The 70962-nt window shown below is 37.0% G+C and overlaps 6 protein-coding genes, 2 long non-coding RNA genes, 1 other non-coding gene and 1 pseudogene across 10 annotated transcripts; 3 read left to right on the top strand and 7 right to left on the bottom strand.

Annotated features, from left to right (window-relative positions):
- Positions 1 to 7505: 7505 nt before the first annotated feature.
- LOC103427120 (uncharacterized) lies at positions 7506 to 8483 on the top strand. Its single transcript, XR_011583589.1, has 2 exons — positions 7506 to 7685; positions 8034 to 8483. It is a non-coding gene; the product is annotated as an uncharacterized lncRNA (long non-coding RNA).
- A 3351-nt stretch (positions 8484 to 11834) lies between these two features.
- LOC139198240 (uncharacterized) lies at positions 11835 to 12826 on the bottom strand. Its single transcript, XR_011583590.1, has 4 exons — positions 12772 to 12826; positions 12535 to 12636; positions 12337 to 12433; positions 11835 to 12094 (listed from the first exon to the last, which is right to left on the bottom strand). It is a non-coding gene; the product is annotated as an uncharacterized lncRNA (long non-coding RNA).
- A 1783-nt stretch (positions 12827 to 14609) lies between these two features.
- On the bottom strand, positions 14610 to 14748 carry LOC139198487 (U4 spliceosomal RNA; annotated as a pseudogene).
- A 9531-nt stretch (positions 14749 to 24279) lies between these two features.
- Positions 24280 to 25406, top strand: LOC103441069 (uncharacterized). Its single transcript, XR_011583591.1, has 2 exons — positions 24280 to 24657; positions 24978 to 25406. It is a non-coding gene; the product is annotated as an uncharacterized protein (transcript).
- Positions 25407 to 29518: 4112 nt separating this feature from the next.
- LOC103410711 (aspartic proteinase 36-like) lies at positions 29519 to 34949 on the bottom strand. Its single transcript, XM_008349386.4, has 12 exons — positions 34612 to 34949; positions 34395 to 34515; positions 33206 to 33633; positions 32951 to 33107; positions 32602 to 32684; positions 32399 to 32495; positions 31938 to 32007; positions 31545 to 31751; positions 31124 to 31245; positions 30542 to 30643; positions 30343 to 30440; positions 29519 to 30052 (listed from the first exon to the last, which is right to left on the bottom strand). Exons 1-12 carry the CDS (start codon positions 34833 to 34835, stop codon positions 29872 to 29874), a joined length of 1890 nt encoding a protein of 629 aa, XP_008347608.3. The 5' UTR covers positions 34836 to 34949; the 3' UTR covers positions 29519 to 29871.
- A 654-nt stretch (positions 34950 to 35603) lies between these two features.
- On the bottom strand, positions 35604 to 39129 carry LOC103441072 (pumilio homolog 12-like). Its single transcript, XM_029106850.2, has 6 exons — positions 38171 to 39129; positions 37866 to 38028; positions 36925 to 37088; positions 36576 to 36834; positions 36100 to 36224; positions 35604 to 35991 (listed from the first exon to the last, which is right to left on the bottom strand). Exons 1-5 carry the CDS (start codon positions 38911 to 38913, stop codon positions 36108 to 36110), a joined length of 1446 nt encoding a protein of 481 aa, XP_028962683.2. The 5' UTR covers positions 38914 to 39129; the 3' UTR covers positions 35604 to 35991; positions 36100 to 36107.
- A 3680-nt stretch (positions 39130 to 42809) lies between these two features.
- Positions 42810 to 46541, bottom strand: LOC103441073 (metal transporter Nramp2-like). Its single transcript, XM_008379766.4, has 4 exons — positions 45318 to 46541; positions 44605 to 44741; positions 43857 to 44509; positions 42810 to 43536 (listed from the first exon to the last, which is right to left on the bottom strand). Exons 1-4 carry the CDS (start codon positions 45911 to 45913, stop codon positions 43315 to 43317), a joined length of 1608 nt encoding a protein of 535 aa, XP_008377988.3. The 5' UTR covers positions 45914 to 46541; the 3' UTR covers positions 42810 to 43314.
- Positions 46542 to 48487: 1946 nt separating this feature from the next.
- Positions 48488 to 48940, top strand: LOC103441242 (uncharacterized). The gene has a single exon (XM_008379943.1). The coding sequence runs from the start codon at positions 48488 to 48490 to the stop codon at positions 48938 to 48940; it is 453 nt and encodes a 150-aa protein (XP_008378165.1).
- Positions 48941 to 49886: 946 nt separating this feature from the next.
- LOC103441243 (cytochrome P450 81Q32-like) lies at positions 49887 to 55403 on the bottom strand. The gene is made up of 2 exons (XM_070826227.1): positions 54504 to 55403; positions 49887 to 50507 (listed from the first exon to the last, which is right to left on the bottom strand). Exons 1-2 carry the CDS (start codon positions 55401 to 55403, stop codon positions 49887 to 49889), a joined length of 1521 nt encoding a protein of 506 aa, XP_070682328.1.
- Positions 55404 to 56329: 926 nt separating this feature from the next.
- LOC103441074 (E3 ubiquitin-protein ligase APD2-like) lies at positions 56330 to 60028 on the bottom strand. Of its 2 annotated transcripts, none has more exons than XM_008379768.4 (8): positions 59776 to 60028; positions 59455 to 59681; positions 59224 to 59320; positions 57793 to 57870; positions 57442 to 57662; positions 57298 to 57367; positions 56892 to 57192; positions 56330 to 56792 (listed from the first exon to the last, which is right to left on the bottom strand). In XM_008379768.4, the coding sequence occupies exons 1-8, from the start codon at positions 59876 to 59878 to the stop codon at positions 56714 to 56716; spliced, it is 1176 nt and encodes a 391-aa protein (XP_008377990.3). In that variant the 5' UTR covers positions 59879 to 60028; the 3' UTR covers positions 56330 to 56713. The 2 variants fall into 2 exon arrangements, with proteins under 2 accessions (XP_008377990.3, XP_070682154.1); XM_070826053.1 differs by having other exon boundaries at positions 59772 to 60028.
- Positions 60029 to 70962: the final 10934 nt, after the last annotated feature.

Here is a 70962-nt window from a genome sequence, read left to right on the forward strand (position 1 = left end):
AGTGTGAGGGAGAGTTCTCAAACAAGTGAAGGTGTTTGGACTTGTGTGTCCAAAAAATACTATGAGTTCTACGAAGGCATCACTCTACCGAATACCCGAAACCACGAGAGTTGTTCTTCAAGATGGAAGAAACATCTTCATCCAAGTTTGAATAAATGGCATCAAGCACTGTTAGCAGCAGCAAATAGACATGAAAGCGGTGCCAATTACTAAGACGAAGTAAGTGTTTTCACAATTTACTTTAAATATTTAATTATATTACATTTAATTTCATAAATTAATTTCCTTTAATTTTTGTAATTATATTTAATTATATTACATTTAATTTCATAAATTAATTTCCTTTAGTTTTTGTAATTACATTTTCTAGGTACGCCAAACAGAGGAATTGTATACGGAAGGTAGCTCGAAACCCTTTCAGTATCACGATTGTTGGGAAATTTGTAAAGAGTTGGTGTTTTTTGAAGATCCACCTCAACATAGAGTAAGGCCTATGCCGGTATTCAGAACTGCATCCTCAGTTGTAGATGGGGATGAAGATGAATCTCCTACCATTCAAGAAATAAGGGTAGAAAATCCGTCTTCAGGTGAAGGTTCCATACCTAGGGCTATGGGACGAAACAAGGCCCGAAGGTTGAAGGAAACAGGCAAGGCAAAGGATGAAATTATGCTGCTCAACAGGAAGTGGCGATGTCATTGCAATTAATGGCGGAGCAAAATGCCATTGCCGCGGAAGAAAGGAACCGTAGGCATGAAGAACGGGCCAAACAAATACAAGAAGAGATGGTTGATAGGAATATGCAAAGGAACACTTCGGATTACACTCCAATGAGTAAGGCCTATTTTTATAGGAAAAGGAGGGAAAGTATGGTCCAGCGGTAGTTGTTTGCTTTCGACTATACTCCTACAATGGCGGATGATGTTGATTATGGACTTTAAATTTAAGTTGTTGTAATTTTTAAATTTAAATAATAAATTATGTTTGGTCCTATAACCCTTTTGCCCTCAGTTGGAGATGATTTTTGTCATAGGGCTATATTTGGCCCTATGGCCCTTTGGCCATCGGTTGGAAATTGTAAGAGATATGGCATTGCACTGTTTATTAAAATATTAATTTCTTGGAGGGTCAGAAGGGTATAACGAGCCATCTGGCCCTCCTTTAGTTGGATATGGCCTAATTTCTTCTTTTTTTGTTTTCGGGGTTATATGCACTCCTATTCCAGCTGGCTTCTCAACCCTCTTTTGTTATGAAATTTCTGGTACACTTTAGGATTTCTTATATTTTAAAGTAGGTTTTTTAGTCAAAATGTTATCTAAGATTGACATAACTCTTCATTTTGGTCATTGAGATTTGAAATCGATAGATCCCTGAGTTTGTCCATCATCAATCATTTTGGCCCATTGTTTATTAAATTGAGAGTACAAAATCTCCAAGAACATTTGAGAATCCCTTTACAAAAATTATCCAAAACCGCCTTAATAGATTCATTGTCTGAGATTAATATCCTATTTAATTTATTTTAATGTTGAAGCAATAATCTCCTATGGAAGAACTATTCTCTGATACTTAATTTTTTTTTTTTGGTAAACTTCTCTGATTCTTTGTACTAAAAAAAAAAAAAAAAAAAAAAACTTCTCTGATTCTTAATTTAAAGAGGAATCTAATATTTGTGTCTTTTCAAGATTTAATTAAGGTACTTTCACCAATAGACAACTCAACATTCTCTGTTAGTTTAAATTACATGTAATTATTGTATTTTTTAAAATAAAATGTTAATTAATTATTATTAATTTTTGAATCCTCTTAGTTGTTTGATGTGTTTTTTTTTTCCTGATTTAGTGGGATATTAGTTATTAACTCTATTATCTCTTTTTCTAATTATGTTTTATCGATCAAAATAAAAAAAATATTTGTCCTACAACATTATACATTATCTCTTTTCCAAATGGATTGTTTTTATCGTTTTTTTTTCCCCGAATGGTTGGTGATCCAACATAAAATGTACTCTGTATTTTTTTCCAATTTTTTTGTCAAACTATTTTTCTTTGCTGTTTTTTTACTTATAGTTGTTGACATACTATGTATATTATCTATTGGGTACATTTGAATTTGTAAAAATCATTGATTGGTACGTTTATTTGCAGTTTTAGTAGTTTGATTTAGCATATATTGTTGATATTGGTACATTATTTTTAATTTTGGTACATCCGATTTCATATGCATTATTTATTGGTACGTGTGAAGACCTGTGTTTTAAAAAATATTTTATTATTGTTGAAGCAAATACTTGGTTTTTCTTGTTTTGAACTTAAAAGCTTTTTGTGGTATTTTAGTTTCCTTTGCTGATATTTATAGGAAGCCAAAGGACCCTCCCCTCTCACGGCCGAAGGCTCCGCAACACGTTGGAGAGTTTTTAGATCCCGCCCTAAAACGCCAATTCTCCTAGAGTTCTAAAGTGATCCTCATTCATATCTTAAAAATATATTTATTTATAGTTATGGTTATCGTAACAAAGTAACAAATCATTTGTTAGCCACGTTTTACATGCTATTTACAAATCTATCGTTTGATAATAAAATTTATTTGCAAATTGGTGGTAATTATCTATACCTTGCCGCCCAAGTGTTTCTTATCTTTCTGTTATTTTTTTTGTCGTCAAATTTTCTCTCTGTTTATTGAACCATCTCTTTCTTCTCTCATTGCCGACGTATTTTACTGACTTTATGTTAGTTTGTTCTTTTTTTTTTTGTTTTTTTTTTTTTGAACAAACGATGTTGTTTACACTAAAGGTTAGGGGAGTGGGTTGAGAATTGAACCTAAGTCTTTTAATTTATAAGTGAAGAGGAATACCACTAGACTGTAGTACTAAGTGGTTGTTAGTTTGTTCTTTTAGCTTTGCCATAAATACTGTGTAACTTATTATTATTTATGGCGCTGGTGAATCGCATGACGGTGGCAAGAGAGGCTAGAATGATCTGTGGGTCTTTCTGGCCCCGAAAAAGATGAACTACTATGGCGAAGCCACCAACTGGTCCCCTTTATAAAAAAATATCTGCTATAACATCTTTGTTTATTCATATCTCAATCAATCCCTTCGTATAACCATTTAGTACTACGGTCTAGTGGTATTACTTTTCACTTGTAAGTGAGAGGTCTTAGTTCGATTCTTGCCAAATGCGAATTTGAACTACATTATTGCTAGCCCATTGTAAGGCTAAGTCCACTCCCTCCCCCTTAATGTAGATAATATCATTTGTTCAATAAAAAAAAATATAGAAAACTTAAAAAGATGAGTTTTAGATTATAACCATATGTAAGATTAAAATCCAATTTTAGTCCCTAGCACATTTAATCATATCATTTATTAGTTGTATTTTGATGTTTTATTTTATCTTTTTATTTTTATTTTAATGTATTAATTACATTTACATTTAATTTTTATTTCATTCACCATAATATATTTTAATGTCTACATTTAGGCAACTAAATTTTTTATAATATATATTCCGATAACAATTTTGTATGTTCTTCATTTAGGTACATTAATACATTTGAATATTTTGGTATATATATCAGTACAAACATTTAGTTACATTGATTCAATATAATGCATTTCGATCAATATAATGCATTTCGTTACGTACACTTTGATACAAACATTTGAGTATTGACTTTTAGGTACATTAATTCAATTATTATTTCGGTAAATACATTTAGGTACATACATTTTGGTATTGATATTTAGGTACACACATTTTCGGTGTTGACATTTAGGTTCGTACATTTTGGTACATATACATTTCGGTATTGACATTTAGGTACACTTGTATTGACATTTTTTTATTTAGGTACATACATTTTCGGTATTGACATTTAGGTTCGTACATTTTGGTACATACATTTTGGTATTGACTTTTAGGTACATTAATTCAATATAATACATTTCAGTACATACATTTAGGTTCATTATAATATATTTCGGTACAATCATGTAGGTACAAATATTTTGGTACAAAAAAGTCAATTTTATATATTTTGGCACAATCATTTATGTACACTTATGTATCTATATATTTTTGTATCACAAATTTTTTTTTAATATTTTCTCATTTACGTTCATTTCTAATTAAAACAAATTAAATATGTGCATATTAATAAAATTAAAATTTAATATGGAGAGATTAAATAAAAATACACATTAAATAAGAAAAATTGAATGTAAATTTTGATAAAAGTACACTCAAGGGATTAAATTGAATATTTAATCTAGCATCAGGTTTTTTTTTAAATTTTAATCTTTTGCAAGGACTAATGTTCAAAAACCCCAAAAAAATATCACCTTGTACGAACAAACTCCCTTCTTCCCTGCTTTATCATTTCAATTGTTTAGTTATTTTCTTAGTGTAGCGTTCCTTATGCAAACTAAAATTTGAGGACATAGAGTCATAGAAAGAGAGAGAGAGGATAAGTAAGCATAAGGGCTAAGAAACCAGAAGCGGAGAGATGGAGAGGTGCTTCCTGGCCGGTGGTATATGTAGCTTGCTAAAATTGGGTAAAGGTTCCATATTTTCTTTTAGTCATTCCACTGCTATTTTATATCTCTCTTGCTCAATATTTTGTGATTTTCTATATGGTATCTGTATTCCAGAACTAGTTTTATATGGTTTCAGTTTATTGGATACCCCTTTAATGTTATTTTTTGTATACAAGTTGATAGTCTGTTCTTGACATGCACTTTATTTAATGGTTTGACAAATACAATTCACTTAGAGATTTGTACTTTTCCAAACAACTATGTATTGCATATCAGTTTGAAATGGTTTTCTTAGATATATATATGTCATGTGATCTAAAGGCTTAAAAAAAGTTTAAAAATATTGGTCAAAATGTTTGTCTTTTGATCTTATCCCTATATATATATTCAATAAGATGAAAATAAGTAATTGTTTTGTTGTCAAGTGAATCAGAAACAGGTTTTGGTCTGTCTGGTTTAATGGAATCTGATTTATCAAAACAACTTTAAAAATAAATTGTGCTTTTAGTTTGTTTGATATGATACATATATACGGGTTTATATACGAGCCTTATATGTATACATACGTGTATTTATGTAAACTATTTTAGTTTTGAAATTGAATGGATATAAGTTTTACAGACATATATATACACACGTCTCTTATATATCTAATATTTATATTATATATATAGTATTGGACACAGGGCCGTCTCTGAGATTTTAGGGGCCCTGTGCGAAAATTATAAAAGGGCCCCTCCTTAAGATAGTTTTAAAAAAAGTTAGGACAACGTGTTGATGCTAGAAAACAATCACTTAAATCAAAATAAAATTTAGCACTCACTGATTGCAAGTTTAAAAATGTCATCAATAATAAGTAAAAAGAGCTACAAACATCACGTTAACTAAATATTCAAAAGCAGTTAAATCTTAAACAACTAAACAAGAAAAAAAAACTTCAAAAACTCTAACTTTAAAGTTTCACTTGAATGTATAACATTAATATACAATAAAATTGAAAAAAAACAACCATTTTAAGGTGTTATTATTGGCACTCAATGTAACATCTTACATCGTCTAGGGGAGTGGATCCTCTAAGCCTTATATGTATATTTACATCTCTACCTAACACGAGGCCTTTTGGGAGCTCACTGGCTTCAGGTTCCATCGGAACTCCAAAGTTAAGCGAGTTTGCGCTAGAGCAATCCCAAGATGGGTGACCCACTAGGATGTTCTCGTGTGAGTTTCCAGAAACAAAACTGTGAAGGCATGGTCGGGGCCCAAAGCGGACAATATCGTGCTACGGTGAAGTCGAGCCCGGGATGTGGTGGGGTCCCGGGCGGGGATGTGACACTCAAAATATCTCATTATACTGCAAATTTTTATGTTTAGAAAGAAAAAAAAATTATGCTTATAAGCATTGCACGATGAGATTTTAAAGTGCTAACAAAATCAATTTAAATATAGAACATTATTCCATATAAATATTAGATGACAAATTTTGGGGCCCCTTCAAACTTAGGGCCACTGGCGGAGGCACATGAGGACTAGAGTAGTCCTAGGCCTACCCTAACTTGAAAATACAAGATTAGTATTACACCTATTTCTATTGCTTTGCAACTCTTCTCAACACTTATCTAATTATTTATCTATCTTTTCATCCAAATCCTATCCTAGAATTAAGAATAATATTTCAAATGGTCATTTATTACAAATCAATAAAACTTTTAAATTAAAACCCATAATTCACTTTTAACTAATAAAATTGTCCTTCACTCGTGCACTGGCAGAGCTATTCCCCATATTCTTCTTGAATTTCATATATTTAGTCATTCCAAATCCCAAACTTTTTGAATAAAGAACAAATAAGGTTTGTAAAACTCTATTATTCTCTATAAAATATTTGTTTCTATTCTATCCTACCTTACTTGAGTTTTAGGGTTTGCAAAATTTTTAGTAATTCTCTCCATTGATTTTAATAATTCTTTCAGTAGTATAGATGACATCATGCAATGGTTTTAAAATATGAAATTCGTCGAGAATAATTATGATTACTATAAATAGATAAAATTATGTATTCATATGTTAATTTTACTACTTAATTATTTGGATATTTTTATGATGTTTTTGCATTCGTAATTTTATAACCACTATTTGTTTTTTTCTTTTTCTATACTTGTGTGAGGCCCCTCCTCACAAGAAATCTTGGTTCCGCCACTGTTTGGGGCCATGTGCGACTGCACCTTTCGCTCCTCCTAAACACCCCCTATGACTGGACATATGATCATAGAGAGCTTTTTTTATTAAATTTACAACTAGGTACATTCTATTCTATTGTTTAAGCTATATCCAACTCTTAGATTGGCTGTACGATTGAAATTATCATTATTTAGTTTACTGCTGACTTGCACCATGTGATTACGAACGTGCGAATTGGACCAAGGTGTAAGTAAATGACGTAGAGGAGAAGGGGGGGGGGGGTGTTCTGGGAAACCTTCTTATTATTGTTATACTTGTTATTATACTTGCATATTGTTTGATATAATTTGGATATGAATGTTGATTCTGAATGCGAACTGAATCTTAATGTATTTTTTGGATGATTAATTGATTAAGCTTGTTATGTGAGGAATGAAATGGAAATTTGTGGACTACTCATGTGTTGGAAATGGTTGAGCCCGACTTTTGATAGGGACTAGGTCTCAGGTCAGCTTAAAGTGCACATGATCTTTATTGGGTAAAATATTATTTATTACCTATCATGCACTAAATATACATTAAATAATAACCTATACTAAAATTGGGTGGTTATATAAGCTTCATACATAAAACCTTCCTGAGCTAAAGCCAACCTTAGCTTTGTGAGTAGCTCCGCTAGTTGCACCACCCTTTATTTTATTATTACGTTGACGCTATAATCTTCTTTCTTTCCCTTTTATTTCACCTACCAACCTCTCGTACTATAAATACCCCTTATTTCTCACTTCTAAAGCACCACACACTCGCAAAAAAAACAAAACGTTTCCTTTGCTCACTGGAATACGAATCTTTCCATCTTCAACCTCGCTCTCATCTTCTTCTTGGCAAAAATGAAGCTCCTCTCTGCAACCTTCATGCTTGTTTGCCTTGTCCTCACCTCCTCTTTCTTTGAGGCATCAATGGCTGGTTCTCGTACGATCCTTCTTTTTTTTTTTCCACCTAATTACTCTTTTTATGTAATTAATTAACGATATTTCTCGAGTTCATAATATTGTTCTTTTTTTTCCTCTCTTAATTTGTTTCTAAAACTAAGAATATATGGTAAAATATGAATTATCAATTAGTCAGGATAGTGTGTTCAAATTTTTACTGTCTAATTCGGGTATTCTTTTGTCGATTAGAGTATTTAGAATATAGTTTTGTCAAAACGAATTATGTGATAATATGTATGTATGTATGTATTTATGTATGTATATATACATATATATATATATACACACACGGTGTTCTAATTAACCTATTTGCATGCGAATTTTGCAGCTTTTTGTGACTCCAAGTGTGGGGTGAGATGTTCAAAAACTGGATATAAGGACCGGTGCTTGAGGTACTGTGGAATCTGTTGTGAGAAATGTCAATGCGTTCCATCGGGGACTTATGGGAACAAGGACGAGTGCCCTTGCTACAGGGACCTCAAAAACTCGAAGGGCGAGGACAAGTGCCCTTAATTGATTCCTTTTTCCTTTGAGGTGGGTTTGGTATGCATTTGTGCCTGGGACGTATCCTAATAAAATATTAACGAAAGTTGATATTATTGTGTCAATGCCAAATTCGATTTCATGTTAAGCAAATTATTGTTATTATTATTAGTATTATATTTATGCATAGAGTTAGTTATTTCATGTTAAGCAAGTGAGTAAAGTGGAGATTCGTATATTAAGGTGTATTTCATTCTTTTTCAAGAATAATGATACTTCAGTAATAATGTAGCAAGAGTGAACAACCTCCGCCATTGTAAGCAAGCACTAATATTTAATACCGTTCCTGCTAACTTTAAGATTAATTCGGTTAAGGTCATTCATTCATGCATTCAAGCTCTGTGTTCGAGTATCTCTCTCTAGTAATATGACTTTTTTGTACGTAACGGTGAATTCATATATAAATTTGATGAGAAACTCATAACACACACACACGCATATGTATATGAAGCCATGAAAGGAGAACAGCTTATATGAATGGGTTTACTACTACGAGGTGTTTCGATTCTATAATACAATGTATAGAGAAATTTACATATGATATTGCATTATTGAACCGGATCACAAACAATGACGGGAAACCTTCCATATATTTTCATATAAAGGAGGGACATATGCTGGTGGATCTGGCGAAGGATGTACAAGAGATTATACAATTGGTTGGAAAATTTAAAGAAAAGACATTGTGGGAGAGGTTGACAGATATGCAGGGCAAAGACGTAAGAATTTCACATGCATATATTGTACGTCTCATCTCTTCAGAGGCCATTTTGTCATGCATCCCCATCCCCAACTCTTATGAGACCCGAATAAGGATCCTCTCCGGATCCTCTTTGTAAGGATCTCAGGAATCTACATATCGTGTTCGGTCATCGTACATCGTGCGGTCAGAAATTATTTTAAATTTTATTATTTAAAATTAAACACAAACAATACCTGATAAAAACTGATCGCACGATGTACGATGAACGGACACGATTCACGGATCTCTGAAATCCTCACAAAGAGGATCTGGAGAAGATCCAGATTCATGACACCCAGTTAACTGTCCGATTGGTCCTTTGCCACGTCATATATATTTGCAAGACCCAGCTTGTTACTGACTTGTTCTCATCAAAACAATTTCTGATCTCACCAAGTAATTAATGCCATGGCTTGGATGGTCCGACCATCCAACTAATTAGAATTGTGTATCACACATTCAATGAAATATTCCTAGTAAATTACAGTAGGTTCAGCACTACATATCATTCAGTGTTAGAGGTGTTTTAGCTGTTAGATTTTATTTTCAAACTGTTAAGATCTTCTATTTTCAATCTCAATAATCTATTTCGGTATCAATTAATATTATGTAGTGTTGAAGAGATTTCTGTCTCCTTTGTAAACAAGTGAACCGGTGTCGAACCTAATTTTTTATCTGAAGTAGTTTCCAACACTCGATTTTGTTTTCTACACTCTCTCTCTATTTTCCGGAAAAGAGGAATGTGGAAATGACTTACAGTCTACTCATTAGGTTCCAGTTGTTGCTTTGCAGCTAGCATATACAGATGCCCCACTGTGAACAGCCTTCAACTTACAGATCACTTAGGCAGATATAGCAAGCTACTCTGGTTGCCTTCTTCAGGACAAAAACAGAAACTCCCCTTGCCCCCTCAAGGACAGTATCCAGCTGTGGCTGGCTCTTTTAGACGAAAAACCAATGCCTGTGCCGGTAGGGTTTTCCCTTCCAAGGACAAAATTTTGTCTCTCACAATAATTTCCCCCAAAAGTAAGCCTTTGGTAGAACAATTAGATCCCTCAAGTTGATGCAACTCATATGATTTGTGTCATGGACGTACCATTTACCGTTTACGGCATGATTATAACCATTTTGTTTTTATTTTTTAACAATCATTGAGGGAATAAATCTAAATGGAGGAAAATAACGAATAAAGAAAATTGGTGAAAAGGAAAGATGGAGAAATAAAGGAGAATGCATGAAGTAAAACTTGAAACTGATGACAAGTTTTTAGTTTTCATTTTATGTACATACAATTTTTCCACATCTCACCCACCATCATCCCTTCATGCTTAAAATGGTGTATTGTATATGGTGTTTGATGAACTTTGTTACTCAAATTCAAGTGTATGCGATTCAAGACTTTTAAGGAGTCAACGAAAATCACCCTGTATTAAATAAAGACTTTTATGACTTCCAAAAAGTCTAAAATTTTTGTGATTTTGTGAGTCTATAAAAATCCATGTAGTTAAAATTTTAAAGGATTTTCAAGAGTCGTGGATTTTGAGTGCTTTTATGGCAAGCTTTTTGTCAAAACAAATCCTACCTATCCTATAAGATTTTAATGGATTTCATTTTTCTCTATTTTATGAAGATATAGTACACCACCCAACATAATGCGATGACTACCATTATCAACACTTCCACCACCATGTCATCACCACCTCCTCCTCCTCCATCCCTGCTGCCATTACTGTACCATCATTGCCATAACCATCATCACCACCCGTTCTATGACCACCACTTCACCATCACCATAATTGCCACCTTTACCACCATCATCACTACTCCATCACCACAGCCCCCATCTCTACTCCACCACCCAAACATTACCCCGCCACCACCACAATCACCACCTCTACTATTATTGCTGCCACAAAAAATACCAACTTTACTACCACCATTTCAATAATAAAAACTAAAAAATAATAATGCTTATTAATAAATTGGTCATTAAAAAAACTATGACAATACACAAAAGATTAAAATATTATAGCATTGTAGAATTTTGAAAAAGTTTATCATTTAACTCATTTCTTTTCCACAAAAGAATATCAATAAAATATGAAATTTTATAGAGTTTATAATAGTCAGTAAAAGTCTATTAAATCTCTCAAAGTCTACTAAATCAGTAAAAGTCTATTAAATCTCTCAAAGTCTACTAAATCAGTAAAAGTCTATCGCTTTAAAAATTCAATAAAATTCTCTATAAACTACACCCCTTTAATCTCTCATTTTTTTTTCTACGTATATGAAGTAGTTTCCAAAACACCTTTTTTCCCTTTGCACATTTTTATTTATTTTTTAAATTTAAATTGAAAAAAAAAATCAAAGCAGAACTAACAGACATAGACAAACAGAGTGTGCAGGTAAATATGTGCCTTTTCCTTCCATAAATAATTTATAACAAAAAGATGAATCGAAATGTTGGTCAAACGTTCATAAACTTAAAATAATATGCTCTCATATTTGCTAGTTCGGTAGATTGTCAGTACCGGAACAAATGGCTTACTGCCGTTGATTTACAACTGATACTAGCGTTGACTTTACTTCAATACGCAAGACTTGGACTTGAATCCAAGCACTGACCCTGAAAATGAACGGATTTGCCGTTGAACCGAAGCCGAAAGGCAAGTCATATACAAATTAGCTGAAACTTTGAAGAGTATCTTTATATACCTACAAGTAAAACAGACGTATATTCATCACCAATTCGTCTATCCATTTTCCTATACTGATATTCTAATGCACAGAGGAATTGCGGATTTCATCTCCTCCGAACGTTCGGCTTCAATGCCCCGGAGTGTATGTATTGCTTTCGAGCTGTCCATAATCGGAATCTCCAGTGAGTCGAAGAAACTCTAACTACATTGGTACGAAAGTTACTATCTAAGCGGTTGAAGTTCTTGCTCAGGAACAATGGTACTGGCACGAACAGGCTCATAAGAAACGATCTCTTGCAATCTATATTTCCTAACCAGCTACGTCCCTATATTGCTAATAATCCAACAACCGAGGTAATTATAACTCCAACTACCACCGCCAAAGAGTGTTGCTCGCACCATGACCTGCAATTCTCCAACGCAGTCCAATTTTACCAACGAAAAAAATCATTCGAGTATAACTTTGTAGCAAAATTGGAAAGCTAAACTGGTTAAAGAAACATGAAATGAAAGGAAACAGAAAATCCATTAGCAAAGACAACGTCCATGAAGCTACCATCATGAATACATGAATGATGAATTCAAATCAAATTTCCAAAACCAGATACTTCATTCCAGTGAAAAGAATGCCGGCTGAAGTAGCATACCGATTCTTTCGAGGCTCAGCCTTCACTTTGACCAACTGATAACTTCCAAATTTCTGAGGAAGCTGCATATGATGTTCCTTTAAGCGCAGAATCATGCCTGCAGAGTAAGGAATGTGTCAACGCTCTAGTCAGAAAATGGAAAAAGCTCCAGCTGTAAGTACATGTTATCCAGCAACCCAGCAACAGAAGACCTATTACCTTTGCTTTCGCAGCAGAAAAGCAAGTTGCAGGATCAGCAGGGAAGATTGTCCATCTAACAACGAAATCATTTCCCATATGGATGTAGTTCATGAAGCGAACCTGAGAAGAGTTAGTGTTGTGGTTAGTAAAGTAACCGAAGATATACAAGCAAAGTAATATGAAGATATACCAGCAGACAGTAATTAATATAAAGGTACTAGCACACAATAAGAGCAGGTATTAAAGATCACCAACCGGTTGGGCTAGAGTATGTTACCAAGAACAATGATTCCGAGCTCAATTATTTTTATTGAAAACTTCATTTTAATCCTTAAAAAATATGAGTTTTAGATTTTAACCTTGTGTAAGATTAAAATCCAATTTTAATCCCTAGTACATTTAATCATATCATTTATTAGTTATATTTTTATGTTTTATTTATTTATTTATTTTTATTTTAATGTATCAATTGCATTTAAATTTAATTTTTATTTCATTCATCATAATATATTTTAATGTCTACATTTAGGTAACTAATTCTTTTATAATATATATTCCGATAACAATTTTGTATGTTATTCATTTAGGTACATTAATATATTTGAATATTTCGGTATATCCACCATTGGTACAAACATATAGTTACATTGATTCAATATAATGCATCTCGTTACGTACATTTTGGTACACATATTTGAATATTGACTTTTAGGTACATTAATTCAATATATTATATTTCGGTAAATACATTTAGGTACATACATTTTGGTACATACATTTCGGTATTGATATTTAGGTACATACATTTCGGTATTGACATTTAGGTACATACATTTCGGTATTGATATTTAGGTACATACATTTCGGTATTGACATTTAGGTACATACATTTCGGTACGTACATTTTGGTACATACATTTCGGTATTGACATATAGGTACATTAATTCAATAATACATTTCGGTACATACATTTAGGTTCATTATAATATATTTCGGTACAATCATGTAGGTACAAATATTTCGGTACAAAAAAAGTCAATTTTATATATTTCGGCATAGTTATTTCTGTACATTTATGTATTTATATATTTTTGTATCACAAATGTCTTTTAATATTTTCTCATTTACGTTCATTTATAATTAAAAAACTAAATATGTGCATATTAATAAAATTAAAATTTAATATGGAGAGATTAAATAAAAATACACATTAAATAACAAAAATTGAATGTAAATTTTGATAAAAGCACTATTCAAGGGATTAAATTGAATATTTAATCTAGCACCAGGTTTTTTTTTAAATTTTAATCTTTTGTAAGGACTAATGTTCAAAAAACCCCTTATTTTTTATTGGCGACATGAGAAAGATGAAACGCGCAAAGAATTAAGAAATCCACAGAATTAAGAAAGACTACCTTTTATTTTTACATATTATGATGCATTGAAAATTCGCTATACGTGAGGGGGCATGTCGAGAATGAATCACACACTGATGAGAGAAGGGACTTTGCATATGTTTATAAGTAGTTTGGCTACTCTTCATAATTGGTTTTATGGTGGAACCCCAACTTTCTTCATAGAGAGGGTGGAGTAATTTTATCTTTGATTATTCACATGTAGATAGTGTGAACTTTGTAAGTTTTTTGGTAATTTTTATGATTTTTTGAAGGATTTTTATCACAAATGGTCCCAAAAACTGAAAATCAATCAATGTAATCCCTGAAAATAGATGTCGCAAATTAATGTGGTTCTTCCGTCATAATTAAAAAATTTTGTTAAATGCTGATGTGGCACATAAATTGGCCCACAAGATTTATGGTTTTTTTATTATATATATATATATATATATATATATATATATATCAAATGGTCCCTGAAATTGACACACACACCATCAAGATGATCGATTAACTTGAAAATCGATGAATGTAGTCTTTAAAAATAATTGTTACAAATCAATATGATTCTTCTGTCACAATTTTGTACATTTTTTTATAGTGTGCTGATGTAGGTTTAATAATTAATCTCAAAAGTTGTCTAAATACCTTTTTGCACAATGAATTTCCTTTTTTCTTATAGCAGGACCTACTTCGAAGAGAAATCCCTTCCATAAATTCTCAAAGGCACAAGGCTTAACCAAGGCCTAAGAGGGGGTTTGGAAATAGTTTTCAACCAACAATAGACCCACCTCGGTTATAACCTCATTATCTCAAGAGAGACCTCGCCATTCTTTGAGTCACTAGACCACCAAGGAAGCGCCAAACAAGCTCTCCAAGATTAAGGTTGTGAGGATGTTGATCGCCTAAATGTTAATGGTGATGTCCCAGAAATTGTTGCCAATCAACCAAGCCATCACCAAAGGTGATCTCGATTCAAGTTCAATTCTGTGAAGGGTGTCAAAGTCTGTAAAGGTGGGTGTATTGAGATTTTTTTTTTTTTAGAGAATAGAAAAGGAAGGAGGTATAGGAATGTGGACTAGGATTTGAGGTGATTGCAAGACTGGGTTTTTGGGTTGACAACTTTTTATTAACTATTAAATTATTAAACCTATTTGTAATTTAATTAGACGTACTTATGCGATCCATTTATGCGTCACACTGGCACATAACAGAATTTTTGATAGAGTTGTGACAGAATGACTACATTGATTTGAAACACTTACATGCGGGACTACATTTATCGATTTTCAATTTTAGAGACCATTTTGATGTTGTGGATCAATTTCAGGGACCAATTTGATGTCACATGTCAATTTCAAGGACCGTTTGTGAGAAAAAAAGACTTATGAAATCTATTTATGTGCCACATCAGCACTTAAAGAGCATTTTAACAGAATTGTGAGTCGTGACAGAATGACCACATTCATTTGCGACATCTATTTTCAGGAACTACATTGATTGATTTTCAATTTCAGAGACCATCTTGATGGTGATAAAAACCCTTTTTATAATTTTTTTAGATTTGGATTAATTCCCTCAGTTGAATTGAATTTTTATTTATTTTTAATCAAAGGCTCACAATGAGCCACGTGGGGGGAACTGGGAGAGTTGGTGAGCTCACAAGTTGGACAAATATGGGCTTCACGTTGGCGCGCGCGGGGGGGGGGGGGGGGGCGGCTCATGTCTACCAGGCTTCAAGTAGGGCCAAAGCCCTTGCAATCGTTGAAGGGGCATCTGCCCTTGTAACTATCTTGAACCCAATTGCCTCCCATTTTGTCGACTGTTGGAGGATTTTTTTTTTTTTTTTTTTTAAATTTTTTTTTTGTGAAGGGCAACTCAACCCAATTGTGGGGCTGCTCTAAAAGGCTAAAGTTATAGATATCTGTTTTATTTTAACTTTCGACTTGGAGCTAGAAGCTACGGTGTTCTGATTCTAAATCCATCTAGAATTTTTTTAGTAATCTACAAAAGTGTTTGGCTTATAGGTTAGGTAACTTAGGTCTTATGTGTTCATATAGGTAAGGCATTTTAGTTAAAATGGTCTCTGAAGTTGGCATAACTCTTCATTTTGGTTCCTTGAGATTTAGAATCGATAGAAGTGATCCCTAAGTTTCTCTACCGTCAATAATTTTGGTCATTATGTGAAAAGTCTCTGTTAAATAAGGACCAAAATGAAAAAAAAAATCCTCAATTTATTAAACACTGGGCCAAAATTATCGGATAAAAATTAAGGGCTATTTTTGTCATTTTGGTTCTTACTAAACGGAGAATTTTCACATAAGGACCAAAATGATTGACGGTGAACAAACTTAGGAACCACTTGTATCGATTTTAAATCTCGAAGAACTAAAGTGAGGAGTAATGTTAATCTCATGGACCATTTTAGCTAAAAAAACCTATGAGTAGGAGTCTATTCATGCAAGTAAGACTTTTTATGCATTAACATCTGACAGTTGCTCACGCATGCATAAATAACTGTTTATTTATGCAAAATGCATTACCACGTAACATTCACTCACACAAATCTGATCATACAACTCATGCTCATGTTACCACTCTTTGCCTCTACCTACAACCTTCTTTGTTATTTCGCCATCCCTCCATTTTAGTGAAAGATGCAAAACGTGTTTTGTAACTTACATAATTATTTGGCACTATTTTCTGGAATTGGATCCCATCTGGATCTACTAGGATTTTTCCACATCTTAGTCATTCATTGTATATTGTGTGGTCAAAAATCATTTGACTTTTTTATTTAAAATTAAACACAAATAGTATCTGACGAAAACTGACCGCACGATGTAAAATAAACGGTTAAGATGTGAAGATCCCTGGAATCCCCACAAAGTGAATCCGAAGCGGATCTCTCTTCCCATTCTCTTTTGTTTAAGTCCACTTGTTACGTACCAATCCAAGTAATGCCAGTTAAAAGGAGGCATTTAAAAACGTTGACATTGACTTCTGGTGAGTATCAAATTCACTAATTGCTTCGTTTTTGTATTTTTTTAGTGGGTCAATGCTTCGTTTTGGTTGTTTCCGTGGTTATATGCACTCCTCCAGCTGGCTTCTCAACCTTCTTTGTTATGAAAATTCTAGTACACTTAGGATATCTTATATTTTAAAGTATTCGAATTTTTTTTAAACAAACGATATTAACTATACTAAAGAGATGAGGGAATGAACTAAGCTTCACAAAAAGCTAGAAATAATTTGGTCCAAATTCGCCTTTGGCGATAATCGAACTTAAGACCTTACACTTACAAATGAATATGAATATCACTAAACCGTAGCACTAAGTGGCTAAAGTATTCAGTTGTTAAAGGAGATCTCAAATATGTCAACTAGTTCTTGAAGGTATCAAGGTTTTCTCAAAGGGAGATGTCATAATTGACGTGGCAGCTAAGTGTTATTATTTTTATTTTTTTTTCAAATGATTTCTTACTTTCTAGCTGCTTTTTTTTTTGTAGCAAACAAATATGGAGTTAAATGCTTTTAATTTATTTTTTTAATACATGTGTTCATTGACAACCAATAAAATGAAAACTAAAATCAATTTTAATTATCTTTTAATAGTTAATGTAACTATGGGGCTGCCACTCAATATTACGGTCTGGTGGCATTCCACTTCACTTTGAAGTGAGAGGTCTTAGGTTTAAATCTCATGAATGGCGAATTCGATACCAAATTAGGTTACCCAGTGTGTGGCTTAGCCGAACTCCCCCTCCCTTTAATGTAAAAATATCGATGTACTAAAAAAAAATGTAACTATGGGGCTCAATATATTAATAAAATAAATATTTGACACATCTGTGGCGTATGAAGACTAAATTCGTAAACTAAATTTTCTAAACTAAATGACATAAAAGTTGATGATTGAATTATTACTTAAATGTTGATTAACGTGTTTATTTCTTATTAGCGACATATCATATAGTTTGCAAATTTAGTGTATAAATTTAGTCTACCTAGCATTACTCAGGAAGAAGATTTAACATCTATATTGAATTGGTCACCTCAGTTATCAAATAAAATTATGCCATATCATATATGATGATGATGCTCAATAGATTCATTATCTGAAATCAATCTCCTATTTATTTTAGGGTAGCCACACACCCTTTTTTAACACCCACATATTCTTGTCAATTTTTGTCCATTGATCTTCTATAATTCATTCAATCTAATGGTCAGAAATTGATAAGGATGTGTGAGATGTAAAAATGGGTGTGTGGATAGCACCAAGGGCGGAGTTAGGATTTTAAACTTAGGTGTGCTAGCTAAAATTAGTACCATAAAATCATATGTTTATTTAATTTTTTTTTTTTGCCCACCTAAAAGTATATAATAATCAAAATGAAACACGATAGGAGTATATTTATGCGACTTTGTTATCTTATTTCTTTGCATTTACTTAGTTTATTTCCATTTATTATAGTAATTTAAGTTATTTTCGTTTTATTGTAGGTTCAGTTGGTAAAGATAACAATATTTAGTCAAATGGAGCAATTTCGAGCAGTTTTGGACTTGGATTGGATAGCATGCGTGGATAGCATATGGGATGGACATTTTTTGTGTTTAAAAGATGTTAAACATGTGCCAAAATCTGGAGAAATTAAAGTTGAGACTTGGAATGCAAGGAATTACACAAGAAAAAAGAATCTTAGCTGGAGAGAAACATTATCTTATTCTATCTTATCCTATCTTATCTTATCTTATCTCCAGCTACAAGGAAGAATCCTAATTACATTTCAACATTCTCCACCTGTTTCTTAGAGTCCTAAAATAATTCAAAATGCCTTATCTCTTTCCTCTTTGGATTCTGTTTATACCATATTTAGGGCCTCGTATTTAGACCTCGTATAAATACTCGGGGGACTTAAATGTAATTATGTGATAAAGGAAGGGGCAAATATGTAATAAGTGATGAGTCCTTATTCTATAAAAGGACCTCTCACCCTCACAATGAGAGGAGACCATTTCTGGAGCCTTCTCACCCCTCTCAACGCTCCCACTCCTAGAGCTCTCTTTCCCCCTCACTTCTCAGAGAAATATAATACAATCAGTGTGGACGTAGCCCAAACCTTGGGGTGAACCACGATACATCTTGTGTTATTTACATTTTATGCAGATTCACGGTCGGATTTACGTTGTTCCAAGACCTCCGGTTTTGTGCATCAACATTTGGCGCCGTCTGTGGGAATCGATACAAAAAGTTATGTCGGTTCTCTCTCAATTGTTCACCTCCACCGTGAATCTACAAACAACTTCCAGTTCTATCAAATGGCTGCCTTACAACTCTTCTCACGATTCTTACTTTTTGTGATTTTCTTCTTCCATCCAACAACTACGAAAACAAAAAGAAACTCCAGAAAATAAGAAAAACCCAGATCACAAAAAAGAGAAGCAAGAAACCCAACCCTCACCAGGCTCAATGCCGTCCACAAGAACCTCAGGGTTGCTAAGTCTGATGCGAAGAAGAAGAACAGGCAAGCCGTCAAGACCCTTGACTTTAGCCCTGTCACCGAAAAAGGGAAAGATCGTGTGTTTTGTTTCTCTCTCGGTGCCGCCGGATCCGCAAGAGACATTCGACCCGGCCCCATCTCCCCCGAACCTCCGGGCTAATCCTCTACCGCAAGGACCCAAACCTCCGGGCCAATCCTTTTCTGGGTTCTCTGCATCTGTTGCTCACAAGCCTCACACTCACCACCACGGCTGCAGCTACTACTGTGACCAGCATCATCGATTACTCGGTTGCACCTGGTGCTGCGACCAACACTGACCACCACTTCTATGGTGGCGTCGCATCTGGTTGGGATCTTGCATCTAACCTTTAACTCCGAACACGTATCACTTTTTGTATGTGCGACACGACTTGTGGCTCGGTTTCAGTTGGTGTTGCGACCAACACCACCGATTACTCTGCTGGCGGCGCTGCGGCGGTAGATCTGGTTCAGATCTGAGCCTAAGAGCATCTGTTACTCACTGTAATGGGGAAAAGGAAAAGAGGCTTTGTTTCCGGTCTATTTCCCTCAAAACGCTTTCACTCTTCTTAGATTTTTGGTTCTCTTCATCGCTGGAAGTTGGAACGACGACGATGAACGCCACAGCTCCGTCTGACGTCATCCAAGTCACAGATTACCAGAACGGAAGTGATTCTGACACCAACATCAACGACGACGACGATGCACTCGCCGTCGAGTTCTACCAGCCAGTCTCTGCCGTCGACTCCGAGGACGACGAAGACCAGATCGAAAACGACGCCGTCCCGATCCAACATCTTGCAATTAATTAACCCACTGAGCACTGCATATGCTCTGAGGGACTGAGAACGTCGAGCTAAAAAAGAAAGCTTGAAGCTTCCGCCATAGCCGATACATCGTCGTATTGCAGCAAAACTGAAAATTGCAACTCAGAAGTTGCAGAAACGCCAGCGATGGAATCGATGTTGTCCGGTTAGGATGAACCGGAGTTGAAGCAAAGGAATCTGGCCCTGCAGTGGAAACACTTCTTGGACCGCATTGATACGTCCAAGACTCGGTTCGATGAGCTCTAGGACGGTTTTTACTCGGAGCGGAACTCGCTCCAGACACGGCAGCAGGAGGTTGAGGAGCGCGAGAAGGGGTTGGAGGCCAAAGTTTTAAACTTTAAACTCGAAAATGGCGTCTAAAGCTCAGGAATTGCATGAAATCGAGAAAGTTGGAATAAGAGAGAGGCAACCACGTTCTCGCCAAAACTGCGAGGAAGATCTGAAGAGAGAGGCAGCGACGCCTCCTGATTCGCCTGGGTTGACCCGCTTGCAATCACAGATCCGGTCTACACCTAATGACTCTGGGTTTGTACTTTTAGAGATGGTGGTCAAAGATGAGTGGACTAGAGCAATGATGAGTCTGAATGATTTAATCGACCACCCACATGGATGGTTTTTGTCGACCAGAAGATACCCACACTTTCATCATGCATATTCTTTTTCTTTAAAGAAAGACAAGGGATGTCTGGAGAAAAGCAAAGACAGAGGTGCAAAGCAAAAGTGAAAATGAAAAGGAAAAGAGAAAAGAAGAAAAGCAAAAATTTTCCTATTATTATGATTCCTTCTGTCTGCCAGATGAAAAGACAGAGAGAGTGCAGCAGAAAAACACAAACAAAAGCAAGGAATAAATACCCGCACTGCAAAAGCAATGAATAAACACTCCACCAGAGTGATGTGGTTTACTTTCCTTATTTTTGAATGATGTAATTTATTTTATCTTTCGGAAATATCTGTATAAACCCCATCAGAGGGTAATATGTGTAAACCCCATCATAGGGTAATATGTATAAACCCCATCAGAGGATGTAAAAAAAAAAAAAAAAAAAAAAAAAAAAAAGGGCAAAGCCCAAAATTAATGGGCTGGCATGTCGTAGAGGGCGAAAGCCCATAAGCCCAAAATAGCTCCAACCAGACGATCAAAAGTACGCTCAGTACTTCACAATTATTCGGCAACCTGCCGTTATTACCACCAACCAGGTGATCAAAAGTATGCTCAGTACTCCACAATTATTCTGCAACCCGCCGCTATTACCACCAACCAGGTGATGAAATGTACAACCCGTACTCTAATATCATTTGGCAACTAGCCATTCATGCCACCAACTAGGTGATGAGATGTACAACCCGTACTCTAATTTGGCAACTAGCCATTCATGCCACCAACCAGGTGATGAAATGTACAACCCGTACTCTCCTTCAGGCCACCAATCAGGTGATCAAAAGTACGCCTAGTACTCCAAATTATACATGAACACTACTCATGTCATTCATACATAAGCATTCATGAGCATCACTCATGACAATCATACATAAACATTCATGACCATCATTCATGTCAACATTCATGAGCATCACTCATGTTAACATTCATGAGCATCACTCATGACAACATCCATGAGCATCACTCATGTCAATCAACATAAACATTCATGAGCATCACTCATGTCAATCAGCTTCAAAAGCTTTATTTACAAAAGCTCTAGCTTCGAAAGCTTCATTTACAGAGCTCTAGCTTCAAAGCTTCACTTGCAAAGCTTCACTTACAAATCTTAAGTGCAAGGTATACAAATACCGCCTCCGAACAACCACCACTTCGGCCTATACATGGATTCAATTTGAAGTCTCCAGCCAACAAACTCTATTGACCGAAGACTTGGGGGACTACATTAGGTACCATATATTGGGCCTTAACTGGGCCTCATGAAAAATACTTGGGGGACTCTAGCCCATTGTTTATGTATTGAGAAGCGAGCCCTTATTTTATAAAAGGGATTCCCTCACCATCATTAGAGAGCATCAACTCTAGCCCATCATCTATGTATTGAGGAGTGAGCCCTTATTCTATAAAAGGGACTCCCTCACCTTCAAACGCCACAAGCCGAGCCAACCAAGGCAACATAAGCCACAAGCCGAGCAGTCTCGCAGCATGTGCTACTTCTGGTTGAGCATCATTTCAGATTGAACACCGCCTTACATCGAACATCAGTTCAAGACAACATTTAGTTACTTCGGCCCACACATGGATTGAATTTCAAGTCTCCAGCCAAAAGACTCTCTTGACTGAAGACTTGGGGGACTACTATTTATACCATATTTAGGGCCTCGTATTTAGACCTCGTATAAATACTCGGGGGACTTAAATGTAATTATGTGATAAAGGAAGGGGCAAATATGTAATAAGTGATGAGTCCTTATTCTATAAAAGGACCCCTCACCCTCACAATGAGAGGATGCCATTTCTGGAGCCTTCTCACCCCTCTCAACGCTCCCACTCCTAGAACTCTCTATCCCCCTCACTTCTCAGAGAAATATAATACAATCAGTGTAGACGTAGCCCAAACCTTGGGGTGAACCACGATACATCTTGTGTTATTTACATTTTATGCAGATTCACGGTCAGATTTACGTTGTTCCAAGACCTCCGGTTTTGTGCATCAACAGATTCAGCCGTGCCCTATATATATATAAGAAGTGTGCCGCGCTTACCATTCATCTATTGAAGCTGCTGGAATTTTCAGAGTTCTTTCCATCTTTATTTTAAGTTTCAATGTTTATTTTAGATTTCTTTTTAGTTATGATGAACATGTGTAACTAAGTTTTTTTTAGCCAGAGGTGAATTCAAAGCCATAATCATATGTTTTATATAAATTGATTACATTCAGTTATTGTTTCATAAAACATGAATGCGATTTACTTATCTGCTCTATAAAAAACTTATTCTTGTATGTTTATTAAGGGTGCACACTTAGTTTGCATGCAGGGATTTGATGCTAGAATATAAGGGAATTTCACCTAATCGTTATGAACTTATTATTTGCAAGTAATAAAAGTCACTGGTCATGATTGGCAGGAGTATCATGCTTTTCATAGTTATGAATGTTTTGTCAATGCTTATGATTTTCATAAAATTTAATGATCTTTGAAATGTATCTCTATCATGCTTTTCATAGTTAGGGAACTTGAGAAGAATAATTTGGTTGCGTCACTGAGTCCAATTCAATGAACTCGGGAAAATCTAAGAGTTAATTAGTGTTGTTCACAGTTAATTTTGGGCATTGTCCTTCATAGTTTATAGAAAGAATAACTGGAAATCGATTTGTATGCATATAATTCATGTGTGGAGAAGAATCCTTTAGTTATCATTTCATCCATATTTCATTCGCAACTTAATTTACTTGCTGCCATTTACTTTTGTTTTAATTAAATTCGTCCAAAATTCCCCAGTCATTGTTTTGTTGTTAGTTTAACTTAATTTTCAGTTTTATAAGTTTAATTTGTATTGATTAGCATTCATTCTAATCGCCGGAATAGAACGATCCCTACTTACTCGTACTACGATTGCATAATATACATGATTTAATTTGTGTGTTATTTTCTACCACATCAAAACAACAATGGAATATAAACTATTCTCAAAATCATAATCCTAATCAACAAATTCAAGGACCATATAACTAATTAGCCTACTAATTAAGTCTAGAATAAGTAAACAAAGAGATTAAGAACGTACCAAACGTGACATTCATTGAAAAATCTCAACGGAAAGTAAGGAAATTGTAGAGATAGGATTTTACGGTAAATTCAAACAAAATTTTATTTTTCATTTCTTGAGTAAGAAGCACAAAGGCTAAATTGCATAGGGTAAAATGCATTTTCTTGAACAAATAGGATAAAAGAAAGAGGAATGGAGAGAGAATTCATTTATTATTTTTAGCATAAAAAGTATTATTTATTACTTATCATGTGCTAAATATAAATTAAATAATATATAATGAAATTAGGTGGGCTGGCTACATACATTAACATAAGCCATTAAAACATGAGTTTCCAAAAAACCTTCCCGAGCTACTTCCCACCTTAGCTTTGTGAGTAGCTATGCCAATTGCACCACCAGCTGCACCACCCTTTATTTTATTTTTACGTTGAAGCAATAATCTCCTTTATTTTATTTCACCTACGTACCAACCCATCGTATTATAAATACCCCTCATTTCTCACGTCTAAATCACCACACTCACAAAAAAAAGGTTTCCTTTGCTCACTAGAATACGAATATTTCCATCTTCAACCTCTAATCTTCTTCTTGGCAACAATGAAGCTCGTCTTTGCAACCTTCATGCTTGTTTGCCTTGTCCTCACCTCCTCTTTCTTCGAGGCATCAATGGCTGGTTCTCGTACGATCCTACTTTTTTTTCAACTAATTACTCCATTTATGTAATTAATTAACCATGTTTCTCTTGAGTTCGTAATATTGTTCTTACAATTTTCTTTTCTCTCTAATTTGTTTCTAAAACTCAAAATATATGACAAATGTGTATTCGGTCAATTAATTAGTCAGGATAATGCATTCGCTTTCTTACTGTCTAATTCAGGTATCCTTTTGTCGATTAGAGTAATGTAGAATATAGCTTTATCGAAACAAATTATACGATAATTTTTTTTATATGATGTTCTAATGAACCTATTTGTATGAATTTTGTTATGAATTTTGCAGCTTTTTGTGACTCCAAGTGTGGGGTGAGATGTTCAAAAGCTGGATTTAAGAACAGGTGCTTGAGGTTCTGTGGAATCTGTTGTGAGAAGTGTCAGTGCGTTCCATCGGGGACTTATGGGAACAAGGACGAGTGCCCTTGCTACAGGGACCTCAAAAACTCCAAGGGCGAGGACAAGTGCCCTTAATCGATTCCTTTGCCTTTGTGATGGTGTTGGTATGCATTTGTGCCTAGGACGTTCCCTACAAAATATAAACGAAAGTTGATATTATTGTGTAATTTTTATATTATTAGTCTAAGTCAATGCCAAATTCGAGTTGATGTTAAAGCAAATTATTGTTTTATTATTAGTATTATATTTATGCACTTGTAAAGAGTTAGTTATTTCATGTTATGCAAGTGAATAAAGTGGAGGTTCGTGTTAAGGTGTATTTCATTCTTTTCCAAAAATAATGATATTTTAAGTAATAAATTAGCAAGAGTGAAACAACTTCGCCATTGTAAACAAGCACTAATAACGTTCCTCACTATAATTTCTAAGATTAAGTCGGTTAAGGTCATTCACTCATGCATTCAAGCCCTGTGTTCGAGTTTCTCTTTCTATTAATATGGCTTTTTATATGTAACGGTGAACTCGTGTATAAAATTAATGAGAATCATAACACATATATATGTAAAGCCATGAATGGAGAACAACTTATATGAATGAGTTTACTGCCACAAGATGTTTCGACTCTATAATACAAAGTGTAAAGGAATTACATATGATATTTCATTATTGAATCAGAAGAACACAAACAATGACCGGTTAAACATTTAAAAGAAAATATTTTGTGGGAGAGATTGACAGATATGCAGGGCAAAGGCGTAACAATTTCACATGCATATATTGTACGTCTCATCTCTTCAGAGGCCATTTTCACCGTGTTTGTCATGCATGAGGTCCCCATCCCCAACTCTTATGAGACCCCGTAAACAGTCCGATTGGTACTCTGCCACGTCACATATATTTGCAAGATCCAGCTTGTTACTGACTTGTTCTCATCAAAACAATTTGGTCGGACCATCCAACTAGTTAGACTACTTGACTCAAAGTTCTCTGGTGTATCACACATTCAGTGAAATATTCCTAGTAATTTTCAGTAGGTGTAGCTTCAGTCCTACTATTATTCAGTGTTACGGGTGTTTACCCGTTAGTTTTGGTTTTCACAACCATTTCAATCCTTTCTATTTTCAATCTTAATCATCTATTTCCTTAGCAATTAATGTTACGTAGTATTGGAGAGATTTCCGTCTCCTTTATAACCAAGTGAAGCGAAATGGAACCTAATTTTTTATCAAAAGTAGTTTCCACACTCTCGATTTTGTTTTCTACACTCTTTTTCTATTTTCGAAAAAGAGGAATGCGAAAATGACTTGTAGTCTGCTCATTAGGTTCCAGTTGCTTTCCAGCTGCATGTAAAGATGCCCCACTGTGAACAGCCTTCAACTTACAGATTACTTAGGCATAAATAGCTAATCTGGTTGCCGTCTTCAGGAGAAAAACAGAAACTCCCCTTGCCCCCTCTAGGACAGTATCCAGCTGTGGCTGCCACTTTTAGACGTAAAACCAATGCCTGTGCTGGTAGGGTTTTCCCTTCCAAGGACAAAATTATGTCTCTCACAGTAATTTCAGCCAAAAGTAAGTCTTTGGTAGAACAAAATGATCCGTGAAGTTGATGCAACTCATATGATTTGTGTCATGGACGTACCATTTATCGTTTACGGCATATGACTTATAACCATTTTGTTTTTATTTTTTCTACGACCATAGAGAGAATAAATGGAGGAAAATAACGGATAAAGAAGATTGGTGAAAGGAAAGACGGAGAAATGAAGGAGAATGAAAGAAATAGAAACTTGAAACTGATGGCAAATTTTTATTTTTCATTTATGTACGTACAATTTTTTCACATCTCATCCACCTATCTTTCCTTCATACTTAAAGGGTGCATTGTATATAGAGTTTGATGAACTTTGCTAAATTCTCAAATTCATTCAATATATATTGTTAAAGAGTAAAAAAATTTGTATTGAATAAAGACTTTTGTGACTTCTAAAAAGTCTATGAAAATCTTGTGTTTTTGTGAGTCAACAAAAATCCACGTTTATTCAAAATTTAAATTATTTTAAACGATTATCAAAAGTCATGGATTTTGAGTAGTTTTATGGGTTATAGCAAATTCTAACTCTACCTCTAAGATTTAATGGATTTCATTTTGCTCTATTTTCTGAGAATATACTCCTTAACCCAACATAATGAAATGACTAATTATTAACACCCATCACCACGTCGTCACCACCATCTTACCATAACCATATCCTATATCCCCACACCCACTAGTATGCCATCATTGGCATGAGCATCATCATCATCCCTACTATGACCACCACCTACACCATCATCAACAAGATTGCCACCTTTACCACCACCATCACCACTCCATCACCACCACCCCCATCCCTACTCATCCACCATGCGAACATCACTCCACCGCCACAATCAGCACCCCTACTATTATTGCTGCCACAAAAAAAGCACCAACTTTACTACCACCATCTCAAATAATGAAAACTGAAAAATAATAATACTTATTAATAAGGGATTTTTAACGAAACACCTCCAGTACTGTTCATTTTTAATGAAAATGACATTTTAACTCTAAAAAGTCACTCATGGTACTATTCACTTACGACACTTTTTTGTCATTTTGATTAAAATTCAAAGTTTTCAATCTTTTTTTATTAATTTTCCTTACTAATAAATTATTATTAAAAAATTCATTACAGTACATATTTTTTAGAGTAAACTGTCATTTAACCCCCTGAACTATCACGTGAGTTTCAATTTCCCCCCTGAACTATTTTTTCAGCCAATTGACCCCCTAAACTATGTTAAAGTGGCCAATTAACCCCCTACCGTTAAGTATCTTTAATTCCATCCAATTTTCTGTTAGAAAGTGTCATGTGCTTGGCACATGACCACCTTTTTACATTTTATGTCTAAATCTTTACAAAGAAAACATATAAAACAAATATTAAAAAAAAAAAACATACAAACCCTAAACTTAATCATTCAAAATAATAGAAAAGGTAAGGCTTTTTATATTAACACCCCATAAAATGTTGAATGCACCCCATATTAAAATTTAATATTAAATGACTTATTTATGTAATGACAATTTTGACCTTATTAGGTTTAAAAAAAATTATAAATACACCCCAAATCACTTTTAGCGTATTATTTATCTTCTCAACTATCAAAACCCTCTCATCCTACATTGTTGAACAAAACTCTAACCAATGAAATTACAAACATGTTGATTGAGAAAAATTGTTTTTGACGAATGAAACACGAAATCGATGTTTTTGAAGCTTCACATGAGGTAAGACTTCACATTTTTCATTGTTTTAGTGATTTCGATGACATCGATAATTATTTAATCTTGCGTTTGCTGCATTATTTAAACTTATATATTCATATTCATATTCATCTTTTAGGGTTCATATTGAAAAATAATGCAGCAAACGCAAGATTAAATAATTATCGATATCATCGAAATCATTAAAACAATGAAAAATGTGAAGTCTTATCTCATGTGAAGCTTCAGAAACATCGATTTCGTGTTTCATTCGTCAAAAACAATTTTTCTCAATCAACATATTTGTAGTTTCATTGGTTAGGATTTTGTTCAACAATGGAGGATGAGAGGGTTTTGATAGTTAAGAAGATAAATAATACGCTAAAAGTGATTTAGGGTGTAATTATAATTTTTTTTTTTTAAAACCTAATAAGGTCAAAATTGTCATTGCATAGTGGAGTAAATAAGTCATTTAATATTAAATTTTAATATGGGATGCATTCAACATTTTGTGGGGTGTTAATATAAAAAGCCTTACCTTTTCTATTATTTTAAATGATTAAGTTTAGGGTTTGTAAGTTTTTTTTTTTTAATATTTGTTATATATGTTTTCTTTGTAAAGATTTAGACATAAAATGTAAAAAGGTGGTCATGTGCCAAGCACATGACACTTTCTAACAGAAAATTGGATGGAGTTAAAGATACTTAACGGTAGGGGGTTAATTGGCCACTTTAACACAGTTTAGGGGGTCAATTGGCTAAAAAAATAGTTTATGGGGGAAATTGAAACTCACGTGATAGTTCAGGGGGTTAAATGACAGTTTACTCTATTTTTTATAATATTCCACAGAAGTCTACCATTTAACTCATTTCTTATCTAAAAAAGTATATCAACTAAAGTCAATGAAATTTTACAAAGTTTACAATAGTCCGTAAAAATCAACCAAATTATTAAATGTCTCGTCACTTTAAAAATTCTACAAAAGTACGTATAAATTTTAATACACTAAACCCTTTAATCTTCTCATTTGTTCTACGTATTTCCCATGAAGTAGTTTTCGAATACCCTTCCTCCCTCAGCGCATCTTTATTTATTTTTTAAATTCAGAATAAAAAAATAAATCAGAATCAACAGACAAAAATAAACAAGATGCGCAGGTAAATCCGATTTACCGTCGATCCGAAAGCCGAAAGGCGAAAGGACAAGTCATATACAAGTTAGCTGAAACTTTGAGGAGTATTTTTACATGTACGTACAAGTAAAAGAGACAGCAGGAGTAAAATGAAATATTAATTGAAGTTTTCTATCACCTATTCGTCTTTCCATTTTCCTATGCCGAAATTATATTGCACAGAGGGATTGCAGATTTCATCTCCTCCAAATGTTCGGCGCCAATGCCCCTATGTCGGTGTGTATGTATTGCTTTCGGAGCTGTCCATAATCGGAATCTCCACAGTGAGTCGAAAAGCTCTGACTACACTGGCACGAAAGTTACTATCTACGCGGTTGAAGCTCTTGCTCAGGAACAATGGAACTGGCACCAAGTGGCTCATACGAAACGATGTCTTGCAATTTGTATTTCCTAACCAGCCATGTCCCTAATGCTAATAATCCAACAGCTGAGGTAACTATAGCTCCAACTACCACCGCCAAAGAGTGTTGCTCCCACCACGACCTACAATTCTCCAACAGTCCAATTTTAACAACGAAAAAATCATTCGAGTATAACTTTGTAGCAAAATTCGAAAGCTAATCTGGTTAAAGAAACATGAAGGAAACAGAAAATCAAGCAGCAAAGACAACGTCCATGAGGTTACCATTATGAATACTTGAATGATGAAATCAACAAAATCAAATTTCCAAAACCATATACTTCATTCCAGTGAAAAGAATGCAAGACATGAGAAGCAATTTTAGAGAGCGAGAAAAGAAAAGGATGGAGAAAAACAGGGTGAAGTAGCATACCACTTCTTCCGAGGCTCAGCCTTCACCTTGACCAACTGATAAGTTCCAAATTTCTGAGGAAGCTGCATATGATGTTCCTTTAAGCGCATAATTATGCCCTGCAATTTTGAGTAAGCATTGAGTCAACACTCTAGTCAGCAAATGGCTCCAGTTGTAAGTACATGTTATCCAGCAACCCAAGCAACAGATGACCTATTACCATTGCCTTCGCAGCAGAAAAGCAAGTTGCAGGTTCAGCAGGGAAGATTGTCCATCTAACAACGAAACCATTTCCCATATTGGTGTAGTTCACTAAGCGAACCTGAGAAGAGTTAGTGTTGTGGTTAGTAAATTAACTGAAGATATAGAAGCAAAGTAATATTAAGATATATCAGCAGACAGTAATAATAAGGTATACTGGCTCACAATAAAGATCACCAAAGGGTCGCAATCGGTTGGGTTAGAGTATGTTACCAAGAACAATGAGTCCAAGCTCAAGTATTTTTAATTGACAACATGACAGAGATGAAACTCAAAGAATTAAGAAATCCACAGAATTATGAAAGACCTTTATTTAAAATTTTATGACACCTTGGGGGAGGGTGGAGTAATTTCATCTTTGATTATTCACAGGTAGATGTTAAATTCTTGAATCATACTTGAGCATTGGTAGAGGATGATGCTACATGGTTAGGGTGGCCCAGACCCAACCCATGCCTATCACGCAAGACCCAATAAAAACAAAACAAAAAACTACGCTCTCAAGTCCAAGATAAAATAGCTAAACTTCGCTAAACTATACCTGGGAAATATCAACTTCCAGCTCATGAGCAATAGAATCTGCCAGTTCTGTGAAGTTGGGTTTCATAGTGTTATTGATGCTCAGCATCATATCGAAACTTATTAGCCCTATTTGAAGTTCACCTGTTATCAAACATTTGAGATGTCAACCAAAACAATACGAAAACTTGCAGTGGAAAAGCAAGTTGCAAATGCATTACAAGAGAAACTATAAACGAAAAAAAGTTGTCAAATTGGATTGGAAATGAGTCAACCTAACATTAAAATGTCAAGAGTAAGAAATTATACATCCAGCACTAACAACCTCAGATACATTGTTATTGTATTCAGAATCAACGTCCAATATGGTTCGATAATGACATTCTTGAATTTGAGAGCATCATAAAGGTCATTAGAACATTTGACTGAAAAACTAAATCTACCTGGAAGAAATGTTTCAGGCAATCCACCTGGGGCAATGCTAGGAGAAATTTCTACACTCGTATTCCGGCCATCAGAAGCTAAAGGTGCTGGAGGCGGGGCATTATTATAATTCAATCTCTTCCATAGTTCAGAACAATTAGTTTTCCAAAAGCCAATCTTATCGTTTTTCCGGTCATAAGTCACAAGGGTATTACGCGTAATGATTCCTGTACAATTCAACAAACTTTTAGTAAGCTATCCCCACTTACAGTTGTGCAAATGCTGGGATCTGTTTGGGACATAAAAGGGGAGGGCATATGTTATTTCCAATGTGTAAGCAATACGTGGTTGTACAAAAGGATTTGCAAAACAATACAAAACCATCCAAATAGAGTGATTTTACAACCACTAACCTCCTAAAAGAGTAGTATCATCACCATTTTCAAAAATCCCCAGGCAATATGCACCACCAACCTTTGTATGCTGAGGAACAAGCAAAACAGAGAGAAACAATGCATCAACATGTGCGTGTGTATAGTGAGATATGAGCAATAAGAATCATACACAAAATGTTAGTGCAACACAACCAGGGTTATAGCGGAGAGAGAGAATGCAACGTAGAAATGAGGCTATACAAAATTTTCACACTATTCTTAACTTGTGAACCCAAGTATGGGAATTATTTAAATAATAGAATATTTGATTTTTGCTATGTGATGAATGACAAAGAGAGTTCTTAACAAAATTATCGATTATAAATAAGAACTTCGAATTATGAAAGCCAAATATACAGCCTCAGACCCATCTTGAATCATATTTGTGACATTAATGATTTAAAAATAACATGCTCAAGAACAGTAAATAATCAAGTTACCGGGAACACGTAATTCTCTGGAGACAGCAATAACTTCTGCCCATTGCCAAATACCATATCAACCTGTGGAAAAACTTTTGATAGTTGGGTGACATCCCTAAAGCACAATTCCATGTTAAACTCTCAGATAAAGAATTAAGTCAATTAGTAAATCAAGACATGCATGCAAACCTCACACAATGCAAGTTTTCTACAGGAATTACCTTCCAGCTCCTGAAAAACAAATATCTTGATAATTTGGGTCAGGACCATGGATTTGTTTGAGGGACTCAATTTGCCTCTTAATCTGCACATTTCCCAACCAAAAAAAATTTACCATTACTTGATGGTTCAAAGAGGGATGGACTGCAAATAGAAATACCTCCCTTATATCATTTCCTCAGGTAAATAGTTCAATTGTTTTTCTCTTAAGTAAACAATAAAGCACCTTTTCCATTTACCTTTCTAAAGAAAAGAAAAGAAAAACCCTTGACCTTTTCTTATAGGTATCAGGATCAGCTAGATTTTAGAAGTATTAAAACAGAGTAGGAAACTCAAAAGATGAAGACTTACAGCATCCTTAAACGCATGAAAAGCATCCTTTGGAAGGTACGCATAAGTAGTTCCACTATCCAATACAGTTCCATGCTTGCCATCAAAGATCTTGGGATTTAACTTCAAAGGTTTGCCAGCCACATGTATTTCCTTCAGGTCAATGTTGTAATATGGACTGTTTCAATCCCAGAACTAAAGTATATGTGTGAGATGCACAAAATACATTCTTCATGAAAATAGGTTTGAAATTATTGGTATTATAAAAGTCTGTACCTGCGAAAGCGATCTGAATGGGCAAATACCATATCAGGGGGAGATTTCATCCCGCCAAGAACCATGGCACCCCCTCCTACACCCATCCCTCCGTAGCATAATGAGAATGAGTCACTAATAACACCCTTGTCAACAAGTTGATCCATCACACTGAGTTGACCACGACCCAAACCGATAATGCCATCAGCACGTTGACGGTAAAGATCACCAGTTTCAATATTTTCACAACCAAAAACAGCACGCTGGGGCACAAGAACACTCTCGTTACCAAAAGAAAAGACGTCCTCACCAAGTACCCCACTGCTAGAGCTCATCTCAGCATACCGCCGCTCATAAGTGCATTGAGCTTCTTTCTTGTCACAGTTACAATTGATATTGCACTTCACAGGTTGATATGTACTAGATAAATCGGGCCGGAACCTGGGGTCCTGCAAAACAAAACCCCATGTAGCTCGATACATATGAGTTAATTCAAATAATTTATACAGAATGACTGAAAAGAATTAGGAAAACAGGAATTTTTTTGGCTCCAAACAAAGAAATAACTAAGAACCCATTTGGTAAAGTTCGATTTTTATTTCATGGAAAACCAAAGACAGTTCTCCGTTATTTCCTTGTTTTTAGCAAATGGAATAGAAAATAAAACATTACTAAACAACAACTAACCTAGTGAAATGTGATGCACATTGTTTTAGTCCCTGCCTTATTATTTTTAAGAAGCATGCTAAACGGAATAGGATTCTCTCCCCTCCTAATCCCCTCCCCTTCCCTTCCCTTCCCTTCCCTACCCTCCCGTCCTCTTTCACTTTCATTTTTGTCTTTCTCTATTAAAAAGTCAACACAAGATGTTGACATGGCTTAAACGTGACTATTCAAATAGGAGGGGAGGGAAGGAGAAGGGAAGCGAGGAGAGAATCCTACTCCATACTAAACTTTATATAGAATTTCAATCAAGAACACTGGACAACAATTATCGAGCTTTTTCCGCTCATCAATTAAAGTCAATCCTAGATGCGATTCGAGCATTTCTTCGATGCAATTAACAATTTAACATGATTAGGAAGGTATCCAAAACTAGAGAAATGGGAAAGTACATAAGTAAATAAGTAACTGTATGTTAAACAGGTAAAACCTAATTGCACAGTAACTAATAACTACAATTAACTTAAGCACGGAAATGAAGCCGAACCTGATGAAAACCACACTGCTTACAGTCAAAGCAAGGCACATAAGTCACCGTACTTCCCGTATCCACAATCAGCGCGAATTGCTGCGGGGGCGTCCCAATCCACAGACGCGTCGTGTAGTACCTGTTTCCAATTCCAAGTTCCCGAACCTTCCGATCAGCATATAATTCGATATATCAAAAGCTACAAAACTAGGGAAATTTGGGAGGAAAGTCAAACCCGTTGGCGAGGAGATCGTCATAGAGCCTCATGTGGGCGTTGGGCACCGATCTCTGGAGCCGCCGGCCGTCGAAGGGTCGCCGGTGGAGCCAATTGGATTTGGGAGACGAGAAATGGAGAGGGAGGATCATCGGACGGCGGTGATCGTCGGAGAGTGAAGCATCCGCGCCGCAGAGGTTCAGCAGCAGGAAGTAGATGAGAAGGAGCGAGGTCCGCCGAGCCATGGCTGCTGCCTACTACAACGGAGACGCAGAGGACTTTAGTCCTCCGTCGTCGCACGGGTCAAACGCGCTGCTTCCCAAATGAAATTTCTTTGGACCTGAATTTTTCTTTTTATTTTTATTTTTTCAGAAGGTTTATATAGTCCGTGATTGGGCCGTTCCACGTCAACCTAAGTCAACGAATAAAAACTTTGGATGGGAATGTTTGGTACGAATGCCAGAAATCTTCTCAATTATGTTTAGACAATAATTTTATTTGTTTCTCTAGAAATTTTTTTCTTAATAGAATGGAAAAATAATATTTTTTGGTCCTTCTTCGTACTGGTTGTCATGTGTTAATAAATTTAACATTTCTTAACTTTGTGGTCATAAACTTAACATGTGTCAATAAATGATATAGGTGACACAAAATAGGTGCAGAAGATTTAATCTCACGCTCATGTCAGTTGTTTTCAATTGATTAACTCAATCCAATGCTCAAAAACAAAGAAAAATTGCATAAGAAGCTAAAAAAAGGTGTAAAAATCATTTTAAGGACATAAACAAAAAATTAAATAGTTATCAAACGATTTCTAAAAAAAAATCTGCAAGGCCTTATAAGAAGTTGTTTCACTCTTCTTATTGCCAAACACCAACTTTTCTCACAATCTCGATCTCCATAGTTTAGAATATCGCTGGTTCTAAAAATGCATTTGTGAAACACAAATCTAAAAGGAAGGACTAAAGTGAACAATAAGGAAAAAAAATTACTGAACTATATTCCGTCCGGAATTGTGAATAAAAGTTTCCCTATGCAAATACGAATAGCATCTCAATTGTTTTAACTTTTACATAAATAAAAGAAAAGAAAATTACAGCAGAGTTAATCAGAACAATTCCAACGTAGCTATTGCCTTCCTAGTTGACATAACAGAGTACAACAATCAACTGTGGGAGAGATCACAATACACAAAAACCTATTCCCCCAAAACAATGGGAGGATCACACAACTCTACAGTTTCGTAACGGACATTAATCATCCCTCTGTGATCTCCTTTGGACAGGATTTCGATATTACAAGACTAAAGTTAACTCCTAGCCGGCTGCTGATATCCACACGCATATTTTCCGTTCTTCCAATACCTACAAAGGTGACTTTGCAACGTAGGCAGAAGAAACTCTACAAGATAGCGAAACAACAGGACAGTGAGATCAATCCATCTGCATCTATATTTGGGACTGAAAAATGAGAACAACACAACAGACGCCTAGAGATGCAATTTCTTACTTGCATTTCTATATATGTCGCAGGCACCTGTCAAGCCGAGCAAGTACTTTTCTTCCATAAGAATTGCCACGCAGAAAGTCGGAGTATAAATTAACCAGATTTAGTAGAGCTTGATGGTAGATACCCTGTTCTTGTGCAATAAATGAGATTTAAAAACCACACAGTTGAAACTTAATCAAAATCATCTAGGCTTAAAGGACAGATGAGCATATCAAAAGATAATTTCACAGCTACAGAGATCATAAGTTGATAGTTAAGAAACGTAGAGTGCTAGGATATCGTATCAATTTAAATTTTCACAAAACATTTTTATTTACAAAACGCTTATACTTTTTGAGGCTTTTGGCTTTACATGGTGAGCATATATGCACCCAAAGTTTAGAGATGGGACCTTAAGATAATTACGTTTTCAAGTAAAATGAAGTAATGAACAATACGGGCAAAGTAAAAACATCGAAGCACTTAGATGATCTAACCTTAGAAACCTCGAGTGCTGTCTGGATGACAAAGTTCCCATACTGGTGAACAAGAAGCATTGACACATTTGGGTTGGTGACCAACTCAAATATAATCTGTGAAGATTGTTCTTCGCTTGACTCGGACAAGCATTTCTCCACAACGCAGCTACCAAACTTATTCAATGATATAGAAATATAACTGCCTTGAAGTTGTCTCAAAAGATTTTGTGTGATTTGCGGGATCCTCAAACCTAGTAAATGTTGCACCACGTAGTTTCTAGGGCATTGGGAAAATAACAGAAAACATTAAGTAAAGATTTAGAGCGTTATGTTTAAAAAGTTTGGATGAAATCTCATAGGAACAAACCCGTAGCGATCTACTGCAAGTACTGTTGCTTGCGCTATGATAGCAGCAACCAGGCGTTCTCTATTTTCACCACTAGAGTGTTCAATGCACTTTTGTAGCACACAACAGCCACTTTTGTCCTTCCCAATTGTGGAACAATTAATAGCCACCACAAGCAGAAGACCCTGCCAAAGAAAATGTCAATGTTCTGTACTTAAGGAGAGTGGATTCAAGGACTAGTTACAAAGAGCTTCTAAAACGATGCTTTAAGTAACATGGAAAGATTGGCGCTTCTTGATCACCGGATCTTGTATCTGCAAGTGACATGATTTCTTTATTATGCATGTCCCTTTCTAAAATACCAACGTTGGATGTGAAAATATGATGTGGAACACAAGGTGAAAACCGTTGATATGAGAAGTAACTATGAAAATAAAGATTATCTATTGAAACTAATGATCTACATAACCTTCAATTACAAGATTCCGTCATGTAAATCATGGATACAAAATTCATGTGCTTTGCCGGACATATTTAGAAATAAAAAGCCTAAAATTTTGGTTGTTCAATTAGGGTGGAAGTGAGGGTCCAATCTAGTCCCTTCTGCAGTTAAAATTTAATTCCAAATGGATGTATCACACTCTTTGTTTGAACAAATCACGACCCATGATAGCCTATTAGAAATAACATTAGGTGCATGGATGATAGTTTCCTGCTTTCAAAAGCTAATAGGCTAAAGTTCCAGCCACAAGCTGTGGATCGGCTTAAAATCATAAAACTTTATTGATCAAGAGTAAGTACTTATCGTGGATTCTTGCAACACGTAACGATCACAAAAAAGACGAGCAGAACCAGCCAAAATTCAAATCCAAATCCAACTGCAACATGTAAGACTAACATAACAAGATACAACAGTAATTGCAAATCGCGTAGACTGTAGAGTAACAGGACGGAAACATTACCCTGTTGTCTTCCTCAGAAAAATTCTCTAAGCACTGTTCGATCACATGTTGGCCATTGTTGTTCTTACTCAACACAGCGGCAGCAGGGCTCAGAGCTCCCATAATCAACGACACTTGCTCTTGGTTAGTAACGTACTGCAACAATTTCTGTACACTACGAGTTCTGTCACAAGAAAGATAGGAATAATTACCAAAGTTATATGGTTAGCAATCTTAGAAGTTAGAACAATTACCCACATATATACAAACAACAAATGCAACGGGCTTGTAACTTAAGTGGTTAAGAGCATTTAGGCAGACCATACCCGCGAGTGTCGAGGGCAATACAAACCAGTGACGTATGACTCTCCAATATCAACTTCGAAAGCATACGGGTCCTCTGCTCTTCGGTGCAGACCTCCACAAGCTTCTGAACGACATAGTTCCCGTAAGGGTCGAGCATCAAAACGACCACATTTTCCATAACCTCCAAGAATATTAAATCAATCACATCCCTGTTCGGTGCATCCTCCATTGTTTTCTGCAAAAATCGACAGCCGTGCTGCTGCTTGGCCAAAGCAGCGATATTTCCGCGCAAATCAGCCAACGACAGGCGATCCAGAGGTTCTTGAAACCCAGCAATGTCAGAATGCACCCAGCAATCTTGATTGGGAACAAAGCCATTCGAGCCGTTTCCCACCCAGCAATTTTCAAGACCAAAATTCCCTAAATCCCCACCCCCGCCGTTCTGTGAGTTCAGACGACTCTGCAACGACTCGCCGCTGCAAAAAGGCATCGAATTTCCGCCTCTAAATCCGTGATCGCTTGATGGGTAGTTCAGCGCCGGCCCATTACTGTAATTGCCGCAGTCAATGCCGGAAATCCGCGGCTGCTGGCGGCTGAAAGCTGACACATTTAGGCGAGAAAAGGCAGCCTCCAGGGTTTGATCAGAATGGGATTCTCCCCCAATGTGGTTCTGCGACGATGAGCTTCCGGGCACACATTCCGGCAACAAAAATTCCGGAGCCCAAAGCGACGCCGTTTCCGGGAAACCGCGAAAACCCTCCATCCCCTGCCTCAACAGCTATGAAATTTCCGGCAATGGAGTTTTGAGAGTGAGAGAAAGCTTCGAACTTTCCGAGATTTTTGAGAGAAGAGGGTTCTGAAATTGCGATGAGAGGGAGAGGGAGAGGGAGATATTTAATTAGGGGGAAATCTGGGGGAATTGAAAATATGGGAAAAAGCTTGACCAGTGAGAGACTGAAATGGGGAGTGAGAGAGTTTCAACGGGGGTCTGAGTTTGCATGCAATTTATGGAAAGTTTTCATGCGAGATAGCGTGAAGAGAAAGAGAATAAGGTGGCCATGTCCCTCTCTGTACGCGGCGTATGTCTGTCACCTCAAACAATGGGCCCCAAAAGAAAATATTAACAAATATTGGGTCTCATTGACCAATAGGATCGTTGCATCTTTATGCTAATAGGGTTTTGTATTTTGTTACAAATGATTAAGAATAATGTGGTTAAAATTTGTTTTTGATGAGAATCGATCTATTACTTATAAGTGAAGAAGAATATCATTAGACCGCTGTATTACGTGGTCCCAAAAGATAAATTTTAAACATAAAATTTAAATCTGATAGCCTATGTAGCATTGTGACATGTTTTAAAGTTTTACTCTCAAACTCAATATGTCAAACTAAACTATTATTTTATTACATTATATTATGACAAATCCATTCTTTGTACTATCCATAGGATCAACTATACCAAGTCACACATTCATATTCTGCCATATTCTGGAAATACAAAAACAAAGAAATTTCACGGTACCATTAAAATAGAACAAGATAAAAATCAGAAACCTAAACGCTTCACTTTGTATTGGAAAGGGGCAGTTAATGGTTCTGGTGGATCTAATTCATTGAAATTCCGTCCAATAAAAGGGAACAAATATAAATCTCCAAAATAATAGATATGATTGTTATGAATAGAGCCATTTATAATAAATATTTTAAAATAAAAATAGAAAAATGCATTTAATAATTTTATTAAAAAAATTAAAGTTGCTGTCAATTTTGGCAGCAAGAGTGAAGGTTATCAATCCATATCATGTCATATAAGTGACTTTTTAGTTGGAAAACATTATTGCTGTTAATTTTTTATTGTTAATATTGATTTGAACATTTTAGCATGGTCTCCATAGCATTCTCCTTTATTTGTTTTTGAATTTCTTTCTTTTTTTTTTGGTGTATCTAAAGGGAAAAAATAAGAGACCCTCTCGAGCACGTCACTGAGAGTGAATTGTAATGATAAAAAATTTGATAGGTAAAATATAGAGATATCAGAAATTGAAAAGAAAAAGTAATAAGCAACAGATACTAAGATGTTTGACAATAAAAAGAATGATAAGGTCAAATATATAAAAAGAGTTGGCGTGTTTAATCAAATCATATTTTTTAAGGAAAACTAATAAAAATGATTTGAAAACTTTGAGTTTTAACGATAATGACAAAATAAAAGGTAAGATGAATAGTATCAGGTTGACTTTTTAGTGTAAAAATATGATTTTTTTATTAAAATAAACAGTACCAGAGTTTTTCGTTAAAGTTCCTTATTTTTTATTGTCAAACATGTATCTATAACTTGTTTATATATTGTGAGACTCGGCAATTATGTGGTCAACGATCACACATATAAAGAATGGCTTACACATAGAAATAAATAAAGATGTGGTTTTTTAAGATATTTAAGACTCCAGAGAATGAGATTCTCTGGATATTTTAACGGATAGATTTTTGTTTTAAAATAAAAAAACCAAAATATAATGATAAAAATCCTCAGTGTGGGACTCTCGAACTGTTGCCCAGCCAACCCTTATGCGGGCCTTTCCCTTGGGTAATTTGGGTGCCAAACTATGGTGGTCTCCATCCATGCTTCTTATTTTCTTTAGCTTGCGAGACATGAGAATAATGAGGGATGAACAATCACCTTCTGGGGTACACTTGTGAATCCCCAGTGAAAAAGAGAAGGTATGGCAGTGAATCTTGTACGTTGGGAGAGATCGATGCAATTTAATTCAATAGAGTTTATTGCATGTTGTACTTTGCCTTTGCACTTCAGCAGTTGACGACTAATTCCAAGAGAGACATCAATTTTTATCTGAACTCTGCTGCATGCATGGAATGGATTCTACATCAATTTTTTTATATTTTATAGGTCCCACATCATATGAAAAAATCGAATGAAATTTAAAGAAAGAAAAACTTCGAGTATCTCTGTATTTATTGATAGGAAATGTTAAACACATACTTTTTGACATGTCATACATTGATTTTGTTTGATTTATTCAATTCAATATTTATAAATAAAGAAATATGTGTGAATGACTAATTAAGAGTGTGAAAATCACTTTCCACTATTGATTATCACATTGGTTTGTGCAGTATTGTTAGTTTCCAATGCAATGGTGTATTGTACTTATCAAGTGTTGGTAATGAAAAGTTCAGAGAAAAAATTGGGTTATTAAGTATGGATAAGACTAGACAAGCCAACTCTTTTTTTTATTTTTTATTTTATTTTATTTTATTTTTTAAATTTTTAAATTTTTAAATTTTTTTAATTTATGTTTATTTTTAATGCTTTGTACAATGCAGTGACCCGTCAAATTATGAGATATGTGGCATATGCAGTCCGCATATCAAGGGTCAAATTGGATTGTGAGCGGGGCAGATCCATCTTCAGGCAAGGTGGGTTAGATGACCCTCACAAGTTCAGAAATCCTCCATAGAAAAGCTGGGTGTTGCCATTTGAACCTTGAAAACAACCCTTCAACTACTTTACGAATTGCCTCTATGGTCATTGAGCAGGGTAGCCACTAGCCTCATGCTTTGTATGTGTTGTTATGGACATATGTTGATAGGCTCACTCGACATATATTGACATGTGTCAGTATTCTCACTCAAAAGCTATTGACGTTAGTTGACACATTCGTTCGAAAGCTATTGGTATCTGTTGAGATATGTGCAATATAACTTGGCAAATGATTTCAGGCTTACCAAAACTCGATAAAATGCCAAGTTGCATGTTATTCCATCCAAAAAAAATTTACACACTGCTTGCTATTCTTATTGACCCCTCAATTAATATTTCCTGGATCTCCCACCGAATATGAGACCCTGCAATCGGTCCATTGATCTACAAAACATTATCTTCCTTTTGCTGCTTAAAAGTTAACGATTTCATTTCAATCAATCCTTCATTGGTACCACACACCAAAGCCCTTGGTTTCCGTTGAGTATAAAAAGATGGACAGTTTTTCTCTTTGTTTTTTAGTCTAGCACGGTTGCACCCCCGTCATACCCAAACTAACAACATCGACAAGTATTTCGCTCTTGCTACCAAATTATCAATGAACGATATTTTCATGCTTTTGCATTAATATTTTCACGTATAATTATCAAAATGTTACTGTACTGATGTTCAAGACTTCCTTTACCGATTTTATCAGCTTTCTTTGACTCTCATCTCTGTCACGTCATCATTTGACGGAAAAACTCTTTGACCCTGTACTACATCACTTGGATGGCAGGCTTTTTTACTTAAAGGGTTAAAAATGTTTGTACTGTGATTCATGAGATATCATATCACCCTTGCATTGGAACTACAAGCTTAACATCTTCTCGAGTAAGATTTAGAGGTCTGCTTAAATAAGACCCTTATGCCTCACCCTTGTAAGTTGTAATACACACTCTCACAAATCGGAACAGTTCATTTTCGTAATCATCGTGTAATAATCATCTATGCAAAAAATTAAAGATCATATCGTGATTTATATGTTCGAAACCATTCATTGAGGTCTACAAGCAGCGACTAAATTTGTCTGAAGACTCTGAACTGAGGAAATTAATCTGTAAAAAAGGTCATTGAGTATGCAAAATCGGATAAAAAAAACGATACGAAACACATCTGCAAACTTCACTTCCTCATTTTGTATTCACCGATACCCTCAGAATAACAAGAATTTACCGGTTTCACTATGGTACAAGAAAAAACTGTTCCCTCAAGAATAACAAAGCAATTCGTTCTGATAGCAAAATTTTAAAGAGGCGAAAGTTACATCAGTTACATGGAAAGAAATCCATCCCGAATATTGCAACGATGCTTTGTCCGTCCACTAAACTGGAGAAAAGAATACTTTCTGTTTTCACTTATCGACATGTACAAGATGATTGTGTGTAGCTCCATAATGCAACGGTGTTCAGTTGTCTAAATTTGTATACTCATTTTTAATGAGTCTGGATATTTTGACGATAAAGATGTAACTCTTACAAATGCACCAAGGTTAGAGAATGTTACGTCGAAAGAGCTTCACTCCTGAAAGTATAGAGGACCCTCGCACCTAACTGGCTTGATTTGGTCCGCAACACAACTAAGATGTTCCGTGCTCCTTGCAATCGTGTGGATGTTGATTCAGTTACCTGAATCTGCAAACCTCTTGAACAGTGAACTGAAAAAAGTAGGAGGGAGGGCACCACTCCGTGAAACAAGATATACAATAAATGTTATATACGCAGCTGTGCCACTGCAGACCACAAGAGCAAACAACACTCCTCTGACTTCAGAAATGAAGAAATCCAACAACAGATAACCATTGATCACCATCACCAAAACCGCCACAGTCCATGCCACTTTCTGCAACATAGATCTTGTCAATGAAATGCTTCTCCAATTTTCAGATTACGAAAAGTAAATTTTCTTTTACCAAGCAAAATGAGCTGTTGATAACCATAGGCAGATTGGCTTATTCTAAAATCTATATAGATGTTTTCTCTTTAGAGTCAAAAAGAAATATGAAAGCTGAATTTGTGGATTTTAAAGCAATCCAAGATCAATATCAACCATGACAAGTGATTACCGAATAGATAGAGCAAACCAAACTAACAATACGACAGTACACATAAATCTATAAAGAGTATGCCAAAAATGGTAGAATAACAACGTTAACAACATACCTCGAGACCAGGTCCAATCTTGAAGACCCCCATGACCTGCTCCTTGGACACCAAGGTAAGAAGTGGTATAAGGGCAAAAGGAATCTGAATCGACTGAAGCACATTAAGCCATTCATTCAAAACATCCAACGAAGCCTCAGATCTATTAAAGATAATTGCTACAACTATAGTTGGCACAATTGCAAAACTCCGCGTGATCAATGCCCTCAGCCACTTCTTCAAACGAAGATTAAGGAAGCCTCCCATTATAAACTGCCCAGCATACGTTCCAGTTATTGTGCTACTTTGTCCAGCCGCCAGCAACCCAATACCCCAGATATAAAGAATCGGATAAAACCCTCCTCCATACTTCTCCTGAAGATACTGACCTGCATTTACCAGTCCTATACTTTCCGCTTGTTTAGTACCATAAAATCCCTTGGCGAAAACTGTGGTGACAAACAAATTGATCATCAAGGAGATCAAAAGTGCAATTGATGACTCAATTGAGTAGTAGTTTAGTGCCTCTTGAACCCGTCCTTTCTTGTTCAGATCAATATTTCTTGACTGTACCAAAGCAGAATGCAAGAATACGTTGTGTGGCATAATGACACAACCCACAACTCCTACTGCCTGCCGAATTGTTTTCGAGCTAAGTCTTGGAACCACAATACCTGCAAGGAGGAGGAAGTGGATCAACACATATCAGTACAGCCAATAGTGTTGTAGTTTCCAGCGTGTACTTTGCACAGTAAGGTACAATTTTTACCCATTAAAAGTTCTTTCCCACTCGGTTTTGTGTCAACAAACATCCAGGCAAACGATAAACCCATAGTTGCTATGAGAACTGCAAACACACCTTCCAACTTCCTCACCCCATAGTTCTCAAGAAATAAAAAGATGAAACTGTTGCACGAAAGAGAAAACACAAAACCCTAGTTAACAGAATTATCCCTACACGGCCAAAGTTGAGCAGCTAACTCCCATACCCATTCACCATAAGAAAAAGCCATGAACTTATCAATTTTATACATGATTTTAACACGAAACAATAAGTAATTTTTTATCCATATGCAACTTTCACGGATAAGTAATCGAACTCTTTGAAACCATGAATCACCAATTAAGTTTGAGTTTTAATTAAAAAGTTGTGGTTTAATGGTGAGAATATTAAAGTCAACAGCTGAAATCTAAACCAATTCCAATCCAATGCCACTTGATCAGCTCATTGTCCCAATAAATAGCATAAGTCCTTTCAATCAATAGAGAATTAGCTACAAGATAAAGATTCAACCAAAAATCAAGCTGAAAAATCCCTACCCCACCTAATGATCCACTTAAATCAACATAATTAAGCAGTGAAAACCAAAATTCAAGAACAAATCAACAAGCATTTGACAAGAAGAGATAACACAAATCCCAAATCAAGACTTAAAACAGAGTTAAAAACGAGATTAAAAAAAGTAATTACTAAATACCAACCAATCCAAAGCCGTAATCAGAACTCCAGCCCAGAGGGGCAAGAACCCATGGCTCAGTATCTGAATCGCAATGGCGCTCCCAATCACTTCCTGAATATCCGCCCCAATCAACGCCAGCTCCGCCATGAACCAGAGCACCAAGCCGGCCCATTTCGGATACTCCTCCCTACAGAGCTCCGCCAAATGCCGACCCGTCGCGACCCCGACCCGGGCAGAGAGCAGCTGGACCAGCAGTCCCATGGCGGTGGCCCACATTAAAAGCCATAGCAGCGAGTAACCGGCAATCGCGCCCGACTGGAGATCCCCTTCTAAATTGCCCGGATCCAGGAACGCTATGCTCATCAGGAAACCCGGTCCGGTGAACAGCCACAGCTTCTTCCACGAAAAAGGCGGGACCGCCGTGGATTCGTCGTCGATGGCATCGTCGACGATCAGGATCTTCTCCCGCGCCTCGAACGCCACCTCCTCGTCGTCGTCCCATGTCGACGACGACAGCGACAGGGACTGCGGCTGCAGCAGGCGGTTGGCTTCGTCATCGTCCACGTCGTCTCGCAGCTTCGACGACTCGTCGTCGTCTTCTCGCAATTGGGCGCTCATGGTTTCTGTTTGTCAGTCGTCAACCGAAACGCTTCCGTATCGGCGTTTTTATTTTTTTAGTTGTGGTGAACTGTTGAAGATAGTGTTGGATTTGCGCGCTGCTAAACGGACGGACGGTGAGATGGGTCGGATTTTGTGGACCGTGGAGTTGGCATTTTATGGACGGTTTTTTTGTTGACGTGGAAAAGAGAAAATGTTTGTTGCAGATGAAATATGTTGTGTTTGTGGCCATTAGGAGGTTGACACGTGTTCATATTGGCAACTTTGTAGTTATGGGAGTTTTTTTTTTTTTTTTGGCACCTCATGGAATAAGGAACATAGATCACGTTAATTTTAGTTTTTTTTGCTATACATGGATGACAAAGTTTACATTGATGAATTTTGAATACGAAGTTTAGAGCTTCTGATGAAAGACATTATTATATAAATGAGTGATATTGGTCGATAAATTGTTTTAACTGTGGTAGAAGTAGTGATATTGGGATGAAAGTTGGGGGTAGGGGTGGTGATCACTTTAGAAGGTGTAGTGAGAGTAGAGATAGCGACCTGCAACAGGGACATATTTGTTATTTCCTTACTCAAAACTCTCACTCTTGTAGAACTTAGAGTTCTCTCATCCAAACAACTCTAAGAATGACACCTATCTATTTAGGTAGAATATAAATTTGGAATGTGTTTCATCAAATTTTGTATGCTATCATTTAAGATTGAACATTGTTTGAAGAATAATGGAAGTATTCCAAAGTCTAAATAGGAATGATATGGTGAGCCGAATTGAGCACCGTTCTTTTGGTTTATGGGTGAAAATGCATGCCATTTGGCGCACATAATGCAATCCACTGTTGGATTTGATTGGATTGTATTGAGATGCAAGAAATGTGCTTTATGCCAATTGCCACAGAGTATTTTTCTATCAATTTGAGGTACGGCCATATCAAAGAAGCAATTTGAAACTCGTATTTGTCATCAAAAGAATTTAGTTATGGATGAATAAATTTGTTCGGATTTATCATGCAGTTTGAGTTTAGTATTTTTTTAACAAGTTCTTTCTTTTTATCGTCGATTGATAGTTATATATATAATTGGAGTCTGATGATCTCGTGATGTTCTTATGTAATCATTTTTCTTTCTTTTGAACTTATGGTCCGTGGTCAACAAAAAAAAAAAGAGCAATCACACTGTGATTGATGTAAGATGATGGAGTTTATGGAATCTCACACCCAGAACCAACCACAATTAATAGTATAAAGTTATAGGATATGCTTCTTTTGTGTTGTTTTCATAATGTATTGAAAGGACAAAGATTGTCTGCCCCATTGTTCTCGTGTCCTCCTGTTTTGTATAGTCATGGTTAAACCACGTCAAAATTTTATATTTTTTTTATAGAGATAATAAAATAAAAATGAATAGTAATATAAAATGTTGACGTGGCTTAACCGTGACCACACAAACAAGAGGGCATAGAAGGCACGGGAACAAGGAGAGCAGACAATCCTTGTCCGAGGGGCCGATCCCAAGCGATTATGACATTGCATCATAAAGCAATGGTTACGACATAATCGTGGTTGTCTTCTATGATCCTAGTTCCAAGATCATGCCGTAATCCACCAGTTGCTGAACACAAAGTGAAAGTGGCTCTCCTTCCCATCGATGGGTTTTCAACTTATGCTTTAAATAACCGGTACAAATGAACTCACAGCAAAGAAATTTTTTTATTGTGGATTCAGGGCATTCCACTTGTATAATGATATAATCTTTGTTTCCAGATTATACCATATAAGACCATCTCCAACCCTAGGCTAAAAGCCAAATTACCCTCCCAAATTACCCCCCCAAACATTCTCCAACCCATGTTAAAATTTTAGGCTAAATGTCAAATGCTATTTCTGGGCCAAATACCCCCAGCTTTCCCCTGGGCTAAATGCGAAATGTTTATCGGAATTTAAACTTTTTTAGATTAAAATGTTCATAAAATTAATTTACAATAATCTACTTATTTATTTAAAAAAAAATTGATTTAAGAAAAAAATTAGCCTAAGTTTATTCTTTAATAATTTCGGGCTAAAATTTTAGGGCAGAAGAGTTGTAGCATAAAAGATGTTTCTGAGCTAAAAGCTAAATTTTTCGGGCTAAAAAATTTGACTTTTAGCACAAGGGTTGAAGATAGTCTAAGGGCGGTCTCATAACGTTTTACATAACAATTTTTGAAGGACTGTTTTGAAAAACAAAAGCGACAAATAGAATTTTATTTTTATGATTTGAGAATGCATTTTATAATATAAACATTGAAATGGTGATGGCCAAGGCAATCCAAGTCAATCTTTAATATTAGTTATGTCCAAGCCAATCCGTTGCATCCAACCGTCTCAAAGTACTGGGCAAGTTTGAAAAAATCAACAGTGATTGGGTAAGATCAAGAAATCAAACGGTTTCCGAGTGAAATACCGGGAATAATATTTCCTAGAATTACTTGTAAATATTAAGAAATGTTCAAAACCCAGCCAATCTCTCTCTCTCTCTCTCTCTCAGTCTCCCTCTTCAATTCAGATCGATGCCTGCATTGCCGAAGTTACCATGATCCGTCGTCACGGTGAGAGGGTGTTCGTCGTCGCACTCACACTGATTGCCGTCGTCACGCTAGTTGGCCTCCTCTTTGTTCTGAATCGACCCCGAAACCGTTACGATTACCAACTGGGCGATGGGTGTCTGCTGCCGAGAAGGTCCGATCCCCACGTGGAAAAGATGGCGGAATTCGCGGTGGCGGAGTACAACAAACAATTCGACGGGGAGGAGGAGCAGACAAAGAAGTCTGTGTCCGGACATTTAACGAGGATGAAGATCCAGATAGTTGCCCCGGGGGGCATCAAGTATACGTTTCAAATCATGGACAGGCATCATCCGGTTGTGATGTTTTACGAGGCTGTCGTGATCGAGATGAACTGGCTGAACTACAGAAAATTGGTCTACTTCAAAAAATTAAGGAGAGGCTTCTTTAATCAACTCGTTACAGACGTAAATTGGGATTGAAAGATTCAGAATTGTTTTTTGTTTGTCTCTCAATTCAGTTCATGTGGTTAGTTACGTGGTTCTTAATTAGCGATTGTATTCAATTAAGATTTTAAAAGAAAACAGTGAATTGTATCTCTTAATTTTATGTTCTAATAATCCGTACATCACGCACACATATTATGACCAGTTATTTGATTATACGACGTCACGACAATGTTTCAGGATCATACAACAATTTTCAATCATATAGCAAGCACGAGATGGTTATAAGAAATAAGACAGAAGAATTTATACACAACTCTTCAAATGATCATTTTTCAAGAACATGAGCAATCTCCATTGGAGTTCACTAGTGTTTGCTGATATACAAACCACACCCAAATCGCTCTCTTCCGCACAGCTTGATCTTAAAAGAAAATTTTGTGTGGCCTATTGAACAGTTATGCAGTGGATTTGGGCACAAACTAGAGTTTAATGGCACTCATTCTCTACGGATACAACTATTCTCTTTCCACATCCGAAAAATAAAATCTTGTCAATCACACTGATAAAAAAAATTTCACCAATCAACACCTTTGCTTCAGGAGTAGAACAATTTTTCCCACTCTGTGTATCAGCACTGTACATATTGGACACACCTTATTCTCCTCCTCCATAAAGCTATGAAACACGGGGAAAGTCACCAGCTCCGCACCATCCCTATTTGTGCCTAAGCCCAACCTGCAACCACACTATCAGCGCCTTCTACTCACCGCACCCTCTATCAGATCAGATTGACCTACCACACCACCACCCTTCTAAACATGCAATCTTACAAAATGAATGAATGATCTTTATCTGTCTCTTGGAGCAACATTTGATTAACCGGCCGTGTTATTAAAATAGCTAGCCGAGACTCGAGAGGTTTTAAAGAGACTCTTGGAGATGCTCTTAGTCGGTGAATAGATGAGGAGGGTGGGTACTCTTATTGAAGTTGAGATAGCAGGGCAAACTTTGTTGGGCGTGGCCTACACTTTGCAAGTAAAGGGTGAGCTTTAGGCATGGTGAGGCCAGTCCCTTCACTCATGTCCACCATTTCCTCACCACTTCTCTCCCACTCAAAACACTGAAGCAAAGACCCTAATGCCAGCCCAACCATCCTTATTGCTAGTCCTTCCCCAGGACACCCCCTCCTCCCGGTCCCGAATGGCAACAACACAAAACCATCTCTTTCCCCACCGTTCAAAAACCTCTCGGGCTTAAATTGCCTAGGCTGTGCCCACAGCTTGGGATTGTTCTGTATAGCCCACGTGTTCACCAACAGCATTGCGCCACGTGGAACACGGAACCCTCCCACAGCGCACTCCTCCGATGATTCGTGGGGCACCAACAATGGGTCTGCTGGGTACATCCGCAGGGTCTCGTTGATGATGCCCTGGAGGTAGGGAAGCTTGGGAAAGTCTGACTCCTCAATCAGCCTGCTTTCTCCGATTTGGATGTCGATTTCAGTTCGGGCTTTGGCTAGGGTTTCAGGGTTGTTGAGCAAGAGTGACAGAGCCCATTCCGTTGTTCCAGCTGAGGTTTCTGTCCCTGCTGATAGCATCACCTATGTGTGCAAAAGGCCTTAAACGATTAAAACCAAGCATTGTCATGTTGTTTTCACAAAGTTCTACTTTCATCCCTATATTTTCAATTGTGTCGAATTTGATGTGTAGTTTGCAAATTCTTCCAGTCCAAGGACATCCATCATCTTTTGTGAATGTCTATGAGAACTCTGTATTCATGGCACATGGCACATAGGAGGCTAGGTTTGATGGATTTTGTACAAGAAATAACGGAGAAGCTGACGGATGTTCTTGTACTGGAACAATCTACCAAACACACGTTTTTAATGTCTTTAGCTTTCACATAGTTTCTCTTTCATCCATGTATTTGGTAAACAGAAGTTGACTGATATCCTCTGTTGGAAATTATAAATTATATATTATAATTAATATTATAATATTTAATTTTTGTATGAATGGAAAATAAGAGTCATGTGTCATAGTTGAATTCAAATTCATAAGTTGTATCTGTTCGTTGAAACTTTAGACAAAAGTCATATTGTTTCAAAAAGGGTGGCTTGAGTTATATATAAACTCAAGCATCCCACCTGTCTAATAAAAATGAAGAGAAGAGTTTTTTCCAATGTCTTAGTAGAAATTCGAGTCGTGTCTTGAGAGTACAGAATATATGAAGTTCGCTAGAGTCCGAAAATTGAAGTGCTTTGACTTCGGATTATAGATTGTTGAATCCTGGGAGATGGACGCCTATCGAACTACAAGCACAAGAGTATGGGCGAAATTCTATCTTTAGGACATTACATTTATGCAAGCCTCAATCTCCAAGTTTGTCAGTTTTTCTAACTTTATCTCTAATTGTTTATATTAGTCTCATACATAATTGATGTTGTGAATTTCTATGTGATTATTATTATTAGAATGCTTGTGTTATTTTCATATTTTCTAATATTGCTCCAACAATCTAAAGATAGAAGTTTTTTATCTCTATGGAACAATTGGAAATATGAATGTTGGCGATTCTCATATTGAGAGTTTAAAGTTGTGGCTTTAAAAGTGTTGGACAACATATGGTGTCGTATTTGATGTGAAGCCAAGAATTGAATGTTTCTTGGCATTATACTGTGAGTTTACTCTCGTTCGTTTCTGATTTAGACATGTATCAGAAAATGCATACAATCGTAAGTCGAATAGATGAACTTCCTGGACGAAAATTTGTATGGGCATTGCCACATTGCAATAGAAAGTCATGTTGGTTGACTGGAAGGGTCAGATGGTTTGTGAGTAGGTTAGTGGATATTTGGGCATCCCCAATGACTTTTCTCAACAGATGCCTTGATTGATCAGTTTGGTTGGCGGTTACCGAGCAAAATGTCAGTATCATAAACTTTCAACTCATTCCTACAGGGACTAGATATGCATGATACAGATGATCGAAGATTTTGATTTTCGCATGGGTTTCATTATTGTCAGATTTGAAGATAATTTTATGAAACCAAAATTTTCCTTCAAGACTGATCAAAGGGATTTGAAATGTTTCGAATGCATACATACATGGCTATTAGAAGATATGTATATAATGAATGATATGATGCCAATCCAATTTTGGATTGGAACTTGAGCATGATGGGAATATTTAGAAGATTATACTTCTAAAATCTTTTCAGAGGGAAAAATTATGACGGATCTTGGGTGAGTGACCAAACTGCCAATTTCAGATAGGTGCATACCAAATGTTTATTGGTTAATAAAGAAATGCATTAGTAATATGCATAAATTTATCAGATTTATGTGTGTATTCATAAAATCCATGTTTGCTTTTAAATGCATTTATTATCGTTTGTCATATTATAATTGCAGATTTGTATTTCTCCAGTGTATATCAAGTGTTGTACTATGGAGAATTATGTGTACTTCCTGAAAGAGGAGTAACGTGTAAAGGCAACTATAAAAAAAAAAGAGTTTTGCTCATAAGCCATGGTAGTCATGGATAAAACCAAAGCCAATTCCTTTGCAAAGAATTATACACTGAAAGTGTGGGGGTCTTGGTAAAAGGAATGACGAGGCACTGAAATTGATGCTTATTGAGTAAGCATACATAATTGAATTAGACAAGATGATGCTTATTCAGTAAGCATATAAATCGAATGTACATAGCCATTGGGTTGTGTTATTCATAGTTAAGAGCATCCATATGTAATAGATGAATTCAATAATACTAACTAATTGAATCTTTGACAATGTGAAGGCAAAGTTCATAGGTGGAAATACATGCGTTTAAATAAAGAAATCCTCAAATGAAAGTACATTACAATCCGGATAGGAAGCATATTGGCTTCAAAATGTTGTAGGGGATAATCTTATGCATGTATTATGATGGTTTGCGAATAAGGCAAAGAACAAATTAGAAGGAGTAATTTGCATATAAGAGAGATAATATTCTCTTATTATGAATGAGTTTTAAGGTGTGAAGAGGTTAGAGACCTTCTTTCAAATACCTTAAATGTGGGGGAGTTTACCCAAGTACTTAGTGTTAGCAAATTACTTAGTAATTGAGTCCTAATATAATTTTGAGGACTTGACATTTCAAACAATATCAAACAACTACTCTCGTATGAAATAAAATTTCATAAGATGGATTATGCACACCATTAAAAATAGTCAACCTAGTAGTGGATCCAATTATTAAAGGTTAGACTAGAGAGCAAGTTGATCATCGAGGGGAATGAGGCTAAAGCCAACATAATTAATGAATCAGCCGGGCAGAAACCTAACTTAGTTGATTGAAGATCCCATGGTCTAAGTTCAATAGGCAAACTGGTTGGGCATGATTCAAAGAAGTTAACACACTATATACCTCATTCCTATGATGGAAGAAGTGTGTTGTCTGCAGACGTTTTAGGATGTATATTTATACTTAATGACAATGATATCTTATAAATAAGAGGAATATTGCAGAGTATTCTTAATCAGTGGTCACCTATGTGAGAGTAGAAGTGAGTCGCTTCTATGAGTATGAGATTGCTAAATTTTCTAAAGCTCTCATGAATCTGGGATTTGTTCAGGACCAAAATGAACACAACCGTATGAACCGGAATATATTAGGATTAGTGATGTGTGTTGCTTATTGTCTCGGTTTACTACTGCGTGAACAGTTCAAGATTCTATATTCATTGCGTCACCAAGTAAATCCGATAAGTATTCACTAGGGTAGGTTCAAGTCCAAAAGACACCTCTCCCGATGCATCTCTTGTCCGCCTGTACTCTCAATTTCTTCCTAATTTTTCATTCATGTGGGGGATTGTTGGAAATTATAAATTATATATTATAATTAATATTATAATATTTAATTTTTGTATGAATGGAAAATAAGAGTCATGTGTCATAGTTGAATTCAAATTCATAAGTTGTATATGTTCGTTGAAACTTTAGACAACAGTCATATTGTTTCAAAAAGGGTGGCTTGAGTTATATATAAACTCAAGCATCCCACCTGTCTAATAAAAATGAAGAGAAGAGTTTTTTCCAATGTCTTAGTAGAAATACGAGTCGTGTCTTGAGAGTACAGAATATATGAAGTTCGCTAGAGTCCGAAGATTGAAGTGCTTTGACTTCGGATTATAGATTGTTGAATCCTGGGAGATGAACGCCTATCGAACTACAAGCACAAGAGTAGGGGCGAAATTCTATCTTTAAGGCATTGCATTTATGCAAGCCTCAATCTCCAAGTTTGTCAGTTTTTCTAACTTTTATCTCTAATTGTTTATATTAGTCTCATACATAATTGATGTTGTGAATTTCTATGTGATTATTATTATTAGAATGCTTGTGTTATTTTCATATTTTCTAATATTGCTCCAACATCCTCTGCATTGAAACAATTTACGAACTGCAGGGAATAAATTTGTTTTGATGCAATCAAATTGCTGGGACAAAAGCGAAACTTTGTGAAAACTATTGAGGCCAGAAACGGTTTTTTTTTTTTTTTTTTTTTGATGGTTTTTTATTGGAGTAATTCGTATAATTTGGTTGAGAAAGCTTACTTGTATCATGCCTCTTATGATTTCATCGCTATAATACTCAGGTTCAGTTTCTTTCAGATCAAGCAAGACATCCACCATGGACTTGCTCCTCTGTTCAGGAACAGAGCCCCTCTGCAATTTTCTATGTTCTTCAATCAAATTTTGCATGAACTTATCCCTCTTCTTCTGCAATAACACCAACTTCTTCTCAAGCCCTGTTACTCCCAAATGCTTCAGAACCGGCATGAAATCCCCGATATTAGTAGCCCCACTCAACTCGAATGTCTCTATGACAATCTCTTTGAACAACTGAGCTTCCTCCAATTTCTCTGTTTGTTCCCCATAATACCGCTTTCCAGCAATCATCCTCATCAAAACATTTAGAGTCAGCTCAAAAAACGTCGACTTCATGTCTAAAATCTGAAACTCACCGGGTTTGGAACCTCGAAAAAGCCGGCTAAGCAGTGACCTGACTTCTTCCACACGGATGCCATAAAACATCTGAAGGCGGTGAGATGACAACAGTTCAATCGAAGCTATGCGTCTCATGTTGCGCCAATGAGTGCCGTAAGAGGCCCAAACAAGGGTGGTGTAGTTGTATCCAAGGTGTTTTCCAGCTAGCAGCCCGGGACGGTTGGCAAAAGCGACGTCGTTTTTGGTGAAGCATTCCTCGGCAGCGGAGGGAGAGGACACAACAATGACGGGGCGCGATCCGAATTGGATGTACAAAACGGGACCGTATTTTTCGGATAGTTTGGCAAGTGTTCTGTGGAGGGGTTTCTTGATGAGGTGGAGATGGCCTATGATGGGCAAAGAGAAACCAGGGCTTGGTGGGAGTCTTTTGTTATATTTCTGCAAATAGTTTTTGAAGAAAAGGAAAATGGTGAAGAGCAAAATGTAGTGGTAGAATGAGGTTTCCATTGGTATGTTGAATATGTCTGCAACACTAATGTACTTAATTTATATAAGATCAGCAGACGTGGGCATAGTTACATTACCTAAGTTTGTATTTTTTGTATCGCATTTAGATAAGTTTTAAATATGTCGTTTGCATAATAAAAGTGAGTGAAGTGGAAATGAGAATGCTTCACTGGATGTGGGGGCACATGAGAAAGGATATGATTAAGAACGAGAATATCCAAGGTAAAGTGGGAATGACTTCAATTGAAGATAAATGAGAGAAAAACGGTTAAGGTAGTGACCTGTAGATGCTCCAGTTAGAAGATGCGACTATGAGCCGGAGGCTCAGGTCAAAAAGGGTTGAGGAAGATCTAGTAAGAATTGGAAAGAGATTTAAGAAAAGTTATGAAGTACTTGAAGCTAACAAAAGACTTTGCGCAATGATCTTATAGGATTCATACAACTGACTCCACTAAGCGGAAATAGGCTTGATTGTTGTTGTTGATTTGTTGCATAATAAGAATTTATATAAGATCATATAATCTGGTACTAATCAGTGTGGGTTTTTTAATTGGTAATAAACAAAGGGGAAATGTACAAATGGTGATGCTATCCAACTAGGACAGCCGCTTGAGATTCTAATTTGTAGCCAATCCATATAACATACATATGGAGATGCTGAAAATCCCAAGTAGTAGAAGCTTGGTACAATCCGACAATTTTGTAAAGTTAAGGACTCCAAGTATAATTAGGGATCTTTCACTAATCATTTGATGTTATAATATGTTGTTTGATCATACTATACTAACCTAAAGCATAAACCCATCATCCACTTGTAGTGATTTCATTATATCACGTGGCGGCAATGTTCCAGTACCGTACACCAATTTTACATCCAAACAGATATCAAACACGTGACGCCTAGACATTCCTCATAGAAACTAGAATTAATCTTCATTCGTGCACCCTTTTTGTTTTATTTTCTTTTCTTCTCAAGGAAGACAGAAGAATTGTATACAACTCTGCAAATGATTAAATTTTTCAAAAACATGAGGCAATCTCCATTAGAGAGTTCACATAACAGCTTTTTCTCCATGCTCCAGTGTTTGCTGATGAATAAACCACACCCGAATCGCTCTCTTCCGCGCAGTTTGATTCGAAAAAGAATTTTTTTGTGTGGTATATTGAAAAATTAGGCAGTGGTTATGGGCACAAGTTAGAGTTTAATTGCACTCATTCTGCACGTATACAACTCTTCACTTTCCACACCCAAAAAATAAAATCCTCTCAATCACACTAAATCGCAAAATCTCCCAAGCAGGACCTTTGCTTCAGGGATTGAACAATTTTCTCACTTTGTGGATGAGCCTTCTACATATTGGACACACCTTATTCTCCCCATCCATGATCCTGCAAGATGCATTTCGGTAAAATTCTCGAAAACAAAAACATTGCATGTGTGAAAGAAGAACATGAAAGTGAGCGGTGTATCTATAGCGGTATATGTACCTTTGAGCACAGTCATAGCAGGTGGCACAGTGACCACAAGGAACGAAGAAGGAATTGCGCTGCTCATCGTAACAAATTACGCATAATTTCTCATCATATAATTCCTCCGAGGAGCTACTAGAAGCTCCTGAATCTTCATCTTCTTCATTTGTCCCGTATGTCTGTCGAAGAAGCGTCTTCTGTGGCACTATAGGGTAAGTCTCATTAACTTCTTCCACTGCTATTTCAACTAAAGTTCTATCATCACCGTCACAGGCTCCAAGGTATTTCAATATCAGAAAAACAACCACCATAATAAATCCTGGAAGTTGGACATAAATGAGACCAATAATTGATACAATTACAAGATTACTGATAAAAGATACTGAAAGATCAACAGAGCTGAGGTCTGTTTCTAATTTCGTACCTAAAATCGCAATGTAGGTTACCACACGAGCCACGAACGAAAGCTCGATGTACCAGTCACCAAGATCTCCCTGCAATGACTTCATTGTTTATGTTGGCACAAAATTAGTAACAATTTGAGACAATTTATGAAATCAGGCCTTACATTGTTAGGTGTGGTTAGTATGACATAGTGAGTATTGGGGAATACAAGGCTGAGCCGGCAGGACCCCTTCATTGTTGAACAGACGTCCTTAGCTTTCGTAACATCATACATCGTTGATGAAACGCTTACATTCACTGATACAATTACGCTATTAGGATTTGTGCTTATGAATTCAAGGTAATACTTGTCATCTTCCTCAATATTGTACTCGGCTTCTTTACCTGAACAAAAAACCCTTATGATGATCATTTTGCAAATAAACTTCGTGATCATTTTTTTAGGCCTAAGAACACTTCTTTTTTCTGCAATCTAATTGTGGAATAATAGTTTCGAAAACGGAGAATCGGTTACCGATTTTGGGTTCATTGAAGGCGAGGCTGTCCTGAGAACTTGTTTGTTCCGGCTGCAATATTTCGATATTTTGTTCCCCTGTCATAACGTGCGTTACATTTGTTTTAAGATGAGTTCAAAACCTAAATAAGATGCAAACAACAAAGACGATATTTTTTTGTGAAATGCGTGACAGTTTCCGTTGAATTTGTTCATTAAATGACATGACAGTTTTTCAATTTATTCAAAGTTCACTATGTAACTGAAAATAAATAAATAAATAAATTGGGTCCATCATGAACTTTATTTGCTTATAAAAACATGAACGTGTGTTAGTTGGTGAACAAATTTGATTAACAAAAGGAAAAATTAGGTTCACATTCTTCTTTTGTTACTCTATTGATCAAAATCCTATTCATTTTCAATTTTTTATCAAGGTCCTTGGGTATTAATAACATCATTAATTATTTGAATAATAAAATATTTTTATTTTTAAATATATTCCTTTAATGTTAAAAATGTTACAATTAGTATATTTATATTTATGGCTAAATTTTTTTATCATATATTTTTATTTTTAGTTTGTACCAATTTTTATTTTGCAAATATTTTTTAATTTGTACCAACTTTATTTTCATTTTTAATTTGTACCCATATATTAGTTTCTTTTTGTGCCCATATTTTTTAAAGTTATATTTGTGTTTGTACCCATGTGTATACCGTCACATGACATTGTATATTTAATCAATGATATAAAAATTACATATGATATATTTATGTTTTATACCTAAACTTTGTATCATATATTTATATTTTTAGTTTGTACCCACTTTTAATTTGCAACATTTTTTTTTTAATTTTTAGTATTTTCTTTTTAGTTTTATTTTGTACCCATGTATTAATTTCTTTTAGCGCCTATATTTTTAAAAATTCATTGTATTCATAATTTTTAATCTTTTATTTGTACCCTAATTTATTTCTAATGTACCCATTCTTCTTTATTAATGTACCACTTTGTTATATGTGAAATGTACCAATTTTTTTTTTAACACTATGGATACATTCTTTTGCCATTTAGTATTCTTATTTTTACATAGCTTTTATCCATTTATTCAATCAAAATGTTTGAATTTTTTTATTGTAACAGTTTTTAATAGTATTATAATGAGGGATTTTAAATTATAGGATTATAAATCTCATAAAATATCAAAACTATAAAAATATAAATATTAATAGTAATATAATGAGGTATACAAAGTCATAAAATATTAAGGATTATAAATCTCATAAAATATTAATAGTAATATAATGAGGTGTACAAAGTCAAGGGACCTTGATCAAACTTTGAATACTATTAAGGTTTTAATAAGAGAATATTAAGGATTAGGGACCGCATCCAAAATATCTCTTAACAAAATTGGTCGAGAAAACAGATTTCAAATTGGAACTAACCTTTAAGCATAGCAACTTGTAGTTGATTTAAGGTAGTAGCATGAGCTTCCAATCTCATGGACAAACTTGAACCCTTGTTTAACCAGAAGGAAAATCCCTGAAAAGAAAATTTCAACCCCTCTGGAAATCCAAATCAATAATTTGGAGGGCAAATGCATAATGTGGGAAAAAGTCCAAAACCATAAGTAAACAATTTAATTTAATTTTAAAATGTAAATTTTCAGTTCCTACCTTGCCATTATACGATCGAATGATCAAGTAATTGTGCACACTCCAATTTGTTTGGTAGTTCAATTTAGGCTCTTCAGAAAAAGCATAGAGAGAAACCCCTTTCCTGTCAACATCTCTCACTTCAACATGTTTGACAAACACAGCACTAGCCTTCATCAATCGCGAAGAGCTCGACCCGAGCTCCATCCGGCGGTCGCCATAGTACCCGTATCGGAGACTCACCGAAACTGCCAAAAAAAACAAGTGAAATGCTTTGTTGAGATGGAAGGGTCAGTGGAAGGAAAATTGGTATTGAAAATGAAACAATTTATGTGTACATGCCACATATCCAGAGGGTCAGAGGAGTGAGGAGGCGAGCCCAAGTCTCCTGCCACCTCTGAGAGCCTGCCGGAGGCGTAGGGTGGGCCCACACCGGACGGTACATGGCTGCGAATAAGGATGGGGAGGTTGCAGAAAGAGGTAGAGAGAGAAAGTGGGAGGTGTGAGAGGAAATTGTTGTTCTGGTGGAGGGAGGAGAGAAACCATTGGGGGAAGAAGACTAGTAGTTTTGCGTTTGGTAGTTTCGTTGGTTCCCGTTCGTCCATAGCTCAACTAACCGTTTTTAAAGTGGTTGGCGCAAAATTTGAATGGCAAGTTTTTTTGAATGTTAGGTGTTAGTTAATTTCGGTTTGGGATAACCTTGTACTTGTTTAGTTGTAACCTTCAAGTCAACACTTTTGTATAGGAACCTTCGAGTCAACACTTCTGTTTTTTTTTTGTTCGACAAACTGTAGGTTAATTACATTAAATTTATCTAAATTGATGCATTATATAATATGGAAATACTTATATAACCAAATGGTTTGGTCGATTAATTTCTTTTATAAAAGTGGTGTAGCCGTGTATCATTTATTGCAATCTTGAGCATGTTTGATAATGAGCATTAAGTATCCAAGATCTCTAGGTTATGACTTGGTTTTGGGTCAGAGCACCGAGGTCTCATGTTCGGGTTTGGGCGCTAGTGTCTCAAGCGACTAGTTCTCGAGCACCAGGTCTTGGTTTAGGCTTGGGCATTGAGGTCTCGGGATCAAGCCTAAGGCTATCTCCAATGGATCAAGTCATAGGGCTATGGGCTATGTTATATAGTGAAATGAGCAAAAAAATCTCCAATAGAGGTCTATGCCAAAAGAAAAGGGGACCCATCAGGCTGGGCATTTTAAGCCAGCCAGCCAGCCCGTTTGAGGGGCCTAAGCTGTTAGCAACTCGCTAGCAAATGTCAGTTGAAGTCGGTTAGCCTTGGATTTTTGATTTTTTTTTTTGGACAAAATTAAAAAAAAAAATTAAATTCTAATTTTTTTTTCTATAAATATCTAAGCTATTTCTACATCATTTTCACCATTCCATAATAACTTACCTCATTTTATTTCAATTCTTCACATTCTTAAACTCAATCCAAAAACTTTTTTTTTGAAGCAAAACAAACATAACATTCCAAAAAATTATGGCTTTTTTATTAGCACCCCACATATTGTTGAATGCATCCCACAAAAAATTTAATATTAAATTACTTATTTATTCTACTATACAATGACAAATTCGACCTTATTAAATTTAAAAAAAAATAAGAAATTTCCAAATACACCCCACATCACTTTTAACATATTATTTATCTTCTTCAATTATCAAAACGCTCCCACCTTCCATTGTTGAACAAAATCCTAACTAATGAAATTACAAACACATTGATTGAGAAAACCCTAACAAAATATCTATGAATATGCCAATGCTATTGATCACTGTGATTGCAAGAAATTATTTTCTCTCCAACCACACATTTTATCACATCTCGGCATTTACTATGTCGAAAAACTTCAGAACTTATGCCTTTGAACCAGCTCTGTGAATTGCAATGCCAACAACTTGAAACTTTCAATAATTCTTTTTTATTTTTTATTTCTTTTGTTATAGAAAAGTTACATAAGATCTTGAGTTTGGATAATTCTTGAGTTTGGAAGTGACATAAGATTTTCCAATCTGCACAAAGATAAAAAATTTTAAGATAAGTGTTAGCGTCCAAATCGGTTAATGATAATACGTTCTCAAGCTGGAAACGAAAAACAAGTCAATCATAGAAGTAATTAGCCTAGGAACAGCAGGGTATCTAGATTCAATCCATCAAAATTAAAAAATGAGTATTATAAAATTTGAAGAAATTGGGGTGCATATAGAAATACAATGTGTGTTTTGAGAATGTGGGGGTGTAAGAGTATTATGGAGAGGTATGTGGGGTGTATAAAGATAATTTTTAATTGAAAAAGTAAATGTGAGGTATATTAAGTATGTGAGATTTATTCAACAATTTGTGGGGTATTAATAAGATTAAAAAATATATATATGGAGAGTTACTTATTTAGAAATATGGTAGTTTAATTTAATTAATCAATAAAGTTAAAGAACAAATTTAAGAATAATAAATTATTGAGGGGCTAAAATATATCATTCTTCGGTTAAAGATATTATATAAATATAATCTGACATTGTTAATTTAAAAATAATTTTTTACAAGATTATAATTTGAACAAGAGCTAAACATAACCCCTTCGATTGGAAATGACGGAAGCTCCAAGGTCTCGTGGTCGAGCTCAGCCGTCGAGTGCATCGGATTGGTATCGAAATGTGAAATGCTTGAGTTCTTTCGTATGTTGATACACGCGTCTCATCTGATTTCGGGTGCGTTTGACCGGTTCTTCATGTCCTTTTCCAATGTCAAATTATTGAGTTATTGAGTCTGACCTTCGGAATGCGTCTGACGCTGAATCGAAGGCGATGGTTGTGTTTTTTTTTTGTGAAAATTGGATCATGTCATTTAGGGTCTATCGGTCTCGATCGTGGCCACCTGCTACAACTTGAGATTGTCATTTTTACATAGCATCGCTAAATTTTGTATACTTCTCTTGCTTCTTATCAATGCTCATCAGTTGACTAAAATCCAAGATAAAGTGACATTTAATTTTTCATTAACTAATTAAATATATTTTGCACCGTTAAACTTAATATAATTGTAACTCCATATATTATTTTTAAGGTATTTTCATATCATTCTGTTTGGACCCGATTTTACATCATCGGCCCAAGTAATCTAGGCCGTTGAGTAAGCATAGCTCCACACCGTCAGATAGAAAAGTTAGGATAATTTTGTTGTTAGGATAATATTATGATTTTTAATCATAATAGTTATCTTTAATAATGAATTTGTTTGGGCCTAAAATTACACAATCGGCTCGAGTGATCGAAGCCGTTTAGCGTTACAGATTTTCTTCCATGCGAGATGCATATGCGTGTGGGTGAGGGACTTTTCATGCAATTTGTGTATACGTGGAGTGATCAGCACAAAGATGTGAAAAAGGATCTGCATGGATGAGAATGGATCAAGTTGGAACTTGACCAAGCAAAAAGTTAGTGATAAGTGCCATCTAAAAGGAGATATAATTTAAAATGGATATGGTCTCTTGGGGCATGCGAAAGATAGAGATGGTAAAGAATAAAATAATATTCTTTTATTCTCTACATAATCAAAACAACAAAGTGCATTGAATATTGCCAAGATTGCATCAGGATAAATATTTGAAAGCCGAATTTGATGGAAGGTCAGGTTCTCAAGATGTCGGCAAGTTGTGGTTGATGTGATAAGGTGTGGGATTAGCAACAGATAAAGACTTAAAGTCACAGTACAATTGTGATTGGTTTCCACGACTTGAGCATGCAGATCTCTATAAATACTAAGCGGTAGACCATTCAAAAAGACCCCTGCAAATCAATACAAAATTGCCCTGCGCAAATTCTCACAACTTGTGATTTTTCTTTTTCCTTTTTTCGCTGACACATCTTCCGTTGGCATCAACAGCACTGTGGAAGCAACCGGTGATATCTTAAGTCGGCATAGATAGCTCTGTCACCGTAGAATCAGTCGGTCTCGCAGTACCTTCCGTTGGCATCAACAGCACTGCGGCGAGAACGACCGATTACCTATCCAAGTCTCGGTCGAAAAGGATTTCTGAATCCTTATTGGTCGAGGTCATCTCATCAGCCTTCTCGGCGAAGTGAGGTGTTACGAGTTATGACATTCGGCACATTGAGGGCCGAATTTGATATTGAACTTCGTGAGAATAGTAACCTTGTCTTCAGGTTCGAGAGCCCAAGAGGCCGAGACGTGTTCCTTTCTCGGCCGCAATCGCAAGACGCAGAAGTCAGTAGCGCGACCCAACGCAACATCAACAAATTTACTCCTCGGCCGAGCTCGGCCGACGAGTTGGCACGCCCCGCATTCACCGAAGGACGTAGTTAGCTTATTAATTACTCGGCCTGCGCGCCACGTAGGCTTTGTAGTTTCTAGGGTCAACATTTTAAATGTTGACCCTAGAAACTACAAAGCCTACGTGGCGCGCAGGCCGAGTAACTAAAGGCTAACTACGTCCTTCGGTGAATGCGGGGCGTGCCAACTCGTCGGCCGAGCTCGGCCGAGGAGTAAATTTGTTGATGTTGCGTTGGGTCGCGCTACTGACTTCTGCGTCTTGCGATTGCGGCCGAGAAAGGAACACGTCTCGGCCTCTTGGGCTATCGAACCTGAAGACAAGGTTACTATTCTCACGAAGTTCAATATCAAATTCGGCCCTCAATATGCCGAATGTAATAACTCGTAACACCTCACTTCGCCGAGAAGGCTGATAAGATGACCTCGACCAATAAGGATTCAGAAATCCTTCTCGACCGAGATTTGGATAGGTAATCGGTCGTTCTCGCCGCAGTGCTGTTGATGCCAACGGAAGGTACTGCGAGACCGACTGATTCTACGGTGACAGAGCTATCTATGCCGACTTAAGATATCACCGGTTGCTTCCACAATGCTGTTGATGCCAACGGAAAATGTGTCAGCGAAAAAAGAAAAAGAAAAATCACAAGTTGTGAGAATTTGCGCAGGGCAATTTTGTATTGATTTGCAGAGAGCTTTCTTCCGTTGCCACTACCTTTGTATTTATAGGAGCAAATGTTGTGTGACGCGGCCAAATAATTTTGTAGAGTCCAACTGCAACTCTATTTTGTGGAATTGACCTTGATCCCGTATCAAATATGCCGCGCATATCCTTCAGATAAACCCTGATCCCGTATCAAATACGCCGCACATATCCTTCAGATAAATAAAGCCTACCTAGGCTTTATCACATCTCACTAGAGATCTAACCCACCTAGGCTTCTTATTAAAAAACATGAGAAACCTTTAAACCCATATTGCCATCACCATGCAAAAACCATCATCTCCATTGTCGCATGCCACGTGCACAAAACCAATCCCAAAAAACCATGCATTAGGATAGAATCTCCATATTGCACAATTCTTTTGCAAATTACACGTTTTGGCATGTTTGGATTTATCCCCTATCACTTCATTATCTTTACATCCCATGCATGCATGTCCAGCAAAACAAACCAACCTGATTCAAAGCTCACGTCCCCATCACAACTCAACTTGCCTCCATCCCATTTATTTTGCATAAAAAACCGAGATAACTTATTAAAAAAATAATTATTATGATTAAAAATCATAATATTATCTCTTAACAATAATATCTAAACTTTCTTATACAACGGTTGAGAACCATGCTTACTCAACGGCCTCGATTGCTTAGGCCGATGTGTAAAATCAGGTCCAAACATTGCCCCCCAGTTTCCGTGAGCTTCGGCTCGTAAGCCGAATGGTTAAGGAAATTAATTGCTCGTAGCCAACAACACTTCGTCGTATTGCCGAAACAAATTTTGTCTCTCGGCATTAAAATCACCTATGTTCTGCCAATGTCATAACCTCCCTCTGCCAGTGTCACTACTCCAACTCTCAACTGCCGGGGTCGAGAAAACACTAGTATCGGTCAAAAATACTGGGGTCGAGAGTAAATGGGGCCGAGACCGAGAAGAACTGGCTGTAGAGCCTATATATATATATATATATAACCCATTATATTCGGCCGAACTATGTTTTATTCGGCCAAAGATTTGTATTCGGCCAAATAATGCGGTTAGGAATTCACAGATCACTACATCACCAAACGAAAAGGTTAGCCCATGTGGAAGCCTACCATAACTTCATGAATTTTCCTTTGTCTTTTCCGTATGCGTCTCTCTTTCTGTTTCATGTGATGGGTCATTCTGACATATATATATATATATATTTGTTTGGGCCCAAAATAACAGTTTGGGTCGAGTGTAGGGTCATTCTCGGCCCGGAAGGCCTTGCGACAAGAATACCATGGATCGTTCAGTACGTGGGCCTCCAAACCTAGGTCGGCTAGGTCATAACGCAAGAGGTCGAATCCTAGTGCAATAAGGAGTCTCGGCAGGACCCGGAAGTGAATCTGGCTCAGTTAGGGACTAGGTTCACAGTCCTAGTGAAGGTAGGACTGGTCGAGTTGATGCTGATCAGGGGAAGAAAACCTAGTCCGAGTAGGTTTTTAACTCGACCTTGGGGGGAGCCATTGCTATAAATAGAAGAGGTTGCACATCCTTCAAAGGCCCCTGCAAATCAATACAAAATTGCCCTGCGCAAATTCTCACAACTTGTGATTTTTCTTTTTCTTTTTTCGCTGACACATCTTCCGTTGGCATCAACAGCACTGTGGAAGCAACCGGTGATATCTTAAGTCGGCATAGATAGCTCTGTCACCGTAGAATCAATCGGTCTCGCAGTATCTTCCGTTGGCATCAACAGCACTGCGGCGAGAACGGTTGATTACCTATCCAAGTCTCGGTCGAGAAGGGTTTCTAACCCTTATTGGTCGAGGTCATCTCATCAGCCTTCTCGGCGAAGTGAGGTGTTACACGTTATTACGTTCGGCACATTGAAAGCCGAATTTGATATTGAACTTCGTAAGAATAGTAACCTTTTCTTCAGGTTCGAGAGCCCAAGAGGCCGAGACGTGTTCCTTTCTCGGCCGTAATCGCAAGACGCAGAAGTCAGCCGCGCACCCAACGCAACATCAACAAATTTACTCCTCGGCCGAGCTCGGCCGACGAGTTGGCACGCCCCGCAATCACCGAAAGACATAGTTAGCTTATAGATTACTCGGCCTGTGCGCCACGTAGGCTTTGTAGTTTCTAGGGTCAACATTTTGGCACGCCCAGTGGGACCCAGTGCTAAACTACGAAGTTCATGCCAATTGAAACACGATCGGTAAAAAAGAAAACAGCTATGGGAAAGTCGACAGCCGATTTACCGAGTCAGAGCATAGGACAGAATGTGCCACAGGCGCAGAATCCCCTTAGCACTGCGATACCTGAGTCCACGAGCGCGACTCGCCGAGAGAGAGAAGTTAATCTCAGCGGTCAACTCCGTGGTTTAGAAATCCCTAATAGAAACACATGCGTTCTCAATGAAGGGATAGTAGAGGAGTGTGACGAGGATGGTGGTGAAGGATCTGACCCACCAACGAGGTCGTTTCTCCGAAAGCGACTAGACGAGCAATCTCGGTCAGTCGAGCAGACGTTCAGTCGAGGCATTGACAAGCTGCATGACGCGATACTCAGTTCCAATGATCGACAAACCAGGTTGCTCGAAATGCTGGTTAGTAAAGTTGGTGGCAGCAGACCTTTCGAGCTTCTCCAACATTGTCCACCAGGAAACAACCCGGTACCGATTGTACCGGCTGAGCCTATTCCTGCTCCGCTCAAACCAATTAACTTGGAAAAAGGAGGAGGGTCGAATAGTAGGTCAGACGGAACCGACCAGAGGATCGAAGCAACACCTGTTGATATGACCGAAGTTCAGCGGATGATCGACTCGGCCATGAAGAAAGGGCCGAAGTTTCCCAAGTTTATTCATCCGTACCCAGCTTACGTGGAAACGTTTGGATACCCGAAGGGTTTCAAGATCCCAGATTTTAGTCTTTTTACCGGTGAATCGTCCCTGTCTTCGTTGGAGCACGTGGCTCGTTTCACCGCGCAATGCGGAGATGTTAATAGTGATTTCCATAAGTTACGGCTGTTCAATTTTTCGTTGACCGGCTCGGCATTTGCCTGGTACATCAATCTCCCTCCTAATTCCGTCCAAAACTGGGAGGAGTTGGTCGAAAAATTCCACGAGCAGTTTTATCGGCCGGGGATGGAGATGTCAGTCTCTTCATTAGCACGGATGACTCAAGCATCTGATGAGTCACCAATGGATTATCTTACTAGGTTTAAATCAGCTAGTAATTGGTGCCGAGTGCCTTTACCCGAAGTCGAATTTGTCAGGCTTGCTTTGAACGGCCTCGACGTCGAATACAAAAAGAAATTCTTGGGGGCAAATTTTCGGGATATGTACGAATTAGCCCAACATGTCGAGCAGTATGATTATTTGCTCCGCGAGGAAAAGACTTTGAAGACTCCAACTCGGGGAACGATTTACAAGAACCCTACTGTCAATTATGCATCAACCGAGGATGAATGCGTTAGTGTGGATGCGGCTGAGATAGTGATAGATAAGCCATACATTTGCAAGGCATTGACTCAGGTTGATTCTAGAGAAGCCAAAAGTCGCTCGGCCACTGAAGGAACATTGAAACCGTCAAAGGTTTATACTTTTAATATTACCAAGGCTGACGCAATTTTTGACCAACTGTTATCAGCAAGAATCATCAAGCTTCGGCCTGGTCATAACATTCCTAAGGCCGAAGAACTTAAAGGAAAGGTGTATTGCAAATACCACAATTCGAGCAAACATACGACAAACAATTGCGTTGTATTTCGCGATAACGTCCAAAGCTGGATTGATAATGGCAAACTGAAGTTTCCCGAGAAGAGGATGAGTGTTGATACTGATCCGTTCCCCACGGCAACAGTAAATATGGTCGACGCGTACCTACCCAAGGACAAAGGGAAAGGCAAGGCCGAAGTGGTTGAGATGCAACGCCCGTGGAGTCAGAATTGTCGGCCACGGTTCATGGCCGATTTTCGTTCAAACAAGCCACCTACGACTTTAACGGGGCCTGCTATTGTCAAACCTATGATGGATTATAGCACCGATGAAGATAGTGGGGTGGCGGTTTTGTGCAGGAAATGTAGAGCGAAGGTTGACAGTGAACCAGAGGAGAAGCCCTCTTCGCAACTTGTGGCCACAACTCGGCCAAAGGTAGCCAATGAAGGCCAACATCACGGGGTTTTTGAGAGGCTCGGTCCTAAAGTACGGATGGAAGAGACACCCCCGGTCAGGCGGCGCCTCGATTTTGATGCTTCATTCTATGACGATGATTACTATAAGCGTAATTCTAGCAGTTCAGAATCATCGCGGAGCCAAAAGACCTTCAAGCCTCCCGAGCCTAGAGATCAACGTTGGTATACATACCATTCTTCGAAGGGCGTCTACACCGCGTTGTCCAAATCTCAGAAACGCCGGCATCAACGGATAGATTGCATGGCTCACCGACGAGCAGCCCAGGAAACTTCGGCCCCTAAGTGGCGGCCGAAGGACACAGCTGCCACTGATGATGAGCGACCACCTCCAGCAATTATGACAGAGTTGGCTCAGGGGAAACGGCTGGTCGATCAAGATGTCGAGACCATGTTTAAAGAAGCTGATAAACAGATTAAACTTCTCATTCGACCAGGGGAGATGAAGGCACGCCTTGAACATTTCAGGCAAGAGGCCGAAAGTAAATTATCCCCGCCGGCTATACAAGAACCTTTGGTCAAAATTTGACGGAATTTGCATCCCCCGTTCCTTGGGGAGTCTTTGGAGTATATGCGAGAATTTCATAAGAAACATTCGGCCAACGATCTGTATGGTTTGCCGAAGGCATGCCAGGACACCATTGATCTGGTCTTGACTTGTCCGGATGCTGAGCGGATCATCCAGAATACCTCAGATCCAGGATTGAAAGCAAGGTTCCAGCACATCCGAGAAGCTCGTGTCCTTGGATTTGAAGTCGACCCGTACACCGATATCAATGCAGCCGACCTTCCTTTCTCGCTGGAGGACCTTCAATATTTGCGATATCACTTTGAAGTATTTTCGGTGGTTTCTCTCTTCGGCCTTACGACCGATGAAATCGCACGTATTGCCCGTCTGGATGCTTATCTCGACACTAGGGATGCTCGGCTACACTACCAGGAGCAGGTTCAGGTCCTGATCCCAAGTACATTGACAATCTCAACCTTACCTGAGGCGGTCACGCAGAACCAACCTGTCGCCGAGGCAGCTCCGCCGGTTGACGTCATTGAAGAAGGGACAGAAGAGTCTCGTTGTCTGACTTTGACGACAACTGAGTCCGTAGTCGCCGACCAACCGAATGAGGAGGGTCTTGACCAGATGGGCCCGTCAGTCCTGGATAATATGGAAATCAGTATGGTCCATGTGTTACCTGCCGATTTTCAATCAAGCACGGCTCAACCAAATTTCCTCGATGGAGATGTGGTTGCCGAGGAACCCGGCCATGTTGATTTTGTATCGATTGCTGAAGGTGAGTCAACAACAAAAGATGATAGTCTAAAGGCCGCTTTGGCCGAATTGTTCCCTCGTTCATCGTCGGCCAAGCTTCACCATTTAAAGCCATTGTATGTGACGGCCCACATCGAGGGGTATCCAGTTTCTAAAGTTTTTGTTGATTGTGGAGCTACCGTCAATATCATGCCTCTGAACATCATGAAGGCCTTACGCCGTTCAAATGACGAGCTTATTCCGTCAGGAATCACCATGAGTAGTTTTGTCGGTGACAAATCCCACACCAAAGGTGTACTTCCGTTAACTGTGAATATTGTCGGTCGTACCCACATGACCGCCTTTTTCGTGGTTGATTCCAAAACCGAGTATAATGCGCTGCTCGGCCGAGATTGGATTCATCAAACCAGCTGTATTCCTTCCTCATTGTACCAAGTGCTTGTCTTTTGGGACGACAAATCGGTCACTGTTCATCCGGCCGATAGCCAGCCCTTCGAAGCTAACATGATCCAAGCACGGTATTATGACGATCACGTCGGCTACATTACTTTGCAAGGCTTCAATGAAGAGGGACGGCCGACTCGGATTTCCGTTCAGAAAGCTATCGAGGTTGGCGCCGAGACTGTCCAGCAGGATTCGGCGAGACTCGGATTAGCCAACTTCATCCCCGAAGCTGATGTTTGACACCGATCGGGAAACACGCAGGGCCGCAGTTTCATCTACTATGGAACGACTGCTGGCCCATTGGTATACGATATCTAAACAACCAAATTCGGGCATCAACCTCGTCGAGTTCCTTGCTGAGGGAGATAATGGGCCTGTATTATCTTTTGATAAAATTCGAGCCGCCCCGGCCGAGCTCGAGGATCATCGGCCCCTAGTTAAGGACCCTTTAGAAGAGATTAATGTTGGGACGGCCGATGACCCACGGTTTTTGTTTATTAGTGCTTTACTTCCCCAACGAATGAAAGATGAGTTTCGTACCTTGCTTACGGAATTCAAAGATTGTTTTGCTTGGAGTTATCATGAAATGCCCGGCTTAGATCGTACTCTGGTCGAGCATGAATTAC

Source organism: Malus domestica, chromosome 08, assembly GCF_042453785.1.
Source record: "Malus domestica chromosome 08, GDT2T_hap1".
Taxonomy (NCBI): domain Eukaryota; kingdom Viridiplantae; phylum Streptophyta; class Magnoliopsida; order Rosales; family Rosaceae; genus Malus; species Malus domestica.

What these genes read in the sequence shown, in the direction of transcription:
- LOC103441073 (XM_008379766.4), bottom strand. Translation starts at nt 45,913, where the DNA reads ATGAGCGCCCAATTGCGAGAAGACGACGACGAGTCGTCGAAGCTGCGA. An exon ending in CTGATTACGGCTTTGGATTG is followed by an intron (nt 44,742 to 45,317) that starts GTTGGTATTTAG and finishes TTCGTGCAACAG; the next exon opens with TTTCATCTTTTTATTTCTTG. An exon ending in TGGGAAAGAACTTTTAATGG is followed by an intron (nt 44,510 to 44,604) that starts GTAAAAATTGTA and finishes TCCTCCTTGCAG; the next exon opens with GTATTGTGGTTCCAAGACTT.
- LOC103441072 (XM_029106850.2), bottom strand. Translation starts at nt 38,913, where the DNA reads ATGGAGGGTTTTCGCGGTTTCCCGGAAACGGCGTCGCTTTGGGCTCCG. An exon ending in TTTCTGAGGAAGACAACAGG is followed by an intron (nt 37,089 to 37,865) that starts GTAATGTTTCCG and finishes TTTCTTTGGCAG; the next exon opens with GGTCTTCTGCTTGTGGTGGC. An exon ending in CAGCACTCGAGGTTTCTAAG is followed by an intron (nt 36,225 to 36,575) that starts GTTAGATCATCT and finishes GCACAAGAACAG; the next exon opens with GGTATCTACCATCAAGCTCT.
- LOC103441074 (XM_008379768.4), bottom strand. Translation starts at nt 59,878, where the DNA reads ATGTACCGTCCGGTGTGGGCCCACCCTACGCCTCCGGCAGGCTCTCAG. An exon ending in ACAAGTTGCTATGCTTAAAG is followed by an intron (nt 57,871 to 59,223) that starts GTTAGTTCCAAT and finishes ACGTTATGACAG; the next exon opens with GGGAACAAAATATCGAAATA. An exon ending in TGCTATGACTGTGCTCAAAG is followed by an intron (nt 56,793 to 56,891) that starts GTACATATACCG and finishes TGCATCTTGCAG; the next exon opens with GATCATGGATGGGGAGAATA.
- LOC103441242 (XM_008379943.1), top strand. Translation starts at nt 48,488, where the DNA reads ATGATCCGTCGTCACGGTGAGAGGGTGTTCGTCGTCGCACTCACACTG.
- LOC103410711 (XM_008349386.4), bottom strand. Translation starts at nt 34,835, where the DNA reads ATGGCTCGGCGGACCTCGCTCCTTCTCATCTACTTCCTGCTGCTGAAC. An exon ending in AGCAGTGTGGTTTTCATCAG is followed by an intron (nt 33,634 to 34,394) that starts GTTCGGCTTCAT and finishes TTTGTTTTGCAG; the next exon opens with GACCCCAGGTTCCGGCCCGA. An exon ending in TTCATGCGTTTAAGGATGCT is followed by an intron (nt 32,685 to 32,950) that starts GTAAGTCTTCAT and finishes GGAAATGTGCAG; the next exon opens with ATTAAGAGGCAAATTGAGTC.
- LOC103441243 (XM_070826227.1), bottom strand. Translation starts at nt 55,403, where the DNA reads ATGGAAACCTCATTCTACCACTACATTTTGCTCTTCACCATTTTCCTT. An exon ending in TCATAAGAGGCATGATACAA is followed by an intron (nt 50,508 to 54,503) that starts GTAAGCTTTCTC and finishes TTGCACACATAG; the next exon opens with GTGATGCTATCAGCAGGGAC.